A 65469-nucleotide genomic window follows, 5' to 3' on the forward strand; every position below is an offset into this window, starting at 1 on the left:
ACACAGGCCCCCCCCCCTCGGGACACAGACCTGTCGGCAGCCGCTTGCCTGCGGGCCGAGTCAGACCGGGCCGGTCCGGTCCGGGCGTCAGAACTCTGCAGCCCAGCAGCGGCCGAACGAGCGCCTGGAGCACACGGCCCTCCCGATCGCTCTCCCTCCTCCCCGCGGAGCGCGGCCGAGGAGGAGAGAGGCGGCTCAGGACCGGCTACTACCCTGCCCTGTAGAGGGCGCCACCCCCACCCCCCCCGCGACCCGACGACCCCCCCAGCTCTCCTGTCCCCCCCCCACACTGCTGGCCCGCCCCTCAGGAGGGAGCCGGGGCGACTCCTCTTTGTGGCGTTAACGAGGGGAGGGAACAGCGCCCCCCGCCGTGCGTGCGCCGTCTCCGGGGGCTCGGCTGCGGGCGGCGCCGCGGCGCGCCTACAGGGCGTCCAGCAGGCTGTCGATGCGGGCGACCAGGTCCTGGCGGCGGCCGGCCAGCTGCCGCTCGCTCTCGACGTACGCCTCCTTCTTCACCTTCCCCGCCACCAGCCGCTCGGCCTCCTGGCAGGACCGCGCCACGTGCTCCCTCACCTGCCCGTCCAGCTTCTGGATCTCGCCCACCTGGGGAGCGGCCAGACAGAGGCCGGTCAGAGAGGCGGCCCACCGACTTCACCCCCACCCCCTCAGAGAGGCGGCCCACCGACTTCCGCCCCCACCCCCTCGCCCACCCGGTCAGAGAGGCGTCCCACCGACTTCCGCCCCCACCCCCTCAGAGAGGCGTCCCACCGACTTCTGCCCCCCCCCCTCAGAGAGGCGTCCCACCGACTTCCGCCCCCCCCCCCTCAGAGAGGCGTCCCACCGACTTCCGCCCCCCCCCCCTCAGAGAGGCGTCCCACCGACTTCACCCCCACCCCCTCGCAGAGGCGTCCCACCGACTTCACCCCTGCTCCGACGCTCATCCCCCGGCCCCCCCACGCTCCCCCCACTCCCCTCCTCACCTTGTCCGCGAGGTCGGAGCCCTCCGCCTTGAGGCGCGCCTGCAGCGACGCGATCTCGTTGGTCAGCGCGCGGTGCTCCGCCTCCAGGGTCTTGCGGCCGCTGTTGAGTGCGCCGCTGTCGCGCGACTGCTTGTACTTGTTGACGGCCTCGTCGAAGTGGCGGTACAGGCCCAGCCGGCGGTTCACCAGGGTCAGCACCTGCTCCGTGATGGACGCCACCTTCATGCGCACCTCGGCCGCAGGGTCCTGGGGAGATCGAGAGAGAGAGAGAGCAGAGCTCTTCAGAGCCAGCAGCAGGCCAAGACCAGACAGGCACCACTTCACACACAGAGCGGCGGGGGTGTGGAACAGCCAGGACAACACTCTGGCTTCCTCCAAGTAACGTCCGAATATTATCCGGGGATCAAATCAGCTAAGGAGGTCCCCCTTACCTTGGTGATGGAGAAGTCGAGGCGCACGTACACTATGACGGTGAAGAAGAGGATGTAGAAAGCGCCGACCACCAGCAGGGGCTCCTGCAGCATCAGGATCTTGTTGAAGGTGTAGTGGACCTGAGAGAGACAGACAGCGGTGACCACCCCCTCTCCCTGTGCTCGACTGGTCTCCCCTGGCGGCTCCGCGGCTCAGGGCTCACCACCATGTCCTGGATGTGCTGCTCCACGAGGTTGGTCTTGGTCGCCACGACGACGGGCCTGCCGAAGGTGTCCAGGTAGGTGTAGTGCAGCTGGTCGGGAATGCGGTCGATGGGGTAGGGAGTGTCCACATGGATATTCCTGCAAGGACACCAGGGATCATGATGGAGCATGGCATGCAGCCCGGGCCGGGCCGAGCCGAGCCAGCAGAACGCCTGCCCAGGCCGCGCGGGACTCACCTGGCTCCCTCGGGCAGGATGATCTTCAGCGTGAGGGAGTCCATCACCTGGTCGTCAAACACGTGGTCCACCAGCCGCATCTTCAGAGCGTACTGGTCACCTGAGGGAGAGCAGGTGGGCGAGTGTCAAGAGAGCGTATGCGAGTGTGTGCGTGTGTGTGTGTGTGTGTGTGTGTGTGTGTGTGTGTGTGTGTGTGTGTGTGGTGTCCCAGAGCCAGTGCGTGTGCTCGTCTCTCACCCAGGGTGTAGAGGTACTCGTAGCTGGGCAGGTTGTACCCGATGATGTAATGAGTCTTCCAGCCTCCGAACAGCGGGAAGCGCGGCCGGATCTCCATCTCCACGGAGTCCTCCAGCACCAGCAGGTGGGAGGTGGAGATGTTGCCGATCTCGTCCCGGTAATAGACGTCCTGGGCCGCAGCCGGCAGGATGGTCTGTTCAAGACAGAGCAAGAGAGGGGATCAAGCCCACCCTGGTCTCCGGAGCCCCCCGACGCCCGCGCTCCGGCTTTCCAGGAGGGAAGGGGCAGTTCCTCGCCTGCCGCTCGGGAGCCCGTCCTCGGGAACGGGACCTCTCCGGTCTCGGAGAGAGGGGCCTGACAAGCACAAGTCGAGACCCTACTGTTCTCGAAACCCTCCACGTCACCCCAGCGGACGTCTTCGGAGCAAACGGAGAAACAGGCGGGAACAACGGGGAGGAGCATTCAAAACCCAGAGCAGGAGGCGCTTCTCTGCACCGAGGGTGGTGGGAGAGTGGAGCGAGGGCGGCCCAGCCACGCCGCTGAAGCTGAAGCCTGAAGGGCCACCTCTCCTTCGGGACCCGGGTCCCCAGGGCCCTCCCCCGCCTGCGGGGTACCCCTCACCCCCTCAACGCACCTTGAAGGACTTGATGGAGGAGACGCCGCTGTCGGACTGGCGCTGGTAGTCGTAGCGGGAGAAGGGCCCCCGGAGCGTGGCGCCGGTGTGGCGCAGGTCCACCGTCTCCTCCACCGCGATGTTGCCCCAGTGCGACACCTCGATGGTGCGCGTGAGGCTGCTGATGGTCAGGAAGGGGCTGTTGTTCTCGTAGTGGATCTTCATGGCGTCCTGCAGGGAGGAGGGACGCAGAGCCGGTCAGCGAGGAGGAGGAGCAGCAGCAGAGCCCCCGGGAGGGTCGCCGGCCGTCACCCGCCCCCCACTGACCCCTCCCACCCTGCACCCGCCCCAGAACCGGCCGGTGTCGGAGCCGCTCCTCTCCTGGGGCCCCTGCGCGCCCCCGGGCGAACACCCACCTGGCTGTAGGGGGCGACGTCGCGGAAGGGGCCGTACTCGATGACCTCCTCGCTCCGGCTGGGGCTGCCCAGCTTGGTGTAGCTCTCCACGGTCTTGGAGGCCAGCCGCACGCGGGTGCTCTGCGCGCGCGTGGCGTAGGGCGAGTACAGGTAGTGGCTGCCCTCGAAGACCACCAGCTGGCGCTCGGCCTGCGTGATCCGGGTGGGGAAGGGCCGCAGCACGTGGGTGAACACCGTCTCCACCGCCACGCGCAGCCGGGCGCCCCCCGCCAGCGCCGAGGGCAGCTGCGCCCGGAAAAACCTGCCGCTGGGGGACACAGGGACGGGAGGGACAGGCGTTGGAGCCGGGAGCAGAGGAACCGGCGCGGCAGCAGGGCCCGGAGCGGGTCGAGCCACTGGTTCCGTTAACGAACTCCCTCCCCCTGCAAGACGCTGGGAGCTCACCTTTGACCTCTGACCGTCGTCTCCTGCAGCTCCAGGGCGCTGTCCTCCTCTTCCTCGCCCTTCACCTGCCAGACACAGAGCAGCGGTCAGCCCCGGGCGCTCTCCTGCCCGACCCTGAACCCCTGTACCCCTGAACCCCGGACGGGCAGCCCTACTCCCCAGGAACAGGGCAGGTTCCTCGGGCCGGACAGGAACCCCTGAACCCGGGAGGACTGCGGCAGCCATGAGGCTCAAGATTAACGTTTAAATCTTAGTCTTGGTGGGGGGGGTAGGGATAGGGGTCTGGTATTTTTTTTTTTAAGACCAATCACAGAGCCTTGCAGACTCTTCCTCGCGCGCGCACCGCCCCCCCGGAACCCGTCCGCGAGCGCCAGCGCGAGCCGAGTGCTTACGTGTCACAGAGCGGCTCGAGGACCGCCGAGGAGGCGGGGGCACGCGGAAGCCGGAGCCGTCAAGCTCACACGCAGCAGTGGACACGGTCGGTGTCCGGGTGCTTGTTTTTAAAATGCATCCAGAAGTTTAACCACACAAAACAAGAAGGTTATATTTTCTGACTGCTGATTTATTCCCCACCACCCAATTAGCTCAGGGTAGCGACGCTGCAGTTTAAAATGTCTCCTGCGCCGGCTGGGGTAATCGCATAAGCCAACGTGCAGAGAAGACCAGTTTAAAACTTAATGCACAGCCATTCAGCACCACAACGTGCGAAAAGCCTTGAGCTCTGTCCTGCACGTTAAAGTTATACAAAGTCATAGACCACACACGTTACAGTATTTCCCCGGACTGAGAAGCAATGAAGTCAACGCTCATCTAACTTGATCACTCGAGCGGTTGAGGAGTTTTTCCCCCAACAGGCGTGTGTATTATCTGCGCAGTAACCATTATGGCGAGTTTAACTACCGTCTCCCCCCACGCCCGGTACCCTGCTCAGAGCCGCTGGAACAGGCCCGTTTCTCCCGCAGACGCTCACCGTCACCCCGACGAACGCCAGGTGTCCGGCGAGCTCCGGCTCCAGCGCCACCACGAAGCTGTGCGCCGGCGAGGCGCCCTGGTTGGCCAGCAGAATCTCCGCGGTGATCTTGGCGAGGTGGGAGCTGAGGTCCACCGTGCGCTTCACCTCCTCGTTCACCAGGGAGGCGTCGGGCGCTTCCGCGCCGCACAGTCCGGCGACGAGCAGCAGAAAGCCGGGGACGGACCAGCCCAGAGCGGGGCGCTGCATGATTTACAAGCCGAGCCGGGCAGCTGCTTCTGCACGCAGAGAGAACTTCGAGGTCAACGGTGATCACGAAGAGGGACGGATTTTATCGATCTAATGCTTTTGCTTCTTTCAATTTTGTTACGGCGCCTCCAAAGCCAAGTTTCCGAGCGGTTTTATAGAGGCCGCACTCCGCTTCGCTACACCGCCGCGGTGGGAGCGATGACGCCTCATTCACTCCGCGCACACTCGCGCGCAACATGGCGGCCGCCCTTGCACACGCCCACCCCCGGCGCGCGAGCAGGCCACTGGCGCCATGTTGGCTCTCCAGACGTGCCCCTGTGGCGTCGTGGTGCAGAAAGATTAGAGCCGTAATGGCGCACATACGTGACCAATTTCACAGGGGCCTTTCTAGAACCAAGGGGTCTGGCCATTGAAATCGCCTGAATAAAAATGCTCAGAGCAGCAAAAAAAAAAAAAGAAAGTAAGGCGCCTTGATTTTCATGCTTTGGTCTCGCATTTGTTTCTGTTTTACATATCCAGGGATTTTTCTGGAATAATGACTTTACAAACAAAACCAGACCAGCCAACAACCACGTCACAGCTGGAACAGAACGGCTGTTTCAGTCCATTTAGCCCGGAAACGGAGTGAATTAAACCTATTAAGGGTTCGAAACAAAAGAGCACCATGAGAGCAGTGCCTGTCGCAGCAGAGCTTTTGGAATAAAGGAGGCTTTGTGATCCACCACACTCATCCTGCTGTTTTCTGAAAGAAGTCAGGGTATTGGCTTCAACAACATGCCTGGGCAGCTTGTTTCACACTCCCACAACTCCTTGATTAAAACTTTTGCTCTCAGTTTAAAATGCATGTCCACCTAGTTTACAGCTGTGTCCTCGGGTCTGTGTCCCTCGGTTCGCTCTGGGGAAGCGCGCTGGCGAGACTCTGTCAGTGTCCCGGAGGATTGTGAAGACAGGTATCTGGTCTCCTCACAGTCCCCGGTCCCAGACTAGAGGTCCAGTCCCTCCAGCTGCTCAGAGCAGGACTGTCCTCTGGGCCCCAGAGTGGATCTGGCTGCTCTTCTCCATTCCAGGGCAGCAACATCTTTTCTACAATGTGGTGACAGGATTGCAGACAATATTGTAAATCAGGCCTTACTAGTGTATCATACTCTAGCAACATGCCAATAATTAATGCTCACAGAGCTGAATAAAGTTCACGAGGTTCCTTAGGCTTGGCTACAATCATTCCTGTCCATAATGAGCATCATGAGGAGGGTTACCGTGGCAACAAAAGAACTTAAGCATGTCCTAGGAGACTGGTCCAGGGATCTGTCTGGGAGAAGAGGCCAGAATCAGGGGGTGAATCTCAGGAAATAAGAGCTCAATGCAAACCAAAGATGTAGTTCTAAACTCTGAAGGTTATTCTGACAGATATTCAGTAAGCATTCTGTAGAAAATGAGTTTACTTACCCAATTACTTACTGAGTGTTGTAATCAGTACAAATGTGTCGCAGTACAGGAACCCGACCTGCCCTCCCCCTGTGTCACAGTACAGGAACCCCACCTGCCCTCCCCCTGTGTCACAGTACAGGAACCCCACCTGCCCTCCCCCTGTGTCACAGTACAGGAACCCCACCTGCCCTCCCCCTGTGTCACAGTACAGGAACCCCACCTGCCCTCTCCCCCTGTGTCACAGTACAGGAACCCCACCTGCCCTCTCCCCCTGTGTCACAGTACAGGAACCCCACCTGCCCTCTCCCCCTGTGTCACAGTACAGGAACCCCACCTGCCCTCCCCCTGTGTCACAGTACAGGAACCCCACCTGCCCTCCCCCTGTGTCACAGTACAGGAACCCCACCTGCCCTCCCCCTGTGTCACAGTACAGGAACCCCACCTGCCCTCCCCCTGTGTCACAGTACAGGAACCCCACCTGCCCTCTCCCTGTGTCACAGTACAGGAACCCCACCTGCCCTCCCCCTGTGTCACAGTACAGGAACCCCACCTGCCCTCTCCCCCTGTGTCACAGTACAGGAACCCCACCTGCCCTCTCCCCCTGTGTCACAGTACAGGAACCCCACCTGCCCTCCCCCTGTGTCACAGTACAGGAACCCCACCTGCCCTCTCCCCCTGTGTCACAGTACAGGAACCCCACCTGCCCTCTCCCCCTGTGTCACAGTACAGGAACCCCACCTGCCCTCCCCCTGTGTCACAGTACAGGAACCCCACCTGCCCTCCCCCCCTGTGTTGCAGGACAACAGTCATGGATTCTGGCTAAGGAGCCTTCATCAGGCAGGAGGCATGAGGATGTTTCCTTCCAGCAGGGAATAAACCTTCACCTGTTTCTCTGCAGCCTACGCATGCTGACACAGCTTCAAGTCTCTTATTGTTTCATTGATATATTGTTAATAAATCAGATATAAATTTGAAAGGCAAGAAAGGCCATATAGAGGAAACTGCAGTTTATAATTATGGTTAATATTTATATCGCTTTGATTCCTTAGCTGTCTGAAATTCCTACTGCCCTTCCTGCTTTCCTAATCTCACATTCTCTTCATCCCTGAGCTCCTGCCGTTTAAGAAGTCAAGGACTTCTGACGTTTTCTAGAGAGGCGCTGTGATGTTGTGACCGTGCAGTCGGCGCACTGGGTTGCACCTGCTAAGATGACAGCAGAGGCTCCGCTAAACAATGGCTGCGTGTCTGCAGATGTGAAGCCGCAGGTCACGCTGTTGATTAATAATTCATGAGCGGGGCGGGACAGGCGGGGTTTACGGCCCGGCACGTACGGGCGTGGTTACGAGCTTTAGCCAACGGGACGGCAGATGCAGAGCCGTGGGCGGGGACCAGGGGCGGGGCCCCGTCGGGCGTGCGGGATGACGTCAGCGGCCCGCTGACACAAGGGGTTGTTTTGGAGGAAGTGAGGGAGCGCGGAGAGACAGAGAAAGAGACATAGGTCGTGCACAAGGGGTCGGAGAAGACAGGAAAAAAAGCTAAACAAATAAGGCTGCAAAAATCACCAAGGAAAGCGCAGCTTCTGTACTCGCGGCGGAATCACGCCGAGAGCCGAGAGAGGTGCCTCGGAGGAGGAGTGACGGGGATTGTGCGGACTGTTGCCCCAGTGTCGAGCTGAGACCGCGGAGAAGAGGCTGTGGGTTTCTATCTCATTAACACGACCTCGACCAGCGCCTCTGGGGATCCGGGTGAGTTTGTCCCGCAAGCTTGCGCGGGGAGCCGCTGTCTGCCAGCGGCGGGTGGGGGGAGCGCAGGCAGGGAGGCGAGCCTCGCCGGAGGAGGCCCTGTCGCGCCGGGGCTCGGAGCTGGGGAGAGGCCGGGGCTCGGAGGCGGCCGGGCCGGCCTGCACCCTTACCTCCCGCCGGTGCGGACCTTGGACCGGCCGTGGCTGTGTGCCACAGGGCCGGGCAGCCGGTGGCGGACGGGTGCGGGGGCCGGTCAAATGCAGACCGGGGATGGAACCGGGCCCGTAGGACACGGAGGAGCCCCTTGTCCGCGGAAAATTCCTGGAAAACAATGGCCTGTCGGGCGTCGTTTCCAGTCTGTGTCCGTTATTCTGTTATTCGTGGCATTAGGAGTTTGTCACCCCTGCGTTTATGTCGGACTGGCGGTGTTGTGACCGTCGACCGTGACATCAGAGCGGTTGAATCGGTCGAGACCCCGCCGAGCTGGTCCGGGTGGCAAGAGGCGACATTGTGCTTTCCGGTTAGGGGCAGGAGTCCGGTTCTGAACCTGTTACCGGACCGGCGCTGCCGGGCCGGGCAGCTGCTGTGACATCTGGACGCGCTCGGATGTCGGAGCAAGACGCAGCGACTGGAAAGAGGCCTCAGCTGTCGGCGGTGATCTCTCGCCAGCGAAGGAAGCAGATTCTCCTTGGCAAAAAAAAAAACTCTCAGACCATGTGATCCGACTTTTCTTAGTGTCATGGGTTGCAGATTAAATATGGAAACGCCAGATTGAGGAAATCAGTCCCGATGCTGGGAGACACTGGAGAGAGAAATCGGAACACGTCTGTGCTGTGATCAGTCCACTCCATCCCGTATCTCACATCAATATTAAATCGTCTTCCTTTAAAAAAAAAACACTTTTTCTTCTTCTGTCGGATGAGCTCAGGGGCGGCTCTGTTCCGTCTTTCCTGCAGTGTGTGGGGCCCTGAGCTCACTGCGATCTGCCAGAGTCTGGGTGTGTGCTTGTACTCACAGTCTGCAAAGGTTTGTTTAGTACTAGTTCAGGTAAAAAAATCCCTCAGTCTGAAAGCACAGGCTGGAAGCTGCTGGTCCTGATGCCTGTCGTGGCTGTGAGCAGCAGGCTGTCTGCTCAGTGGTCCGCGGGCTGATGGTGGTCTTGACACCCCTGTATGGGCTTGGCCTCGGGTGATCCCCGGGTATGAACAAGGGGTTACCTCGGGTCCTCCAGCACTTCGGGCGAACGGGATGTGTGAGCGTGGTGGCTGGGCTTCGAGGCTGCACCTCCAGACCAAACTAAGAGTGCAGGGGCTGCGGACCACCTGACCCAGGGGAACAGCAGCAACACTGCCCAGAGGAAACGACCGGAGAGTCTTGTCCAGCACTGTGTGGGTCGGGATGTTCTCTGGACACTGGTCAGCCCTGGTCTCAAGATGCTGTCCAGACACTGTGGTCAGCTCAGCCCAGGTGTCAGGCCACTCAGCGGACACTATGGCCAGATCAGCCCTGGTCACTCATGTCTCAGGTGGCTCTCTGGACACTGTGGTCAGTTCAGCCCTGGTCACTCGTGTCTCAGGCCACTCAGCGGACACTGGCCAGCTCAACCCTGAACTGGATTGATCCTGACACCTCAGTCCAGCAGGTTTTCTTGGACTTTTTGATAACTAAGTTGTAACAACTCTGTAATAACCTCCCAGCAGCTTCATGCCAGTGGCGGGAGGTTCCGTCGTGTCACCAGCACAGATCTGACCAACCTCCGGCCGGGCGGTGGCTCTGGAGGGCCTGATGCAACACAGACAGACACTCGTCTGCAGCAGAAGAGCTCCGCAGTGTTTCTAAACACCTGTGTCACTCGTGACGCAAGCTAGGCTCAAGCATCTTTCCACGCTCAGTGGGCAGGATCTGTGTGGGGGGGTTCAAGTGCGGCCTCGTCAGATCCAGGGGCTGCCAGTGATGGAGTTCACAATCTGCAGGGCGCAGAGTTCTGATGAGACCCTGCAGTTACACCCAGGTCTCCTTGTAGAGGCACCAGAAGTATGGTATCTGTTTTCGGTTGGGCCACCCAAGACACCCATCACGCGCCCAGACTGTTCTGGCACCAGAGCCTGGAACAGAGAGAGCGTTTGAGTTCTGTGTGAAGTGCTCTCTGATTCACATGAGAACACTTGCAGTGCTCTACAGACGTGGTTGGGATGTTTTTTTTTGGAACTGTGAGATGTTGCATGAATTTTATTATGGATACAGAACTGTGAATTACAGAGACATGCTTCCAGCACACAAACAAACTTAGACAAACAAGATAAACGCGGAGTGCTGCAGCCCAGTTTTGACTGAGTCTACCAGCGCAGCGTATTGGTAAACTGACACGTTGGTTTGGTGTTTGTTTTTCTAACTGGTTACCCAGAATTCAAGAGAACTAGGGTTGTTTACTGAAGTCCAGACAGTAGGAATTCCTTGTTTTTACAGTTGAGTGTTACCCTGTAGCGGAACCTCTCTGCGCTGTCATTGTTGTCAGTGGGGCAGCTTGAGGGGCTGGACATGGCGGTGAAGCCCATTTCCTATTCAGCCTGGCCTGTAATCCTGCTGTGGAACTCGTTTGGCAGAGAATAACATGGCAGCTGAGCTCAAAATGCTTGTTTTTAGCCTGTACGCCTGGCTTTCCAAAGGAAGGCTGCTGATGTAACCTTTCCGAGTGTCTCTTTTTTTTCACTGCCTCCGAGTGCGAGAGCAGATCGCAGGCCGGCCGTGCTGCGCAGTGCTGCCCCCTCTGGTGGCTGGGGGGGGGGTGCGCCGGCCCGGCTTCGTTCACAGGCAGGTGAACTTGTGATGGCCGAGTTGTCCCACCTGGGAGAGGCAGCCTGGCCTGTACAGCAGGGGATGCTGTGGGCTCCGGCTCGGTGGGCCACACAGGTCTGTGAAGGACAGGCCCTCAGCTGCCTCTTATCCTGCTGCAGGAGCCTGCAGTCTGTAGCGGAACGGGCAGCACTGTTGTGCTCCAGTGTGGTCGAGTCTGGAGGGACTGGGGCTGGGCAGCGCTGGGGGCTGTATGCAGCAGTGTTTGTCCTAGCTGTGTTGTTGAAGCTGCTTTGTTGCTGTTGCTGCCTCCCCGACCGTGACGGAGGGCTGGATTTCTCAAGGGCGCTGGCGGTAGAGTAAACAGGGTTGTTGCCCTGGGCTCGGTCCTCCAGCTGCGTCTTGGACACACTGGCCCCTGGTGCCAAGACCTGCCAGGTGCCTGTGTTGCTGTCATCTCTGTCTGGGTATGTAGGTGGGACACAGACGCCTCGTTCTGTGGGAGGTGTGTGGTCGAGGGGTCGGTGGTGTGGGGATGGTGACCCCGGTCAGGCGAGGGAGAAGAGGCTGCGCGTCTCTCCTGTCCTTCCTCGGGCTCAGAGGAGCAGGATGCTCTCCGGCTATGGGGGTGCGATTGTTCGGCTCCCAGGTTGTTCCTCCAGCCCGGAGCTGCTCAGCCCCCCTCTCCGTCGGAGGGCGTTTGTAGACGGCAGCGTGCTGTTTGTCGAGGGAGGCAGGAGCTCCCAGGGTCTCTCTGGAACGTGACGGGAGTTTCCCTCCACTCTGGCTCCTGCCTGCACTGATCTGACAGGGTCAGGGTGCTCACCCTGTGGTCCATGTGGGTCCTAATGCCCCAGTGTAGTGATGGGGACACTGTACTGTAAACAGGCACCGTCCTTCGGATGAGACGTAAAACCAAGGTCCTGACTCTCTGTGGTCATTAAAAATCCCAGGGTGTTTCTCGAAAAGAGTAGGGGTGTAACCCCGGCGTCCTGGCTAAATCCCCATTGGCCCTTACCAATCATGGCCTCCTAATAATCCCCATCTATGAATTGGCTTCATCACTCTGCTCGCCTCAACACTGATAGCTGATGTGTGGGGAGCGTTCTGGCGCACTATGGCTGCCGTCGCATCATCCAGGTGGGGCTGCACATTGGTGGTGGTGGAGGGGAGTCCCCATTACCTGTAAAGCGCTTTGAGTGGAGTGTCCAGAAAAAGCGCTATATAAGTGTAAGCAATTATTATTATTATTATATCTGGATAACAAAGTGACTCCAGCGTAAACCCCTGGTTTCACAGAGCTCCAGACAGCACACGAAAGTGTCCCAGTTTTATTGAGAGGGGGAAAAGGACATTGAAACTTGTGTGTTGTGGAATGCAGGTATCGAGTTCAGGGAGCTATCCAGTTGACTGTTTATCAATCTCTGCCTTTCATGGTGCAGTGCCCTGAGGCGTGATTGTAGTTTGTCACGGGTTAGAGTTGTTTATAAAATCCAGCTCCCTGCTGGAGTCGGCGCTTCATGGCAGCTGACATGCCCAGTGGACGGGGTCGCCGTGTTCCAGCGGAGCAGCGCAGGCACGAGCAGTTGGGAAAGACTGGAGTTGTTGTTTCTCTCCAGATTGTGTAACAGGGCACAAGCTGTTCCCAGAGAGCCTCAGGATACTGACACAACGCTTCCTGGTCTGGCTATTCAGATGTAGTGCACAGGCCACAGCCTCTGGCCAATCAGAGCTGGAGGGGGCGTGGTCCCGGTCAGCCCCACCCCTTCCTGGGGGGTTGTTGATTGACACTGGGGCTCTACACAGAAGGCCTCTCTGGGGCAGTGTCTGCCCCAGGGCATTGTTGATGTTTACCCTGTTTGTTCATGATCTAAATTAAAAGTTGAAGCAATTTTTTAAATCCTTTAGACTATATTAAATTGCTACAGGTTTTGGTGATATTTGAAAAATGTAATGGAGTAGGTGATCATGGTTGCATCAGTATGTGTGTCTGGCAGTGTGTGTGTCGGGTTGTGTGAGGCTGTGTGAGTGTCTGGCAGTGTGTGTGTCTGTCTCGGCCTGCCTCCCTCGTGCCTCAGCAGCTGATGCACCACATGACGGGCGTGTGAGCGGCGCTGTACAGCCCCACACTCCTGCTGTCCTGGGCCGGGAGGCAGTGTCCTCACCCCACGAACACTGGAGCTGCTCCCTGGACCAGGGGGTCCTTCCTGTCTCTCATTCTGTCTCCCTGGCGCTGGGGCAGTCCGGCAGAGCTCCAGGGAAACGAGCTGACTGTCTCTCCAGCCATCAAGGATGGCTGTGTCACAGGTCAGAGGTCACCACCACCTGCTGGCAGTCTCGTCTGTGTGAAGGGACAGAAGCCAGGAGCAGTGTTTCTCGGGGGGGGAATGAAGGCAGGAGCTGTGTTTCTCTGTGGGGGTGGGGGCAGGAGCTGTGTTTTGATCTCTGATGGATACAACTGTTCCTCACGTGTGCAGTGTGTTATTTCACTTATTTCAAATATCCTCTTCATGTCAGCCATGGCTTATTAAAACAAATATTTAAAAAATGCAGCTCGGTCACTAGAAAAATTCCAAATGCATGGACTGTAGATTCCTCAAGGTTGCAATCAAAACCACTTGTTCTTTAGGACACTGGCTTTTGCCATGCTGTCTGTCTCTGTGGAGCTGCTTTTCATACATGATCAGATAATAGACGACAGACATTTTCATCATTTTCATCGACAAAATTAAGACTTTTATGTAAATGAAACAACAGTTTAGATAAAATATATCGTTTGCAGACAGCCACTGTGATCCTGTACTGTCCTCCCGATGGTCACCACAGCCAGGCCATGCAGATGGGCTGACACAGGCAGGCCTGGCTCTTCAGATAGGATAGCCTCAGTGACCACAGCCTGGCCAGGGAAACTGGACACAGGCGGACCTGGCTGACCAGAGAGGATACTTGTGCTCCCATGGCAATGTTCTCGGACACAGAAACATAATTGTACCTTTTACTGTGCTGTACAATGCACCACAATAAGAGAAACATTCTTCCTAAAAACAGCTGTTCACATCCCAGAATTTCCACACCTACCAGACTGCCAGAAAAAGCTCTGATTCCGAGTCAGTTTGGCAGAACTGACGGTCCGGTCCACAGTGAGCGCTGTAGCTACCTTGGTCTGCACTGCTCAGTTGTGCCAGAGGAGAGGGAGACCACAGGAGTGGGTTTTTCTGTGTGGCACCTGCATCTTAATGCTGGCTCGTCTAGTTTGCATGTCTGTACACATAACTCTGTTTTGTTTTATTGATATTTTCCTCTGTTAAAATAACGTGAATTTAACTCTTTCACTCTTGTTGCTTTAAGTTTTGTTTTTCTAGGCTGTAGTAGTACACAAGTTATTGTTCCTGGTTGGTCACATGTTTTGGCAGCATTGTGGATGTGCCAGGCAGAAGGGATGTTCGGCTGTCCAGCCAGTAGCTCATTGATCCCAGGAGCTCATCCAGCTGTGTCTTGAGAGAAGACAGGCTATCGGTTTCAACAGCATGGCTGGGCAGCCATTTCATACTCCCACCACCCTTGAGTAACGCCCCAAGCCCCTTGGTCTAAAATTCATGTTTCATTGCTGATTTTGAAGGCAGGGGCCTTTTAGATGGGTTGATTTTGTCTGTGCCTTTGAAGGTTTTTAGTAATTGACTAGTGGGGTCCCAGCCTTCTCTCCTCAAGTGTGAAGCGGTTCGGTCAGCCTTTCAGCGGTGTGAGCTGGAACGGTCTGGCTGCTGTTCTGTGGGCTCTTTCCAGAGCAGTGCTGTCGTTTCTCTGGGTGCCCAGTGTAGTTGGGAATTGGACAGGAGGGGAATGTGTCCATGATGAGTCTCTGCACACAGACAGGAAAGTCACTCTGACTCGAACCCCGCTCATCTGCGCAGCTGCGCTGTGACTCCTGTCTCTGGCTCGAACCCGGCTCGTCTGTGCAGCTCGTCAGGGTGCTCACCTGATTGTAAACACTGCACTCTGGTCACAGGAGCCCACAACCACCCCAGTGAAGCGAGATTGCTGACTTGTGCAGGGAACGGTTTTAATTAGTGACACAATCTAATTTTATTAATTATTCCAAGAGAAATTTCTTGTTTTAATTCTGCCAGCGTGTTGGGTATCTCGTCCTGGTTCAGCTCTGACTGCCTGCAGCGTGTGAGCTCCTGCTGTCTTCAGGTATCTCCCCCAGGCCCAACTGTAGGTATCGGTCGTCTGCATCTTCTGTATGTAAGGTGCAAGTCCAGATGCTCTTAGGCAATGCAATGTTTGGGTCTCCTCTGTTTCTTGCTTGGTGTTGTGCAATAATCTGTTCTCTGTCAAGCCCCTTAACTGCCAGTGCCTAAAACCCGCAGAGCTCCATGGAGACCCACCCAGGACCAGTCCGCCCCCTGTGTCCTGTGAAGCTCAGATTTCCAGCTCTTTTCTGCTGATAATCTGGGATTTTTCCCTCTTTCTTGCAGCTCCGACAGAATGACGTCCAGGAAGAAGGTGCTGCTGAAGGTCATCATCCTGGGAGACTCCGGGTGAGTGAGTGTCCGAGCGCCGCCCCCCCATCTCTCCTGCCTGCCGGGTCGGTGGTCTCCCTTCACCCCCCCCTCGACCCGGTTTGGAAGAGCCCCTTCCCTGTCTCGCTCCACATCTTCACTCTCTGCCGCTGTCTGCAGCCTTTCACCTTCCCAGTCCTCTCTGGCTCGAACCCGTCTCCGCCTGCGTCCTCTTGCTTCCGTCTGTCCAGCCTGTTCGGAGGCACGCTCGCACTGACCGGCTGGGAGGAGGGACGATTGTTGCCCCGATCTCAATCCCGTGACAGTAAGCTCAGTCTCTGTGCCTCCTCCCAGGGTGGGGAAGACCTCCCTGATGAACCAGTACGTCAACAAGAAGTTCAGTAACCAGTACAAGGCCACAATAGGAGCCGACTTCCTGACGAAAGAGGTGATGGTGGACGACAGGCTGGTCACAATGCAGGTACCCTCTGTCTGTCTGGACCTCGCTCCTTTCCTCTCTCTCCCTCTCTCTTTCTTTCATCCTCTTTTTCTGTCACCCTCCCTCTCTCTTTCTCTCTTCTGATTACTCCCGACTCTCTCTCTCCTTCTTTTCCTCCGTGTCCCCCTCTCGATCCCTCAGATCTGGGACACGGCGGGCCAGGAGCGCTTCCAGTCGCTGGGCGTGGCGTTCTACCGGGGCGCGGACTGCTGCGTGCTGGTGTTCGACGTCACGGCCCCCAACACCTTCAAGACGCTGGACAGCTGGCGGGACGAGTTCCTGATCCAGGCGAGCCCCCGCGACCCCGAGAACTTCCCCTTCGTCGTCCTGGGCAACAAGATCGACCTGGAGAACCGCCAGGTGAGCGCAGAGCTGCCGCGTGTGGGCTCTGGGCCGTGGGAGCTGCCCTGCGATGGGTTACCGTGGCTGCGAGTCCGAGTCCGAGCTGTGTGTGACTGTGCTGGTGGGCCCGGGCTTGGGCTCTGGGTGTTTTGGCAGGTCATTCCGGACCGGTCCTCTTGGCGTGGTGATGGTAAAGAGCAGGTGGGGGTGTCTCTGTGGGGGGGCTGGCGCGCGCAGGGTCACTCCTGCGAGTCCAGTCTGGCTCGGGTTCTGGGCGCTCTCAGGGTCACTCCTGCGAGTCCGGTCCGGCTGGGTCTTCTCAGTGCAGCGATGGTAAAGACCAGGTGGGGGTGTCTCTGTGGGGGGCTGGCGAGGGAGGGGCTCGCTCTCATGTGCTCCCTGTCTCTGCCGCCTCGCTGTCCCCCCCTCTGCCCCGCGCTGATCCCTCTCTGCCTCCCAGGTCACCACCAAGCGCGCTCAGGCCTGGTGCCAGAGCAAGAACAACATCCCGTACTTCGAGACCAGTGCCAAGGAGGCCATCAACGTGGAGCAGGCCTTCCAGACCATCGCCCGCAACGCCCTGAAGCAGGTGAGCCCCCTGCTGGCGGCCTCGGTACTGCGGAGGGCCCGCTTTCCCTGCCCGGCCTTTGCCCTCCCGGCTCCCGCTAACGATCGCTCTTCCCGTCTCCCCCCTCCTCTCAGGAGACGGAGGTGGAGCTGTACAACGAGTTCCCGGAGCCGATCAAACTGGACAAGAACGAGCGGGCGCGGCCGTCCGCCGAGACCTGCAGCTGCTGAGGAGAGCAGGGGTTCGAGAGGCTTGCCCTGACTGCGCCCTCCATCCCTCCGCCCTTCCCGGCCTTCAATTCTGCCCCCCTTCTCCCCCGCTGGCCTGGCCTGCAGCTCTGATCCTGTCACCTGCTGTTAATGTTAAAGTAGCGCAAACCTGGTCCCCACACTGTGCTGTCAACACACACACACACACACACACACACCATGCAGACTCGCCCCCCTTCTTCTCCAACAAAAGCAGAACAGCAGAGCCCCCTCTCCCACAGCCCTGCAGGCGCGCCCCACTCGCCCCTGCTGCGGTGCCCTTGTGTGGGAGAGTTGCTCCTCTCGCTGGCTCCTGCTGCCCGGGCACACGGGTGCTGGGCTGGACAGGGGGTGAATTCCAAGCTCCTGCCCCTCCTCTGCGACCTGGCCAGGCCTGCTGCAGAAGACACGGTGGGAGTCATACGAAGTGAGATTTGGATCTGGTGAAAGGAGTGTGGGGGCACTGCTGCTCTGGGGGCTGGGGTTCCCCTGAAGACGCCCCGACCTGCCCAGGGGGTCGGCTGGGTCCCTGTCCCTTTTAGCACAGTGACTTGTTCCAGTCCTCAGAACGCTTGTTCCCTCGTGTGCTCCAGACTGAACTGTTCGAGGGGTCTTCACGGGAGTCTCCTGGTGGCAGAAACAGATTTTCCTCTCCGGTTTAACCCCAGTGCAGGTCTCCCTGCCCGCAGGATCACGGGCCTCTCCTGTGCCCCCCCCTCCTCCTCCTCCTCCTCGTCCTCTCCGACCTGCCCTCTGTGTCCCTTCGGCACCTGTTTGCCAAGAACCCCACTCCCACTCCACCACCCCCCACTTACAAGTAGAACATGAGGCTCCAGCCACTTCGTCTCATTAGGAAACTTTGATATACAAAAAGTGCTGAAAAACAAGACCAGATTAGAAATATAGAACTTAGAGAAACAGTTAGTTTTCCTATTGCTAATATTAACACTGCTCTCTTCTCACTGCACAGCCTGGCTGTGACTCTTCTCGCTCTGTCCTGTTGTCGTCTACTGGTGAAGGCCGAAGTCTTTCTGTCCGTCTCCTTTTTCTTCCTCTCTCTCTGCAGGTTGCTCAGGTTGGCGAAGGTTTTGTTAAATGCTTGATATTATTTTTAACTGATCGGATAATACCTTTTACACTCTGTTCATGTATTATTATCTTTAGAAAATAATTGCATTACATGGGGAAACAAAAAGAGTCATTCAAACACGGCAAAAAAAGGAAAATACAAAAAAAAAACTTCTTGTAAGAGTTCATCATGGTATTATTAATGACATAATACATGCACAGCAGCCAATGATGTTTAAAAATAAGTATTTGGGTTTCAGAATAATAAAAGTTCTTGAATACAAGTGCCCTTGTGTGCTCTTGCTGCAGTGGAGGATGGATTGAGGCAGAGTGAAGTTTGAAAGAGACCAGACACGTGCTTTCATGTGGCTCAGCTGCTAAAGGCACTGTGGGGTTGAGCTGCTATAGCACAGAGGTTGCTGGGATTCCCATGTAGTACTACACAGCTGGCCAAGAGGTCCCGAGTTTGGATGAACTTGAGCTGACCTCTTTCAGTTCAGAGTGCTACAGCCCGAGGAACACCCCTGGCCAGTGAGACACCCCACTCCTCCAGTCAGCATCCACAGTCATTCAGTGAGACACCCCACTCCTCCACTCAGCGTCCACAGTCATTCAGTGAGACACCCCACTCCTCCAGTCTGCGCCCACTGAGCCCCCAGTCTGTCAGTGAGACACCCCACTCCTCCAGTCAGTGCCCATTCTCCTGTGACCTTGTAGATTTCGATGTCTATTTTGTGGCTGCAGTGGAAAAACAGACCTGTAATGTGCACAGCTGTGGACTGATAGATGCTTGCTGCAGTGACACAGAGCTCCCACAGGGGGGAGCTGCCATGACTTCAGAGGGAAAATGTATTATCCCCTACGTGCATTTTTTTTAAATCAGTAGATGCAAACTGGAGTCGCACAAAGTGAGTCTTGAGGGGCCCTAGTGCCAGTCCTTATGCGAAATACCTGGTGTTCTAGTGGTGTTTCAAGCACTCGTTATCGCACCGAGCAGCTTGTGTCTCGATTGCTGTTCTGTTTGCAGGGTGGAGAAGGTCTTTCTTGAAAGAGGGGCTGGGAGAACCCCTGAGCCCTACCTCTTCTCCCAGAATTCCTGTACAAACAGACCCAGTCCAGTCTGGGAGCCTAGAGCACGTCAGGCCAACTGAGGGCTGCTGCTGCAGGCTGGGCCATTTGCTGTGTCCTTTCTTCTGAAAGAGTCACAAAGAACAGGCAGGGAAGAAGCATGCAGGACAGTCTGAGGTTGGTATTCATCCACACCTCCCACACAGACCACCCACGGTTCACACCAGCCTAATGTTTCAAAAGCAGAAAAAGATTTCATTCCACAGATGAGCCTTTTCATTAACAGCCTCCCATCAAAATCTTTTTTGAGTAGGAGGATTGAATAGTCATGGCATAGGAAGCCATAGTACAGTACATGTACAATTACAGTAGCAAGCAGTGGGACTGTCCCAGTACAGTAGGACAGTCCTGTTACAATAGGAGCTACAGTCCCAGTACAGTAGGACACTCCTGTTACAAAAGGAGCTACAGTCCCAGTACAGTAGACCAGTCCTGTTGCAATAGGAGCTAAAGTCCCAGTACAGTAGAACAGTCCCGTTACAATATTGGCTACAGTCCCAGTACAGTAGAGCAGTTGATCACGGAAGGAGAACTGATCTGCCGCTCTGAAATACCGGCACCAGCATCAGCCAGCGGAACCGACCCGTTCAACATAGGATTGTCCTGTTCGGAGCACAAATGGAGCGCCAGCGCCCTCTCCCGGCCCCGACCGGAACATGATCAATTCAATTCAATTCAAGGTGCTTTATTAGCATGACCGATGGTTACAATCAGTGTTGCCAAAGCAAATAAAAATAATAAAATTAACATGAAACAAAACAAAAACTAAAAGTAAAATACAATCTACAGACATATTACAGACATTTACAACAAGGACATATCATAAAATATTTACATATACTGTAAACGATCACTCTCGGGTCCGGCGGCCGTGATGTTCCACTGCCAAAGAGAACAGCTTAGCAACGGACCGTATCAAGGAGGGGAGGATCCAGGTCCGAGCGCGATCTGATTTATTTATTATACGACTGTGGAACCTGTGTAGCGAGACAGACGAAGCCATACAATAACAGAAGGCGTGGCCAGAGGTGATGGAAAATATCGTTTTCACTAGGTTCATAATCTTTAAATTATTTTTTCATATTCATATTTTCATATGGAACTACTTTATATATATAGTGCCTGTAGGATCTATCTTCTCACAGCGCTTCAGCTTCAGCCAGTGCGCTATGGGCGACCTGTGTACAAGGCAGCGACAGAACTGAAAAGCGCGACAATTCAGCCCAGACGCGGTCTAATGTGTAGCCTGTTCACGAATCTGGATCCGGATCTGTACGAGCATTCACGAGTGCAGTAAACGTGCAAAGTCCGTGGCATTCAATACTGCAGTGTTTCACGATGTAGCATTACCGCGAAACATCCCAGTGGACACACTCGTGTCAGCGGCTGAACGGCTGTCTTACTCGCTGCCAGTTGGCCGCTTCTGGTGTCGCACCGGGAGCTGACGGAGCTCTTCATTCCACCCGGCAGAAACATCCCGAAAGCGGCCGCGGGGGGGCGCCCGCTGTGTTAGTTACAACAAATTAAACTCGGGATATTTAAAAATCCGCCGGAGCTACCGGACCCCTCGCGCTGCAGTCACAAGGAACCCCCTCTCCGCAGCCGGGGCGTGACGGGGGCTCCCCAGGAGAGCGCCCGTCGTCCCCGCCAGGGCTCCGGGAAGAGGGTGCCCCTATCCTGTGCATCGCAGCGAGCACGGGGTGCGCTCTCCACTTCCGCGCTTTCCACCCGGAATCCGGGGCGCAGCGCGCGGGCCCGGACCCCGCTCGGCAGGGCGGCGCCTGGGGCTCGCGCCGACGCCCCGAAACCTGCCCGCGCCCCTGGGGCGCGCGAGAAAAGCGCCACGAAAGCAGCTGCAGAAAGCACAACTTTGCACGCGCCGCACAGGCTGCTGTTGTTGTTCTCAACGAGGTCCGCGCCTCGCCTATAAAGCGCGCGACCGCCGCAGCGCGAGAGACTCAGACACAGGCTCGCGCTCCAGCTCCGCGTCTCGCAGCTCACCTGCACCCGGACACACACGCCCACTCCCACTCACATTCCCACGATCACAGCCATGGCCGCAGAGGTCCAGGAAACGGCGCCCGTCTCCGTGCCCGAGGAGGCCCCCGCCGCGCCCGACAAGAAGCCCACGGCCGCCAGCAAGAGAGCCAAGCCGGCGGGCAGCCCGGCCAAGAAGCGGTCCGGCAAGAAGAAGAACCAGCCGGGCAAGTACAGCCAGCTGGTGGTGGAGACCATCCGCAAGCTGGGCGAGCGCAGCGGCTCCTCGCTGGCCAAGATCTACAACGAGGCCAAGAAGGTGAGCTGGTTCGACCAGCAGAACGGCCGCACCTACCTGCGCTACTCCATCAAGGCGCTGGTGCAGAACGACTCGCTCATCCGCGTCAAGGGCACCGGCGCCAACGGCTCCTTCAAGCTCAACAAGAAGAAGCTCGACAAGCCGGCGGACAGGAGGGGCGCCGGGGCCGCCAAGAGCCCCGCCGCGGCCGCCAAGAAGGCGAAGAAGCCCCCGGAGAAGAAGGCGAAGGCCAAGCCCAGCCCCAAGAAGAAGCCGCCGCAGCAGCAGCCCAAGGCGCCCGGCGCGGCCAAGAAGGCGGCCAAGCCGGCCAAGAAGACGGCCAAGCCAGCCAAGAAGACGGCCAAGCCGGTGAAGAAGCCCAAGAAGGCCAGCAAGCCCGGCGTGCCCAAGGTGCCGAAAGCCAAGCGCGCCTGAGCCGGGCCGGGCCGAACCGTGCCGGCGGATCGGAGATGCTTCTATTTTTGTAAGAGAACAGTGTTGTTGCACGGCGCCTAGCGCTGTCTCCCCAACCCCTGTTGTTGCATATAATGCGTTCGTTTCCGTTTTTTTTTTGTTTCGTTTATATATATTTTTTTTAAAAGATGGTTAATCTGCGTGTTTTTTAACGTTTGTACTTGGGTTTGTTTCTAATTGCCGTGGGTGGGGGCCCGGTGCCGAGGATGACGTATTTCTGTACCGGGGCGAGGGCGGAGGAGGGTGGCGGCGCAGGCGGTACGGACCTGGACTCGGTGGTCCCGCGGTCTTGCGTGGGGGCCGCACGGCTGGACAGGGGTGGGCTGCTCGCACTGATTCGCCCGTAGCCTGGCAACCGCCGAGCTTCCGCCGTGCTCGGCCCCTGTGCACCCTGGGACATGTAGTCCGGCTGCGGCTCGAAAGCGGCGCCTGTAGGCGTTTGAGCAGAACCCGCAGGCGGGCTTTAGGGTGGGCGGCAGCTCGGGGAGGGGGGACGGAGTTGAAGGGGTAAACGCAAAAAAAAAAATGCTTAAGGTCTGCATCATGTAAGCCGCTTGGTTAGACCTTTTTGCTTTGAGCAGTTTTGAGTAACTTGTCACTTTCTCGGATGACAGCTGCTTAATAAACAATGTTTAAACGCTTGTGAGTGTCCTGCGTGTCTGCTGGGGCGGGGTGGCTGAAGAGGAGATTGAGGGCGGGTCCCGAAGAGCACAACAACGGCTAGCGTGTGCCTTGCATGCAAATATATGAACTGTTTTACGTGGGCACCGCTTTTACATTAAGGAAGCTTACTGCAGTGTAAACATGCTCCTGGAGGGCAGCAGGCTGTCGGGGCGAAGACTCGGCTGCTGCACGTCACGCCTGGGCGGGGCCTGTTGCTGGGGCGACTCTGGACTGACAGGATGATGATGCTCTCTTCCCATTGGCTCTTGAAGTTCCTGCTCTGTCAGTGAAAAGCCAATAGGGAGCCACTATTGCTTCAGTGACAGCCAATCGGAGAGGCATCTGATTTAAATCAAGTGTCAACAGTAGCACATTTGAAAGCGCCCTTTTTCTATTCGGCAGAGGATCAGACCCATGTCTCAGTGCAGGTGTGGCAGTAGCTATTTGTGCATTTCCTGCAGCAGGACAGGGTGACCTTAATTCCTCACTTACCTGTCCAGACAGCAGGCCTGCCAGGGCTCGGGCAGGGGGGGGCTGCTTGTGGGGTTTAGGACTCCAGAGGGGAAGGAAATCCAGAGAGACAGCAGCACACTGGACTGGACCAGTGCACAACAGAGCCCAGTGTGCTGACCTCACACCCACACCCACCCCTGCTCTGTGACCTCACACCCCCACACACACACACCCCTGCTCTCTGACCTCATACACACATGCACACGCACGCTCTCTGACCTCACACACACACACACACGCATGCTCTCTGACCTCACACACACACACACACCCCCGCTCTCTGACCACACACACACACACACCCCCGCTCTCTGACCTCACACACCCTTGCCCTTAAGGGCCCATGAGGGAACAAGGACAAACCCCCAGCAGGGGCTCCAACACACTGCACACAGAGGGAAAACCAGTCTGTTTATTGAGGAAACTCCAGAGAACAGTACAGAACACCGGAAACACGTCCACCTGAGAACACAGGGACCAGAGCAGAGCCTGCTCCCCTCTCTCAGCCGGTTCGGGCTTTTTTGCTGGGCTCGGTTCTGATCAGCCAGTTCTGCAGGGTTCCCCTGCCGCTGGCACTGGCCGCCCCGGTGCCCCCGCCACGCTCCCCGGGCGTCTCCCGCTCGGCCAGGGGGCCCTGCTCCTTCCTCTTCTGAGGGGAGGCGCTCTGGAGCCAAGTCATCATCGCCTTGCTGCTGGCGGAGGGCGGCGGCGCCTGGGGAACCGGGACAGACAGAGTGGGTGGGAGCACCGGGACCTGCGTGCGTGTCCACTGTCCGAGCACAGAGTGTCCGGAGCTCACAGTGTCCAGTATAGGTGTCCACTGTCTGTCCGGAGCTCAGAGTGCCCAGTGTGTGTGTGTGTGTGTGTCTTACCTTCTTGACCCCCACCTCCACAGGCTGTACACACTCCGGGGAGTTGTTCCGCGAATTGTTGACAAGCGTGGATACAGGGTGAAAGGTCAGAGTGTTGTTGGGGCGCAGCAGCGAGAGTGCCTCCAGGGAACGGATCTCCCCAAAATCCAGCCAGCGCCTCATTTCCTCCTCTCCGTCCAGCACGGCCGGCATCCTGAGGGAGCAGAAAGCCCACGGTAACACAGTGCCTCTCGGCTGCTGCTCTACAGGGACCCCTGTGGATCACTGTGGCAAACGCAGACTGAGGTACAGCAAAGCCACACACATCACAGAAATCCCAGGACAGGAACTCAAGCCCCACTCGGACTGTGGGAGAGATCAGAAGCAGCAACATGCCAGGATACGCACGCTGCTACACGTACGCCGAGCGTTTACAGTCTCTAAGGTACAGGAAGAGCCCAGGGACCCACCGGTCATGGATGCTCTGCAGGTTCTGGGACGCCTCCACTGTGATGATTGTGTAGGTGTAGAGAGACGTACCGCCACCAGGGGGCGACCAGCAGTCGAACAGCCCCGCCAACGTCAGCAGGCGCCAGCCTGTCCACTCACAGCCCTCTTGCTCCTACAAGTAAGGGAGAGATTCCCAACACACTGAGAGGCTGAGGTACGTAATAAGACACACTGACTGGACACTCCATCACATTAACACTGCACTGAGAGAGAGGGGTTAATACACACACACTGACTGGACACTCCAGCACATTAACACTGCACTGAGAGAGAGAGGGGTTAATACAGACACACTGACTGGACACTCCAGCACATTAACACTGCACTGAGAGAGAGAGGGGTTCATACACACACACTGACTGGACACTCCAGTACATGAACACTGCACTGAGAGAGAGAGGGGTTAATACAGACACACTGACTGGACACTCCAGCACATTAACACTGCACTGAGAGAGAGAGAGGGGTTCATACAGACACACTGACTGGACACTCCAGTACATGAACACTGGGCAGGAAGAAGCCTAAACAGCTCACCATGGTCTGGTTGTCCTGTGTGTCAAAGCTATTGGGCCCAACGGTGTGGGTTTCGGGGTCACGGGACACCGCGATTGGGGTGTCTGGTGCTCCTGCGGGCCCCGGCGTCCTGCTCTGCGGGAAGTAGATGAAGAAGGGCTGCTTCTCCCTCTTCTGTCGCTGCCACTCGTAGAAGCCATCAGCCAGGACCACACAGCGCTGCCCCTTCAGCAGCGGCTCCTGCCTCGGAGAGACAGAGACAGGAAACCCATGTGACTGGCAGGCCTGAGGACACAGTGGAGCTCCTGCAGGACTGAGGACACAGTGACCCTCTGCAGGCCTGAGGGCACAGTGACCCTCTGCAGGTCTGAGGGCACAGTGACCCTCAGCAGGTCTGAGGGCACAGAGGAGCTGCTGCAGGACCGAGGACACAGTGACCCTCTGCAGGACTGAGGACACAGTGGAGCTCCTGCAGGCCTGAGGACACAGTGGAGCTCCTGCAGGCCTGAGGGCACAGTGACCCTCTGCAGGACTGAGGACACAGTGACCCCCTGCAGGACTGAGGACACAGTGGAGCTCCTGCAGGCCTGAGGGCACAGTGGAGCTCCTGCAGGCCTGAGGGCACAGTGACCCTCTGCAGGCCTGAGGGCACAGTGACCCTCTGCAGGCCTGAGGGCACAGTGACCCTCTGCAGGCCTGAGGGCACAGTGACCCTCTGCAGGACTGAGGACACAGTGACCCCCTGCAGGACTGAGGACACAGTGGAGCTGCTGCAGGCCTGAGGGCACAGTGACCCCCTGCAGGCCTGAGGGCACAGTGACCCCCTGCAGGCCTGAGGACACAGTGACCCCCTGCAGGACTGAGGGCACAGTGACCCTCTGCAGGACTGAGGACACAGTGACCCTCTGCAGGACCGAGGGCACAGTGACCCTCTGCAGGACCGAGGGCACAGTGACCCCCTGCAGGCCTGAGGGCCCAGAGGAGCTGTACAGAAAATGCCTGAGTTTCAGACGCGAGAGCAGAGCAGCACCTTGTAGGACTTCTTCTGCAGCAAACTCTCGCTGCGGCAGTTGCTGGTGCTGTACTGCATCTTCTGCGGGTCACTCTCCTGGAACCAGGCCGGTACCAGCCCCCAACGCATCGCCGCTACCACACACTCGTCTACCGGGGCGTCCTGGGGAGGAGGGGGAGGACAGACTGAGTGACCGCGGGGGGTGCAGGCACAAAGCCCACACCGCAGACACGGATCGAGCCTTACTTTGTCGAGATGCCTGCGGGACAACAGCACGGGGCTGAGGGACTGGGGACTCTTGTTGTAAGACGGCCGGTACTGATCCGCGTCTCCTGCGCGCCACTCCGGCCTGCGGCGCCGCCCCGCTCTATCCCGGTAGCAGGCGGCCCGGCTCAGCTCCTGGGGAGCCAGGGTGCACGCTGTCCGGCCACACATCTGGACTGGTGCCCCCGGGCGAGAGCACAGCACTGGACTTCAGACACCACCGCCCGGCCGGCCTCCGCAATGACCGTTCGCACCTCGGGACACAAACAAGGAGGAGCAACAAGTGAGTTTATTCCTCCTGAAAGAAGAGTAAAAGAATCACAGCGTTTCGGCCGTGGAGCCTTATTCGGGTGTGCATTTCCAGCAGGGAATAAACCTTTATTTGTTCTTTTCCAGCCTACGCATGCTGACGCAACTACCCACCCAAATAATGTGAGGGCTAGTGAATGAGTCTAAAACCGCAAGCTCTACATCTTAAACCCCAAATGCCACATAATTCTGCAACGCCCGTGTTCTGACTGAATATATTACAAAAGCGCGCTCGCCTCCGGACGCAGAGCAGCTCCTCCTTGGTGCTTATTAACCTGCTAAAACGCTTTTCCGTCCCCCAGTCTGATTCAGCGCCTGCATGTTCTGGAAAAGGCGCTGCACGGGAAAGTTTCGCCTCACTTGCTAACAGGGAAACAGGGATTTTCCTCAAACTCACCGCCACTACCGGGAACCGACAGACCCGCCGCCTAGACGCAGTGACGTCAGTGTTTACCCAGCAGCCGCACTCCGTCACGTGACGACGGGGAGGGGGAGGGGCTAAGTGACAGCGCGACACGGCCCCGCCTCCTGTAGCGTCACCGGGAGCGCGCACCGTGTGTAAACAAGAGACTGTCGGTACAGAGCATGAAACTGTTCCCTGGAAAACGTGCTGGGATAAATTAAATTAAACAAAATGCTGGGTTATAAAAGTGTGCATTTTATAAAGCACTGTTTAGAATATTGTCTGCAATCCTGGTCCCCCCTGCCCCCCAGTCTAGAAAAGATGTTGCTGCTCTGGAATGGAGAAGAGCAGCCAGATCCACTCTGGGGCCCAGAGGACAGTCCTGCTCTGAGCAGCTGCAGGGATTGGACCTCTAGTCTGGGCCAGGGGAGACTGGTGTATTTATTCAGTGTCACCCCAAGGGGCCTCTTCAGAATAAAGTGAGACATGAGCCAGGGGACTCAAGTGGAAACTAGAGTGAAATACATTTAAAACTGGGAACAGGAGGCCCTTCTTTACACCAAGGGGTGTGGGAGTCTGGAACAAGCTGCTCCAGCAGGTTGTGGAAGGTGGATTTCTGCTGGATGAAAGCCATTGGCACTGAAAAACTGACAGTCTCCCCCCGTTTGTGTGGGGTTCATCCCACAGCAAGGGTGTTCATGTTAGCTAGTGGCTTTTAATCACTCCTCCGTGTGCACCAGTGTGTGTGTGCCCTGCAGTGGCCTGGCACCATCTGGCACCTGGATAAACATCTGTGCCATAGCTGGGATTGTACGGAGTGATGGACAGGGTCCCGTGGAGCAGAAGGATTCTGGGCTTCTGGGCTTCATCCCGGAGAGCTGGGAACTTAATATTCCCAAGACCATCACCCTTCCCGTTACCGACGTGTGCGGGTGGGGGGGAAAGGCGGATAGTGATCCCCCGTGGAGAGAGAGAGAAGGAACAAGGAGGGGGAGACGAGGACAGAAGCAAAACCCAGCAGCCGCTGGGAAGAAGAGAAACAGACACTGGTGCCTCCGGTCTGGATTATTTTAATTATATTCAAAAGTCTTTCGATGTGATGTGTTTCAACATAAAAACATATACAGAAGATAAACAAACAAAACAACAGGTGACAAACGCCAACTCACACGGGGAGAGGAGAGGAAGTGCCAGTGGAGCGGGCCGGGCTGAGCCAGTGTACCGGGTCAGAACCCACACGGTGCTGCTCTGACCTCAGTGTTTCAAGATTCAAGAACAACATGATCTGTGGGTCTTGCCTGGCCCAGGTCCCAGAACACCATCTTCCTGGCAAGCAATGGTCAGAATGCCGAAGCCCTGCTGCTCCAGGCCCGGTGCAGAGCGAGGGTCCGAGTGAGCGCCCCCTGGTGGGCTGGGGCATCTCTCCCCGTCGGCCCTGCAGTGCCGCTGGGGCTCGGGTCGCGGGTGGCCCCAGGGGTGTCTGCCCGTGCTCGGGGAGGGTCACACTGGAGCAACACCGGCGGAGGGCACCTGGGAGGCGTGTCCGGTGTGCAGACGTGTCCGCGGGGGCGGCCGGGCCGCGCTGACCCCCGCCCGCCGGCCGGCCGCGGTCAGTCCAGCAGCCGCAGGATGCTCTCCCGCTCCCTCAGCGCCTTCCAGGCCTGCTCCTTCTCCTTCTTGGTGGGCGTGCGCTTCTTCTGCCGAGCGGCCATGATCCGGCGGAAGGCCTCCATCACCTCGTTGTCGGAGACGCGCACGCGCTGGCGCAGCTCCTGCCTCCGGGTCTCCTCCCGCGCCAGCCTGCGGGGGGCGACACCGAGTCACTCACCAGCGCTCTCGTCCCCAGCACTCCCTTGGACAAGGGGGCCCGGGGGCTCTTCTTTACACAAAGGGTTGTGGGAGCCTGTAACATGCTGATGAGGTGAGACCTGACCAATTAATTCCCGTAAGAATGGTTACAAACACTGCGGCCCGTTTGGTAATTAGGAGTTAACAGGGTATCGGCTCCGGAAGCTGCTTCCAGACTCCCAGCTCCTTACTAACAAGCTGGATGGGCTGAGTGGCCCCCCTTCACAAACCGCCCCCCGCCTCACCTCAGCAGCTCCTGCTTCTTGGCTCGGTTGTGGGCGCTCAGGGCCTTCAGCTCGGCCTGCCTCTTGTGGAGCTCGGCCAGGACCTCGTCCTCACAGTCCGTCCCGGGACGCTCCTCCGAGTCCAGCAGCCCCTGCGCCACCAGCTCCTCCTTGATCCGCACCTCCAGGGAACGGGTGTGAGGCACACTGCCCGACACAGAGTGGACACTCAAACAGTGGACACAGAGTGGACAGTCACACAGCGGACACGCCGCCAGACACAGAGTGGACATTCAGACAGGGCACACAGTGGGCATGCTGGGGGAAGAGGGCAGTCAGGAGTGGGCAGGCTGGGGCAGTTTGGGGTATCTGGAAAGGAGTGGGGGTATTCAGGGAATTTTCTCAAGTTGTGAGTTAGAACGAGGGGCAGCAGTGGGAAAGGGATGAGGGGGCAGTTGGCTGGAAAGCCCCTCCGATGCAGAAGCAGAGGCAGAAAAGGGGTAACGGGTGCAGACAGGGAGTGCAAGTGGTGGTAGGGGGGCATCTGGAGGACACTGGGCTCTCGGGGGGTATCGGGGGGAATCAGGGGCGCAGGAGTACCTGAAGGCCTTGCCCTGGCTGCGGGGGGAGGTACTGGCCCCATCGCCACCTCCATCCTTACTGGGGACCTCAGGAATGGGGGAGTCTTCCATTGGGGAGATGATATTCTCCTACAGCAGGAAAGGCAGTGCGTCAGCTTGTCACTGCAGGTATCTCAGCGACTCCCAGCCCGTATCCCGGCCCCCCGTATCCCTGCGTGTATCCACGTGGCTCCTGGCCCCCCATATCCCTGCGCGTATCCGCGCGACTCCCTGTGTACAAGTGTGCCCCAGACTGCTCAGGTCAGTGTAAACCAGGAAGTCTATGTCGCTCCGTGTGCATCTCACCTCCACCAAGGCCTGCAGGAGGCGCTGTGTCAGGGGCCCAAAGGGGCAACCGTCCTCAGGGGGATCATGCTGAGACTCAAACTTCTTCTGGAGGGCGTCCACATCTGGAGAGAGGAACACACAGAACACAGACTAGACCGGGCTGCAGCCACGCAGAGCCCTGACCAGTCTAGAACCCCCAAGATCCTGCACCCCCACCACTCTGAGCAGGATCGCTCCTCCCCTCTGGCATCTTTCTTCACTCGAGAGTCCTCACAACGTCACTCACTGCCCGTCTCCCTTGACACTCCTCCTCCCAGATTGTCCCCCGTCTCCTGGACCCCCGCGCCTGGCCCTCGCCACACTCACCCTTGGCGTCCAGTTCGGACAGCGGTCCCATGATGCCCTTCTTCTTGTCGTTGGCTCTGGCCCCGTCGCGCTGCTCCTCCAGCAGGTCCTCCTGGGCCCAGCGCTGGGAATAGTGCTTCCCCAGAGCAGGGACCTACACAGACACAGGACAGCAGGCAGAGAGGGACACAGGTGAGGGACAGGCTGTACAGATCGAGCACAGGACTGCGGAGAGAGAGGGACAGACTGTACAGCAAAGGCACAGGACAGCAGGTAGAGTAGAGAGGGACTGACTGAACAGCACAGCTGCAGGACAGCAGGGAGAGAGGGACAGACTGTACAGAAAAGGCACAGGACAGCACACAGAGAGGGACAGACTGTACAGAAAAGGCACAGGACAGCACACAGAGAGGGGCAGGCTGTGCAGATCGGGCGCAGGACAGAACACAGAGAGGGACAGGCTGTACAGATCGGGCGCAGGACAGCGGAGCTTCGTGGTGGTTTGTAAACAGAACTCAGTACCTTGTAGTACTCGGGCTCGTCCTCGGGGGCCTTCAGCAGGTCCTCCAGCACCCTGATCTCCTCGCTGGTGATGTCGGCGCAGTACGGCTCCACAGACGCCCAGAACCTGTTGGGGGCATCGTTCTTGGGGATGCGCGGGGTGTCCTGGGGGTCCTCGCTGAACTCGTACTCCTGGATCTTGGGTTGCAGGTTTTTCGATTTGGGCCGACCCGGGCCAGGTCCAGGCCCGTGGCCCCCTTTTCCCTCCAGCTTCTGTTTCTTGGGCTTGGAGTGTCGGGGTGCGGCCGACAGGTCTGCCTCCTTCCCCATCTTCAAGAAGCGCTTGTCCCCCTTCTTGTCCTGCCAGTCCGTCAGGATCTGAGGCAGACAGACACACGCGCAGGTGTCTGCGACAGTCAGCACAGTTTTGGGGAGCGATGGGTGTACAAGCAACTATGCTGTGATCTCTTTCCTGGTTAGTGTCCACACCCCTCACCTCCCCCTCCTTCACCCCCTCACCCGTCCCCTCCCCCCGCACCCCCTCACCTGTCTCTGCTCCTCCAGGGCCCTCAGCCTGCGGCTGGCGGAGGACAGCAGCGTCTCCAGCTCCAGCTGCAGGGTGTCCAGCTCCTCGATCCCGATCCCATCGTCATCGGAGCGGCCCAGCACCGCCGTGTAGCGCGGACACACCTTGGCATGCTCCACCGGCTTGAAGTCATAGTACTGCAGCGGAGGGCAGTCCTTCAGCTCACTCATCCTCACGCCGGGCAGAGCTGTGGACACAGGTCAGGCTGTCAGTGTGCTGCAGGCTGGGCAGAGCTGAGCACACAGATCAGGCTGTCAGTGTGTTCAGGCTGGGCAGAGCTGAGCACACAGATCAGGTTGTCAGTGTGTTCAGGCTGGGCAGAGCTGAGCACACAGATCAGGCTGTCAGTGTGCTGCAGGCTGGGCAGAGCTGAGCACACAGATCAGGTTGTCAGTGTGTTCAGACTGGGCAGAGCTGAGCACACAGATCAGGCTGCCAGTGTGCTGCAGGCTGGGCAGAGCTGAGCACACTGATCAGGCTGCCAGTGTGCTGCAGGCTGGGCAGAGCTGAGCACACAGATCAGGCTGCCAGTGTGCTGCAAGCTGCTCCAGCTCAGGAGCATGCCGAGCAGAGATGTCAGATTTCAAGTGCATATGACACAGACACCTGCCTTTTAAAAGACATCCCACCCTGAACAGGGACAAAGGATTCAGGCGCAGGCCTTATTCCTGGTTCCTGGTTCAAACCCCAGCTATGCCACTGACCACTGGATCAGTGCGTTTCCCTTGCATTCCCTCCCCTCCCCGTGCGCTGTTGCTAGTAGGTGACAGCGGAGGTGGCCAGTCTTGCACACCTCGCCTGTCTAAACCGCTCGGCACAACAGCGTCCGGACAAAGCTCGTCTTACACACAAAACATGACGTCACCAACGAGCGACACCAGCAGCAATACAGCACAGTAACAGTGACAACAAAACACGAGTTACAACGACAGATGTTTAAACGAGACAGACACAAGCAATGTCAGGCAGCCAGAATCGTCGTGCGCCTTGTGAAACTTGACTTCCAAAGGCTTTTATCTCCGGTAGGAGAGACGGATCTGCCCGCCCCGCAACCAGACTGCTCCGTGCATGAGCGTAACCTCGGCACGGTCTTGTTTTTATAAACGTTTAAGAAGCCCCACTGCTTTCAAACCCCGCCGTAAGTGCAGCGGGCGGCTCTTACTCTCCCTCGCAGTGCCGTGCAGTGGCAGGTCTTACACGCAACGAGAGAGAACAACATCCTCAGGCGAAGGGACCCTGTCCATTGATACGTACGCGCACACCGCACAACGCTGACTGCGCCCTCCAGCCGCCGCCACCTCAAGGAGCATTTTCACACGGCGGCTCTGTTCATCTAGGCGAATGCCAGATTAGGCAGCTTCTGTTTATTCCTCCCAGAACATTACACGTACGCGTTTTGCTCTCTGGTTGCAGACTTACCATTGATAAGACGCTAAAGCAGAACGGACAGCTTTAGTCCTGCAGCGCAGCTTCCATTGCCGACTCTACCATTCAGGGCTACAGAGGGGTGCGCGACACACTCTGTTCACCTTCACGACTAAACATTTCTTTCCGAAATCCAATCTGACGTGAAGTATATGTTTAACAGTGTCTACAACAACTTAGAGAATTTTCGGGTTGAGTTATTGCGCGTATGAAACATGTACTAGACTCCCTTGACCACCGCGCCAACCCCGTCTCCTGAGCCTGATTGAACAAACCGTCTCTTGCAAGATGGTTTCTCCCTGAAGACGACACCACCAGAGAGGGGTTTATTCTTAGAATTACAACGTTTAATGTGGCGACGAGATGATAATTGAAGATAAAAATGAAATAAAAGATTTAAATAAAAAATATTTTATTTGAAGTTGCACTCGTTTTCTTCTGTTTGTTTTGCTGCAGATCACAGCAGACTCCAGCTAGTCGAAAACTCCCCCCCACATTCAGCCAGCCAGTCTGAAGTCCCACGTTGCCTTTTATGGAAGAAAATCTCTGCCTAAACCAAATTGAAGGTGGGGGTGGGAGGAAGAGATTTTTTGTGGAAATAGGTGGAAAAGAAAGACAACATAGATTATTTAAAATAACATCAGCAGATTTAGTAGTTCTTGTTTCTGAATTTCTAATCATAATAACTCGAGCTAGAGACGGTGAACGTAATACCAGTCGTACCGTTCCGGAAAGATGCTGTGCTATATCAGAGCACTAAGAGAGATTGCCTCTTGCATGGTCTGTTTCAAACGCCTAGTCTTTATAAAGGTATTTGGCTGTACAAGATAGTGGAAAATGAAAAGTAGCGCACAAAGAAATGGCACTATCCAGTTACTTGCACACACCCTTAAGATGTGGGAATGGTACATCCCAGCCAGCCGAGCAGCGCTCGCGGAAGAGCCGCCGTGCGCACGCGCTCCGAGCACTTCCGTCTTGTTCCCCAGAGGAAGCAGAAATGGTAAGACAGGGTAGCGTTTCTGGATATTAACATCAATAATTAAGACAATTAACTACTGGTAAATAGGTTAGTGGGCTGCTATGGTTTGTGCGCGGGGTCTTAGATGGGGTGCGGTGCCCTGGGAGTCTCTGCGAGAGGCTCCTGGCTGGGGCTGCCGACGGCCGCGGTAGGTGTGCCTGGGATCCCCACCCAAATTTCGCCCGACAGCCTGCAGCCGCTCCGCCCGGTGCCCCCGGCGGGTGGGGAGGGCGCCGAGCCGGCTCAGGTGCTGGATGGCACCAGGCAGTGCAGGGCAGAAAGTGGCGTGTGAACCGTCATTTCAAGACGGTTGCAGGGGTTTTATTTTCGTGTGGTGTGTGCGGCTTCCTGTCAAAATGACGTGTTGGAAGTGACCGACTCTCGGCACCCCGGGTACCCCCCTGTTTGCGTGCCGCTTCGCTCGTGCACAGGCGTCTCTGCGCGTCCGGGCACGGGAGGCTCGCGCTGCTGGAATTCACTGTTGCCATGGAGATCCCCACCGCACGCCCGGGCTTGCTGGGCTGAGGGTGAGGGGGGGCGGGAGGAATGCGGGCCCGCAGAGCTCTGTCCGCCCAGACCCAGACCCAGACCCGCGGGGCCGAGGCTCTGAAATTCTCCGGCCGGTGCGCCCCGGCTCTGTCGTACTGGGGCCTGGCCAGTACCTGGATGGGAGACTCCTGCTGGGAAAGCTAAGGTTGCTGCTGCAAGAGGTGTCAGTGGGGCCAGTAGGGGGCGCTCACCCTGCGGTCTGTGTGGGTCCTAATGCCCCAGTATAGTGACGGGGACACTGCACTGTAAAAAGGCACCGTCCTTTGGATGAGACACAAAGCCGAGGTCCTGACTCTCTGTGGTCATTAAAAATCCCAGGGCGTTTCTCGAGAAGAGTAGGGGTGTTACCCCAGTGTCCTGGTCAAATTTCCCCCCTGGCCTTTACCAGTCATGGCCTCCTACTAACCCCCCATCTCTGAACTGGCTTCATCCCTCTGCTCTCCTCCCCACTGAGAGCTGGTGTGTGTGAGAGGACTGGTGCCTCATCCAGGTGGGGCTGCACACTGGTGGGGGTGGAGGGGATCCCCCTTACCTGTAAAGAGCTCTGAGTGGAGGGTCCAGAAAGGCGCTATATAATGTAAAGAACTGCTCTTTTCCTCCACAGACAGCGACTCTGCGGCCCTACCTGAACGCCGTGCGCGCCACGCTGCAGGCCGCCCTCTGTCTGGAGAACTTCTCCTCCCAGGTGGTGGAGAGACACAACAAGCCAGAGGTTGAAGTCCGGTGAGTCTGAGCCGGACGCGGGTTCGAGGCTCTCCTATTCTCGGGGTGACCTGCCCCCCTCCCTCTCTCAGCCCTTCCTCTGCTGGGATTGGCCCTCAGCCTCTCTGCCAAACAGGCAGGCGCATGGTCAGCTCTGCTCTGAGTCCTCCTGGGGTCCTAACGTGTTCTCTCATCTCTCTCTCTCCAGGAGCAGTAAGGAGTTGCTGCTGCAGCCGGTCATCATCAGCCGCAATGAGAAGGAGAAGGTTCTGATCGAGGGCTCCATCAACTCCGTGCGCGTCAGCATCGCTGTCAAACAGGTCGCTGAGGGGGCGTGGCCGTGCGTGTGCTGTGCTGTGGTTGGCTGAGGCCGTGGGCGGGGCTCGTGTCCCAGGTCGAGAGACTGGAAAACCAGCCGGTCTTAGTCGGGTGTTTTAGAGGCTGATATTCACACCACTGATGAGGCAGAAAGCAGAAGTCATGAGTACATGTTTCTCTGTGTCAGTGTCATACTGGAAATATACAGCACTGATCTTAACTTGTTTAAGAGTGTCCAGATGATGGGACCTGAAAAATATAATTACTTTGCAGTGGGCAGAGTGATCTCTTCCTGGAACCGTCAAGTAATTGTGCAGGTGATTGGTCAGGAATTCAGAATGACCTTCTCTGTGATTGGTAGATGCCTTAGTTACCTGGCTTGTGATTGGTCGAGAGAATGAAAAAGGCTGCTCTGTGATTTTAGAGGCAGCCTGACTGCTCTCTCTGGTGCAGCGCAGGACCGCTCTGACAGAGGAGTGGCTTGAAGGGCTGCAGGTGGCGTTAGCAGTGCGACAGGTGGAGGGCCGAGGAGGAGACTCTGACTGGACTGGGGTTGAACAGGGCTGGGCTGACGGTGCTGTGATGTGTCCCCACAGGCCGATGAGATTGAGAAGATCCTGTGCCACAAGTTCATGCGCTTCATGATGATGAGAGCGGAGAACTTCTTCATCCTGCGGAGGAAACCCGTGGAGGTAAGAGGGGGATTCGGGAAGACGAGATCTCGCCTCTTCGGCAATAACTTATTAATCTCGGGATCTCATCTGACAGGCGTTTGTCCAGTCTTGAATCATGTGTAAGTCCGTAGAAGCAGCAAATCAAATTTAAAAAAGCATTTTCTCAATCCTCCAATTTGGGGTCATCTGCAAACTTCACTAGTTCTTTCACTATACCAGCGTCTAGTTCACTGGTGTACATACACTCATCCTGTCTGTCACGGTCGCTCTCTTTCTCCTGACTCCAGGGCTACGACATCAGCTTCCTGATCACAAACTTCCACACGGAGCAGATGTACAAGCACAAGCTGGTGGACTTCGTCATCCACTTCATGGAGGAGATCGACAAGGAGATCAGTGAGATGAAGCTGTCCGTCAACGCCCGCGCCCGCATCGTGGCTGAGGAGTTCCTCAAGAACGTACGTGCCTTTCGGGGAGTTTGCCTCATCAGCTTAGTTCAAAGCTTCGGTTTCTCTGCACCAGCTGTTCAGATGTTGTAAGAGGACAGAGAAAGTGCGGAGCTCTGCAGAGTGCTGTTAGACGTAGCGCAGTGGTACCGGCCTGCAGAGCTGCAGGAATGGCTGTGAAAAATAACATCCGTGTTGCATTTCCTGGCTACGTTCCTACACTCCGTTAAAACACTGAAGCACAGGAATGGACGGGAAGGCCAGGAGGGCGGATGGGGCTGCAGAGTCTCGGGCTCTGCTGCACGTGCTGACTGCAGCCCCGAGCACCGTGGCCAGGACGTCCCACACCTGGGAAAAACCCTCCCCCGTAGACGCACTGTTAGTTTCGAGAGGAAGGATGCAGTAAGTTCTGACTAGTGCAGGTCCGGATAATATCCAAGTTTCTTAAGGGAAATGTATTAATTTACTGGTAGCACATGTGACTGAGAAGCAGAAAGCTCTGAGCTGTTTTTTGTCTTTGGACATTGCAGCGTGAATAATTTTCTATTAAAATGTGAAACGTTTGTTCCTGTCGGCATCGGCGGTGCTGTCAATGTGTTTTCAATCCTGATCTGTTCGTCTTGCAGTTCTGAGTCTGGCGCCACTCCCTGTGCTGATCGTGGGACCCGGATGCCCCCACAGGGAGGGGGCAGGTGTGGAAGGGGGTGTGACCAGGAAGTTGTGAAGAGCCACTCAGCAAGGAGAACTAGAGAAGAGACCAATCCAGTAAGGAGGGAGCGTGTCCACCTCTGGGTCAGTTGACCTGACCTCATGAATATTAATATTTGTACATACATTTTCACAGCCTCATTACACTTCTGCCTTTCAGAACAAAACTAAATATCAGGGCGGGTCCTTATTGATTAAACTGTTAATATTCATGATGTCAGGAAAACTGGAGAATTTTGTTCCAGTAATTTAAACGGCTTTTTTTGTTTTTATATATACTTGGTTTTTTTTTTGTTACGCAAACTTGCAAACCTGAGTTGTTTTGGTCTTGATCAGAAAAAATTATGTACGCTTCTATTTTGACACAAAATCAGAAGAGAAAAATATTGATGAAACGCTGACGATAACAATAAAAATACAGCTCTGTCTGCGTGCGTCTGTGTGGGTTTGTGTTGAGCACAATCGTCCTTCCAGGACAGGCTTTGAAGCAGCCAAGGTTGATAGTCTTAATGACTTCTGCATCGACTCGGGATGTTCAGGAACTGTTGGTTGGAATCAAAAGCTGAAATTGGCATTGAGCGCAGAGAGCCGGGTTTAGGGAGGAGGAACTTGTGTAATAATGTCAATATCTGGAACAAATTACTGCAAAAGACATAACGAGAAGACCTACACATCTATACGTTTGGTGCGTGGCCTGGCCTTCTCGCAGGGCCTGAGGTATATGGTTGCAGGGGAGGCTGATAACAGGTGAATGATCAGAGGAGTTTGCGAGTCGTGGGACGAGGAAGGAGTGTTTTCCTTTAAGAGGAAGATCGCCTGGCGCTGTCTATTCATGGGGTGTGACGTGAGTGTGTTTGCTGTTAATCATTTTTAAATGCGTCTCTGCAAGGGGAAGTATAAAACCACAGCTGTGTTGCACCGCCATGTCTCTGCAGCGGGCTGGCTGCTTGGGCTCCTATCCTGGGGTCCTGTCGGCACGGCTGATCTCTCCCCTTTCCCGAGGGTTTCTCTGTCCGGCTCCGATTGTTCCCAGACTCTCGCTCCTGCACGCGCAGCCTGTGGCTCCTCCAGAGAGAGGCGTCGGGTCGGGGGCGGGAGTCGGTCCCCTTGCGCTGCAGGTGCGTGCAGGTCGGGCTCCACTGCCTCAGGGTCATGTGTGAATAGACCAGCGGACACTGCTGGGTTTTCTCGGGGTCTCTGACATTCCTGGGCTTGGAGCTCTGTGTACTGGGTGCTTTTGAGGTTAGCTGGCCTGAATGACAAACTTCAAAAGCCACTTGACTCACTCTGCTCCTACAGAACAGGAAGAGACACTGCAGGACACTCACAGTGCCATCCTCAGACACTGCAGGACACTCACACCAGGTCAGCATGAGGAGAATCTGCACCGGGGATCAGTGAGGTCTGGTATGCAGGTAAATGTGGCTGGGTGAGCACATCAGCGAGGGCCTGTCTGGTCCTCCTCTGTGTCTACGGTGGCTTGTCTGCATCCTCCTTCCCTGGGTACTGTCATTGTCCATAGGAATACCTTTTTAAAATACACATGCCTGACTAGGCAGCAGCATTTTTAAGCAGCCAGCATTTGTGAAAGAGCCTACAGCAGGTCAAATCAGAAATGGATCTTATTGCTGTGCACTGGAAGTTTGATTTCTAGCCCATGTTCATGTGGCCTGGCCGGGCTGTGAGCTTCCTGGCCAGTGCTGTCTGACCTCAATCCGTGCATCCTGCCCCCCCTCACCCCTCCCCAGCCTGTCTCGGTTCCACTTCCTCCTGGCTCTGCTCAGGTTGTTACTGTGTGACTCAACCTGCTCTCACTGGGCAGGAAGTCAGGCTTCAGTCTTCAGTTACTGCAGGAGACCCCTGAGGTCCTCCCCCTCTCTGTAAAAGCAAAGTGTAGCAGCTGTGTTATGCGATCTGTGACATGTTTTCTTGCGCTGTGTTGAAACACATTTCGTCTCCTGGTATCAATGTAGTTAAGCGGTGTTAAACTGTGGCAGCTGTGGACGTCGAACGGCCTCTGCATCTTCTTGTACTGGCAGTCGTGTCGGTGACCTTCATTACTCTGAAGGTCAGCAGTGTGGAGAAGGGGCCAGCTCTGGACTCAGAGCAGGAAGGTGTTGGGTTCAGACTCCATGTGGGATCCTGCTGTGACACCTGTGAGAGATTCCTAATTCCTCACTCCGACTGCTGCAGTCAGGTGCCCATCTGCACAGTTGGGTACACAGTGTTTTGCATAGTGAAATAGGCATAAGTCAAGTCAGTAATGTGCTGCTGCTGACCACGGGAGATCTCATGGTTTTAGGGTTGGGCTCCTGGCCACCAGGTTCGATCTTGTACAATGAGATCGGGATGCTCGTGTGTCGGAGAAGGGAAAATGATGACACTGCGCATATGGACTCAACCGAGAAGGGATGACAACGGCTTCTATCAGCAGGGGAACTACACCAAAGTCGGGAAAGCTGACAATGTATTCCTCGGATTTCAGAGCAAGTCTGCGGCACCAACAGCAGATCCCATTAGCTGCTGAGCCCCTGTAATTGCACGGGTCCAGTTGTGTAGGTCTCACGTGTTGTGCGTTGGAGTGCGTGTTTCTGAAGGGGTGTACAGATAAGAGGAAGCAGTCTGGCCTGTCCTGCTCTTCCAGCTGCTTCGTCACAGACCTGGATATTTGCTTCAACATCATTCCAAACACCCTCTGTGTAGAGAAGTGACACAGTTCAAGAGTCTGATACTTTCTCTAAACCTTCTGCTTCTCTTTTTTAATTACACATTCTGGTCCCTCCCCATCTCTCCTTTCCTCCACCCCACGCTATTTCACTCTTGACACTGAGGTAGGATGTCCTCTGTAAAGCAGATCGTTTAAAAGCACCTCTGGTGAGAAGAACAAGCCCCTCTCTCTCCAGGCCTGAGCCCTCTTTCTCCGGACTTGAGCCTCTATCTCCAGGCCTGAGCCCCTCCCTTCGGGCCTGAGCCTGCAGGTTCCAGGAAAGACTTTAGACTTTAGGACAAGTAACTGAGGCTCGACGGGGGGAGACAGCAGATGTAGGAATGTCTTAAATTCAATTTCAATCTTAAATTGCCAGCAGCCATATCACCCTGCAACTCCCAGCTCACAGCCCACTGGAGCTCAGCAGTGTGAGCCTGGTCAGTACCTGGAGGGGAGACTCCTGGGAGAGCTGAGGCTGCTGCTGGAAGAGGTGTTAGTGGGGCCAGTAGGGGGCGCTCAGCCTGCAGTCTGTGTGGGTCCTAATGTCCCAGTATGGTGACGGGGACAATACACTGTAAAAAGGCGCCGTACTTTGGATGAGACGTAAAACCGAGGTCCTGACTCTCTGTGGTCTTTAAAAATCCCAGGGTGTTTCTTGAAAAGAGTAGGGGTGTAACCCCGGCGTCCTGGCCAAATTTCCCCCTGGCCCTTACCCATCATGGCCTCCTAATAATCCCCATCACTCTGCTCTCCTCCCCACTAATTCATCCATCCCAGTATGATGTCATCGAGGTTCTGCAATTCAGCGGATGTGGTTCTGTTTGGCAGTTGAATGAGGTTCCTCTTGATTAAGTCTTGGCTACAGCTGGGCTTCGTTCCTCTTCCAAATCTCAGTCAGCTCTGAGAGTAAAACAGCAGGAAGTCCTGCAGCAGCTGATGCTGTTTTGTGCCGGATCGCGCTGTAGCTGCGCGCCGCCCACACGGCTGCGTGCGACCCGGTTCGGGCTCTGTAGCTGGTGGGATGCCGCGCGTCGCTGGGAGACCGTCACCAAGGAGACCGTAAACACTGCGTGCCGGCCCGCGTGTAAAGGGAGCCGCGCAGGCGCGTTGCGCACAGACAGAGAACGTCTGGCTCGCAGGTGAGAGCGGCGCGCGGCCAGGTGAGTCGCAGTGCGAGGTCGCTCAGGTACAGGGGGTCGGGGGTACAGGGGGGTCGGGCTGACGGGTCCTTCTACATCCCCGCCAGGGGAAACAGGCAGGCGGAGCCGAATGTGCAGGGCCTTTAAAAGAGAGAGACGTGTTGGGATTCCTCCAAGCTTTCTGTAGCTCCAGTTAACATTCAATATTTATATTAATCTGGTCGTGTGACCCTGAAAGACAGAACCTCGTGTTAAACCTTTTGATATTATTTTAATCTTTATTGCTTCTGTAGCCTCTGTAGCTATGTGGTCTTATCAACTGGTAATGTTTTGCCAGAGTCGTTAAGAATGAATCTGGAATTACGGGTGTCTGTGGGGACTAGTCTGTGGGGTTTTTATCGTTTCCAGAAAAGCTGACACATCTCCGCGCTCTGTGACGCGCCGTCGCGGTGCAGAGGGAGTCCGACTGCAGCCGAACCGAGCCCTCGCTCTTCCGCTGGCAGGTGTGTTCGGGACAGGTGTGCGGGGCTCTCCGAATCGAGCACCAAAGCGGCTCTCCGAATCGAGCACCAAAGCGCCGTCAGCTGTCCTGCGGGCTGCCGTCGTCGCGCGCTCGCTGTGCCGGAGATGATGAGGGCGGTGAGGAAGGACAACGCGCGAGCGCTCTCGGACCGCAGCCACGCGGGCGCTTTGCGAGCCCTGGGAACACGGTTCGGTCACTCCAAGACGGGCGACACCTCGGCTCTGAGCTGGGAGAGCCGTGTTGCACAGCTCTGGGTCCGGGGGGTCCGTTAGCTGACGGGGCACTGGGGGCACAGGCGCATTGCGAGAGGTTTAGTTCCGAAACAGTCCGCCTTTCCAGTGACAGCCCTGGAGACACCTGAACAAAAAGCCTCCGTCCTTCTTATCTGAGTGCAGGTGACCAGCGTGTCACAGTGTTGTGGTTACTGTCGCTGACAGAGCTGAGGCTCCACAAATCTGGCCAGGCTGGTCTGTGAGGTGGTGTGTGTGTACAGTCAGTAAATTATAGTGTGTGTGAGTACAGTCAGTAGAGTACAGTGTGTGTGAGTACAGTCAGTAGAGTACAGTGTGTGTGTGTGTGTACAGTCAGTAGACTACAGTGTGTGTGAGTACAGTCAGTAGACTACAGTGTGTATACAGTCAGTAGTGTCAGTAACAGTCTTACCCAGTTAGTACAGTCCAGTCGAGTGTGTTGGGGGTGTCTGTCTGCTCGGCTGCTCTTGCTGAGCAGGGTGACGGCGATGCGCGTGTGCTGTCAGCCTCTCACTCCTGTCCCTCCTGTCCCTCCTGCCCCTCCTGTCCCCACAGCAGGCAGCGACCCGGCCTGACCGGCCAGGCGAGGGTCAGCACAGACAGACAGGCGCTCCAGGACAGCGGGCAGGCCGGGGGGAGATGCCCCTGTGCCCGGGGAGCCCTCGGCCCTGGTACCCCGAGGCTGCCTGAGCCCATGGAGTCTGCAGAGTCGAGAGAGGCAGGGGGGGAGGCCGAGGCTGGAGGCAGTGAGGACAGCCCAGCTGAGGCTGACCATGGTGAGGCCCTGCTGTCTCCAGCTCAGCTCCCTGTTTCTTAGCTGAACCTTCTCCTGAACTAATAATCATTTCACCACCTTCTTCTCTCCTTGAGAATATCTCATGAGACGTAGTTCCACCAGGGGCTGGCTCGCGGCGCTTCATTCACACTAAGCTTCACCGCGGCTGAATGGCTCCCGCCGTGCTGTGGTTAATCCCTGGACTCTGAGTGGCTGATGGTGCAGAACTCCAGCTTCTGTTCGAGCGGGACTTCTTCCCTGCTGTGTCCACTGACCTCTTGCTCCGAAACCCTTTACCCACCCTGACAGGAGTCTCTCTGTCCCCCTGTCTGCAGGCTCAAAGGCCAGGCCGCAGGGCGCAGAGCCACAGCAAGACCGCCTGAGCCGAGGCCCGCCCCGGCGCCGCACACAGCCCCCCGCGACATCCCGGGCCGAGCCCACACACTCCCACTGTAATGTTACTATCAGGAGCTCTCGCTGCTGGCAGCAAGAATAAGAATAAGAATAAGAGAAATCTGTATTTGTGCTTCATGTCATTAGCAATTGTTGTCTTGTTGTTGTGGTCACAGCGCCACCTGTTGAGGGCAAGGTGAGGCGCAGTTTGGTCATGAACCCCGAGAGACTGAAGAACGCCAAGGCGCTGGTGGACAGGGCGGTCAAGGTCAGCACAGCGGTCACTCTCCCTTTCTGTAGATAACTGACTGTGCGCATTCCCTGACAGCGAATGGTGCAGTAAAAAGTCCCTCTTCCCCCTCTTCCTGCCCCTGCCTCTTCCTCTGCCTTTCTTCACTTATTTATACCCCTCTTCCCCTCTTTGGCTGTTCCCCCATCTCTCTCTTTCTCCCCCTCTCTCTGTCCCCCCGTCTCCCCGTCTCTCTCTTTCCCCCTCTCTCTCACTGTCCCCTCGTCTCTCTCTCTGTCCCCCTGTCTCTCTCTCTCCGTCTCTCTCCTGTCTCTCTCTCTGTCTGTCTTCCCTCTCTGTCCCCTCGTCTTTCCCCCTGTCTCTCTCTCTCCCCCTGTCCCTCTCTCTCTGTCCCCCCGTCTCCCTGTCTCTCTCTCCTTCCCCTGTCTCTCTCTCTCACTGTCCCCCTGTCCCTCTCTCTCTGTCCCCCCGTCTCCCTGTCTCTCTCTCTCACTGTCCCCCTGTCCCTCTCTCTGTCCCCCCGTCTCTCTCCCCAGATGAGGAAGGTGTTCTCCGTGCAGGGACCGTACCCAGTGGTCCGCGCTGCCCTGCGCGCTCGCGGTTGGGTGGAGCGCCGCTTCCCTCGAGCAGCGCCGCAGGGGGCTGCACGTCGGCATGGCGACGAGGAGATGGAGGATGATGATGGTGACAACAGCGATGACAACGACGGTGAGACAGAGTCTGACAGGACATGAATACAGAAGACCAGACATTGTGAAGGAATGACTTGTGGGATATCCCCCTGTTTTTTCTTTCCCCCCCTCAGACGCCAGTCCAGAGGACGGAGAGAAGGAGGATGACCCGGAAGGGATCTATGACCTCATGGTGAGTCTCGCTGTTGCCCTGGAGACAGGAGGTGTTGTTGCCATGGTGAAGGACAAGCAGGGCTTGCTTCCAGTGCCTTTGAAGTTGAGCAGTAATGTGCTGTGGCTGTTCTTCCATCTCAGCTTCACATCCAGGCGTAATGTACTGGCGTGACGAGCTGAGGCCAAGTTGGGGCTCCCTCCTCACCTCTGTCCCTTTGTCCCCCAGTCCCGGCTGGTGCGGAACGAGACGCCCTATTTCTACTGGACGACGCGGAGGGACGCCATCGACTGCCACTCCCTGCGCAAGGAGCAGATGACCAATCACTACGCGAAGGCGGGCTCGTTCACCACCAAGGTCAGCCGCCAGCCGCCAGCCGCGTGGCCTTCAGCTGGTTCTGTCCAGCCCATTTCGCATGAAGGGAACGGGAATGTGTCCTGTCTGCCGCAGGTGGGGCTGTGTGTGAACCTCCGGAGCCTGCAGTGGTTTGCTTCTGCTGATCCCGACACGTTCTTCCCGCGCTGCTACAGGCTGGGGGCGCAGGACGAGAAGCACGCTTTCACAGGTGAGGCTCCATTGCTCCACTGTCCTCCTCTCCCCTCCTCTCTCCTCCCTCTCCTCCCTGTCCTCCTGTCTCCTCCCTGTCCTCCTGTCTCCCTCTGTCTGCTGCAGTTTGTCTCCCTGACCCCTCTCTCCTCCCTGTCCTCCTGTCTCCTCCCTGTCCTCCTGTCTCCCTCTGTCTGCTGCAGTTTGTCTCCCTGACCCCTCTCTCCTCCCTGTCCTCCTGTCTCCTCCCTGTCCTCCTGTCTCCCTCTGTCTGCTGCAGTTCGTCCCCCTGATCCCTCTCCTCCTCCCCTCTCCCCACCCATGGGCTCTACCACGCCTCTCACTGCTGCTCTCCCTGTGCAGAGGACTTCCGGCTGACGTCCTGCTCCAGCTTGCTTCAGTGTGTGGTGGAGCGCAGTCGGGGCCAGCGTGGGGCGGAGTGTGGCGAGGGGACCCCGAGACACCCCCCTCCTCAGGGTATGCCCCTAGTGTTCTCCTCTTCCTCTGGGTTCTCTGGCCCAAGTGCTGCAGCTCATCAGAACATGTGTTTTATGCAGATGTTTCATAAAGCTTGGCGGAGGTGTCTGCTCCAGACCCCCACACCTCTCTGTGTAAAGACGTCCTGTTTCCTGTCCTGAGTGATCCTGCTCTTATTTGCCACTTGCTCCCCTGTGTTCCCGCGTCTGTGTTGATCTTGAAGATGTGCCCTGAACTGACTTGGTCAACATCTTTCAGGACTGAGCCTGAATCAAGTGCCAGCACAGTCCCCTCTGTGCTTATTCTCACTGAGAGCAGTTAAGCTCTCCTCTGTATCTGTCCTGTAGTTTGGGAACTATTTTTAACACGCCTTCCTTTAATACTGCACTCCCTTAATCCTGCCTATAATACTACACCAGTCCCAGTTACCGCCACAGCTTCTGTTTCATTTCCTGACACTGACACCAGTGAGACGGGCTGCTGATGCCAGTGATGACAGTAACAGCTCCTCTTGCTGTCCCCTCTCCACAGAGCAGAGGAGGGCAGGTAGGCTCCGACCCCCCTCATCCATCAGCACCCTGATGATTGACATGGCCCTGCAGGTGTGCCAGGACTTCTTGGACAGCCTGGATCACAGTGACATCGACATCGCTATGGAGATGCCCCCGTCCGTCACCGAGCAACAGTGGGAGGAGTTCATTCACGGCTACTACCAGGTTGTGCAGTGAGTACTGATTATTAATTAATAATATTATTGAAGAAAGTGACATCTGGGGTCATTCACTTATCTGCGTTCAGACTTATACTTGACCCCGTTTATGTGATTAAGAGCATCGATACGCTCGTCTCTGACTCTTTGTACCTTGGCGACTTCATCAGGCTACGTGCCCTATCTATTTTTAAGTGCTATATAAAATATTAACATTTAGAATAATCTTTTCTAAGTAAAAGTTGAATGGAATGTGGCTGAGGACTGTGACAGGAGTGTGCTGTGTGCGTCACTCTCTGACTCCTTCAGGACTGCGGCTCACTAGCTGCAGGAGAGACACCTCCCTTGACCTTTGTCACAGTGCAGCGGGAAGCGCGGTAGTCTCTGACTCTCGCTCTCTGTCCAGTGAAGGGGCAGCGATTGAGGGGAGTGACCAGTATGCTGACCGCTGTGTGACTGTGCTGGAGAGGCTCAGAGAGGTCAACCCACAGCTGGACATCGATGGAATCCACAACATCTGGATTGTGAAGCCAGGAGCCAAGTCTCGTGGGAGAGGTAGGAGTCTGCACACTCTTCCTTGCTCTTCTCAGATTGGACTGAGTGTGAGTTAAACAGCTCTGCAGTGTGACGGATCTGGAAGACTGGGCTTGGCCGCTGCTGTTCTGATCCCTGACCCCTGACCCCTGACCCCCAGGTATAGTGTGCATGAAGCGGCTGGAGGAGATCCTGAAGCTGGTGGACAGCGACCCGACCCTCATCAAGGACAGCAAGTGGGTGGTACAGAAGTACTTGGAGCGCCCCCTGCTGATCCACGACACCAAGTTCGACCTGCGCCAGTGGTTCCTGGTCACTGACTGGAACCCCCTGACGATCTGGTTCTACAAGGAGTGCTACCTGCGCTTCTCCACCCAGCCCTACTCCGTGGACAACCTGGACAGGTAGGCCGGGGAGGGAGCGGGCAGGGGTGCGAGGAGGGGGGGGAGCCCGCTGGTGACCCGCCGGTGACCTCTCTCCGCGCTCCCCCCTCCCCCCCAGCTCCGTCCACCTCTGCAACAACTCCATCCAGAAGCACCTGCTGCCCTCCGCGCGGCGGCACCCCGACATCCCCCTGGACAACATGTGGTCGGGCGAGCAGTTCCGCGCGTTCCTGCGGGCGCGGGGGCGGGCGGGGCAGTGGGCGGCAGTGGTGGAGCCGGGGATGAAGTGGGCGGTGATCCACGCGATGCAGACGACGCAGGACCTGGTGGAGTCGCGGCGCAGCAGCTTCGAGCTGTACGGGGCCGACTTCATGCTGGGCCCCGACCTGCGGCCCTGGCTGATCGAGATCAACGCCAGCCCCACCATGGCAGCCTCCACGCCCGTCACCAGCCGGCTCTGCGCCGCCGTGCAGGAGGACACCATCCGCGTCGTCATCGACCGCCGCGCCGACAAGACCTGCGACCCCGGCGGCTTCGAGCTCATCTACAAACAGGTGAGGGCCCGGCGTCTCGCCCGCCTGTCGCCCGCAGCAACCCAGGGCAGTTTATTTCCAGAGCGTGGACTCGCTGTGGGCCGAGGGGCCTGCAGTCGTCAGTCCTGGGTGCACTGTGCTTTAGCAGCTCACGTGCCCCAATCCCAGCCAGCCCTGAAGCTGTGTCTGATCTTGCAGCGCCCCCTACCGTCCAAACAGTGCACTACACCAGTACTCATCTCCTATTGCAGATATTATTTGTACTTCATATTTATGCTAAATTTGACTTTTTAGCTTAAACTCTGTGGTAGGTGATTGTGCAAGACACAAAGAACCCTGAGCCCTGAATTCCTGTTTGAGCCTGTTGTGAGTCACACTGGGAATCGAGGTGAAAGGTCAAAAGAGAGTAAAGTCCAAGCCTGACGAGTCTGAAACGCTGGAGTTTAATCCTGTTTTGACTTCTCCCCCTTGGGAAACGGCTTCTGCCAGTTCCTTTCATCGGTCATGGTCGTTTTCACAAGAGATGGACAGAACTGCTGTGAGAATGAACTCGACTCCAGCCCACCGGGCTGAGCCACTCTCTCTGTTCCTCCCCGTCGCAGGCGGCAGTGGAGGTGCCCCAGTATGTGGGGGTCAACCTGCTGGTGGAGGGGGCTCCCCTCAGACGGCCTCGGCCCCCTGCCCAGAGAAACCCCGCCTGCACCGGCCCGCGTCCTGCCTCGCCCCCCTGTGGGGACCAGTCGGGCCAGGGGGTGCCTGGGGGCCCCAACCCAGCTCAGGGGAGAATCCCACAGCCCCTGACCGCGGGCAAGCAGCCGGGCCCCGGCGACGCCCGGGCGCGGAGGAGGCTCGTCGGCAAGGAGAACCAGCGCGGCAGCCCGGACGGAGACAAGAGCAAGGCCCGAGTGGGCCCGGCGGGCGAGCGTGGCAGACCGGGCCCCGCGGTGCTGAGGCAGTACACCTTCACTGCGCCCCGAGCGCCCGCCCTGTCCCCCCCAGAGCGCCCCGCGGCGCCCCGCACTCCGCGGCGCATCGGGCTCAAGTTCACCAGCTTCGACGCTCTGGAGCTGCAGGCCGTGAAGCAGCCGCGCGTGGTGGCGCGCTCCCTCGACCCCGCGCCCTGGCGCAGGGCCTCCTACTGCGTCCGCCAGCAGGCCCCGCCCCCCGCCGGCCTGCCCACCCTGCGGCCCCCCGTCCTGCCCCTCGAGGTCATCAGCCTGCAGCCGGGACCCGGCCTCCTGCCCTCCCCCAGCCTGCGGGCCCACAGAGCCCAGCCCGCCGCTCACCGGGGCCCCAGGACGCTCGACCCGGCAGGCCTCAGGAAGCAGATCATGGCGGCATCTGGCTTGGTGGGGTCAGCGGGTGGAGCCGGCTGAGCGGCTGGGGGGGCGCTGGGGGGCTACGAGAACTGTCGACTCTCCGAGACGCTGGTCCGCTCAAGAGACACGCTAAGCACTACAGAAATAAAACTGTCTGTTTGAGTTCTTTATCGAGTGTTTGTCTCAGGGGGTTTCCAGGCTCACTCAGACGCCTTTTTACAGCTTGACTCTCAAAACCGAACAGTGGCAACGGGATCAAAGCCAGGACTACGGGGAGGCGTCCTGAACTCGTATATTTATTCTGAGTGTCGCAGGGGTATGTACAGCTGGCTGAGGCAATTGGAAGTCCCAGCAGAGAGCACTGTTCCGTGTTCCCTAGCGAGAGTTTTATAAAGGAAATGGGCGGGACCAGCAGTGTGGTGGCTGGAGACGTGTGTAGTTGGAGGTGCTGTCCTTCATTCGAGATGTTCTGAATCCTCATGGCGAAGGGCGCTGTATAAACAAAAGGAACTAGGAGAACGCTGTAATGGGTTTTTGCCGGGCCTTCGCTATGGGGTTCAGTAACAAATAAACAGGACCAGTATCTTCATGCCTCTCGCTCCAGTGCGGTCTGGCCCAGTGTGGCGTAGTGCCTCCCCTCCTGACAGAGACTGGCGCCGTCTGCAAGCAGAGCTACAGATTCGCCTCCGCACTCAAGGGTTAGGGCTTACCGTAACAAATAGCTGTGACAAGCTGTGAAATAAGCTCAAATTTCAGAATTATATCTGCATGTATGCATGTAAAATATTTATTTAAAGGCTTGTTCAGGATTTGTAGGTTCGATATTTCATTGAAATTTGGTAGATTTAGTAAAAGTTGGGGAATATATAAACACAAAATATACTCTAAATCAGGGAAAATATTAGTGCTGATTTTTCACAAATGGTGTCCAATAAATTGTACTTATTATGGGTGTGGGGTGTCATATTTTGGGTTCCACATTGTAGGTGTGGGCAGTATTATGGAGGGGTGGGGTTCTGTATTCATGGTTCTCTCCAGGTCATCACTGTAAAATAGAACCTGTTCTCAACGGACTTAGCTGGTGAAATAAAGGCTTCATGTGAAATTTTATCCAATTCATTCCTGGAAAGTGATCTTTGGTGATGGGAGGGCACCCGGGCCAGTAAACACAAATCTGAGATGGCGGTGGTGCAGGCCGAAAGGCTCACCTCGCCTGAGTCGAGCCCCCAGTGAGTGGAGGCATCCGGGGCAGGGAGGCCGCCAGCCGTCCCTCCGCCGCTGCAGGGAAAGGGAAAGAGAGTGACGGACGTTTAGAGGTTTTACCTCTCAGAACCCAGCAGGACAGTCACCCGGCCCTCGTCTCCGGGCTCGGCAGGGGATCGCGCTGGGCTGTCCCAGCCCGGAGTGTGCTCGAGTTGTGTGAGAGCTGTCCTGGAACAAATCCCAGCAGGTGTGTGGACATCCAGGAGCAGGGGTGGGAAATCAGGCTGCAGGTCAGTGATTGGAGCTGGCCCAGCGACTCTGTTAACACAGCGCGGTCCAGCGGAGGTTCGAGGTGAGTTTAGTGACAACACTGAGGGGACCCACACAAGGGGGCCTCGATCAGCGCTCTGAGCTCCAGCAGCTTGCAGAGGGTTTTATAGTCTGTGAGCTGCCACGATCACCCGATGTTATCACCATGACTGGGCGTTCACGGGCCGCAATTACCAATCATATTGGGGATCCTAGAAAATATTTCCACTTATGGCCCAGTGGCTATTCCTGATGAATTTATCCCTGACTTTCAGTTTTTTCTGGCATGTCGCAGGTGTCTGTTTTTAAACTGCACCCAAGCCAGGTCAGGAGTAACGACCCCAGTCTAGAGCAAGATTTCTACAACGCGTTTGCAACCAAATCAGCAGGGTGGGCCGAACGCAACCTGTTCGTTTGTCATTTTTCCTTTTATTCATGTAAGTCAGGACTGTAGCTGCTGTGATCTGCGCAAGGCGTAGAGAGCCGAGCTCAATTCGGCTGTTGTTGCGGCATCACACTTACACAAAGTACACACGCCGGAGTCAATTTCCATCTCTTCGGGATTTGTGGCGTTAAAGCAAGTGGCGCTACATCAGTGTAAAGACTTATGATTATTTCCTTACACTGATGTAGCACAACTTATTATTAAAGTCACATCGTAATGAAAACACCGAATACAGTCAGGCCACCAGCACGTAAAGCGTCGTGCGAGCTCGCGTCGCTCCTATGCACGGCCGCGCAGAGTGTCGTGCGCGCTCCAGCCTCATCCCTCAGTCGAAGGCCGAGAGGAAAAGATGGCAGCGTCCGTGTGTCGAGCCGGCGGCGCCGTGGGCAGAGCTCTGGCCCGGGCCAGGAGTGTGAGTACAGCTCCGCCGTGAGACTAGGGCCCTGCACGACGACAGGGCGCGCCAGCTTCCCCCGTGCTGCGGATAAACCCGGCAAGCCCCGTCCCTGGCCCGGGTGAAAGTCACCTCTGGGCGGTCGCGGGGGGAGGCCGGCCCGGTTCCGCCAGTTCGGCGGGGCGACCGCTCCGCCGGCAGGTCGCCGTGAGCGCCGGCCTGGCGGGGTGCGGGGTTGCTGCGGCAGGTAACATGCGTGTGTGCGGCGTTTCCAGCGTCTGTGCGGCCCGGGAACGGCCGGCCTGTGCGGGACTCCGGCAAGGTCACGGCCGCCGCCGCAGACAGGAGCTGCTCTCCCGGGCTGCGGGGTCCGGTCCGGACCGGGGCTAGAGCAGGGCTTGAACCCGGGACCGCGGTGTCTTGAAGGGAGCAGTTTACTCGTTTGTCCCTGCCTGTGGGCTGACCGGATCCTGGATGTTTTTGCTGTGACAATGACCTGACGATACAGCCGCTCGGGTTCAGCTACAGCGTCTCGGACAGAAGCCGGGTTCATCGTCGGCTACAAGTTTATTCTGTTTTTCTGAGCAGTTCTTCCGATTCGGTCTACTGGCGAGGTTGAGGTTGTGTTATAATTACAATTGCCTAGAGCTTTTCTTCTCAAAGGATCCCCAAGTGCTTTACGTACAGGAGGGGATCCACATCCCCCATTGTACAGCCCCTCTGGAGTGACACCTGGGGGCTCACACGGCCCCTCTTGGGTGACCCCCCTGCAGGTCGGGGGCAGGAGAGAGAAAGTGCTTCAATGTTGCAGGGAGAGGCTGAATCAAGTGGGATTGACTGGGTGGGTCAGCAGACCGGTGCTCTTGAATGAGTGGGAGCCGGCAGCAGGTCTGCAGTATTGCAGCTCCTGCAGTGCGGTGTCCCCTAACTGGGGCGCTGGGGTGGAGCGCCCCCTGCTGGAGCGGCCTGCTGCCCCAGTACTGACCCCGCGGAGCTCTGGGGAGATCAGGGTCCAAGGCACTCGGGCTGCGGTGTAAAAACTGCTTCATCCACGCTGCCCGTTGTCATTGCTCCGGGACCACCGGCTGCTCTGTGGTCCCTCTGACAGCTTGGGCAGACGAACCATTGCCTTGCACAGCTTGAGAAGCATGGAATCAGGACGTCGGTTTTGTTTTCTGTACGTTCCCTTATCCCGTTCCGTGTGTTTCTCTCTCCTGGCTTGCGGACGTGTCCGTGCAGCCGGCCCTGCTGTCCCTGCGCCGGGGCCAGGCCGGGGTGTCCTACGCCGAGAGCCTGCGCAGCATCCCGGAGACGCAGGTGACCACGCTGGACACCGGCCTCCGCATCGCGTCCGAGGAGACGGACCTGCCCACCTGCACCGTGAGTGGCCTCTCTCCTGCTCTGCCCTTCACCCCCGCGGCCAGTCAGGCCCGGAGGCGTGGTGCCAGTCGCCGGCGTCCGCCCCTCCCTCCTCTTCCTCACCTCGGCCCGTGCCGTCTGTGCTCCTGCAGGTGGGGCTGTGGCTCGGCGCCGGGAGCCGCTACGAGACCGAGAAGAATAATGGCTGTGGCTTCTTCCTGGAGCACATGGCCTTCAAGGTACACTGACCAGCACCTGCTCCTGCTCCACCACCTCTCGGCCCGAGAGCACGCAGAACAGTGCACTGACTCTCCCACTTTCTCTCACTGTCTGTCCTTTCCTGCACTCCTCCTCCTCTGCTGGTGTCTCCCCAATCCCCCCTCTCCCTCAGGGCTCGAAGAAGTTCCCCCAGTCCACTCTGGAGCAGGAGGTGGAGAGTCTGGGCGCCCACCTCAGTGCCTACACCTCCCGCGAGCAGACGGCCTTCTACCTGAAGGCCCTGTCCAAGGACCTGCCCAGAGGTGAGCTCAGCGGCGTGCGTGTGTCTGCTTCTGTGTCTCGCGTGTCTCACTGTGCAGGAGTGCGCCAGCACGTTCAAGAGCTGGCTGCTCTTTCAGAGAAAGAGGGAGAGGGGGGGAACAGAAGAAGGAGCACGGTGCACTGACTCCCCTGTCCCCGTCTCTCTCCCTGCACGCAGCGGTGGAGCTGCTGGCGGAGGTGGTGCAGAACGCCGAGCTGGCTGACTCAGACCTGGAGCGCCAGCGCGGCGTGGTCCTGCGTGAGCTGGAGGAGGCGGAGTCCAGCCTGCAGGACGTGTGCCTGGACCTGCTGCACACCACCGCCTACCAGGGCACGCCGCTGGGCCAGTCCGTCCTGGGGCCCTCCGAGAACGCCAGGTCAGAGGCAGAGACGGTCACCCCGGCAGAGCTGCCTAACTCCCTGTCTCTGGATCAGCTCCCCGTCGTAGGAAACGGCAAAAACCCTTTCCTGACGAGGCAGGGAGGTCTGGAAAAACCTGTCATTTCTAGAGAGCAAAACGAGTCATTTTCAGTTGACCAGGACCAGTACACAGGCAGGTCATGTCTGAACTTTGCCACCAGCCACTCAAACTCCTTTATGGCTTCTGGTGAACATAATCCGGATGACGGAATTTTTGTCCGGTGGGATGCACTGGGAGTGTAGATGTCTCACCTGACTACTAAGGTTAATCACTGTGATTAAAACTGGTGAAAAGTAGCAGTTTAATTAAAAAGTCGATCCCAGCAGTCCTGGGTGGGTGCCTGTTTTTCAGACTCGCCTCGTGCCGAGCAGGAGAGATCTCTCCTCAGGCGTGGTTATTACTAGCCAGCAGACTGGGCTCGAGCAGCAGCTCCGGTTCCCAGCTGATTTTAAGTGGGGGGGGGAACAATTTTAAATCTTCCAAGAATATATTTTCTGCACAACTATAGTATCGTTTTGTGTTAGTGAGTTCTGTTACTGTGGGGTTGAGCAGTTAGAAGGTCTCCTGTTTTCCACCAACAATGAAGCCATAATCTGGGAACAAAGTATTTTTTCGATTTTGGGTGTATCTGCGGTTTGTATGAAATGGCGTGTTCTCAGGGCAGGTGCTGCAGTGCGTAGTGTTCTGTAAGTGATTGTGAAAGCAGGCCAGGGCTCTGAATACAGCTGCCAGCGTCGATCCCCGCCGGCCGAGACAGACTGGCGCAGCCTCCACCACCGTGTCTGAAGGGCTCCTCTCTCGCCTGTCTCCCGCAGGACTTTGACTCGGCAGGACCTGCTGGAATACATCAGCTCCCACTACAAGGCCCCGCGCATGGTGCTGGCGGCCGCAGGAGGTGAGCTCGCCTCGCAGGACTGTCCCGCGGGGAGCAGGCCGAGTCTAGCATAGTCCCCAGTCGTCTCCCCCTGTCCGTGTGGAGCAGCGATGTCTCTCCCTTCCTTTGACCTCTCCTCCGCTGTCTCTCCCCTCTGCAGGCGTGAAGCACAGTGAGCTGGTCAGTCTGGCCAAGCAGCACCTGGGCGGTTTGGGGTTCACGTACGAGGGCGACACCGTTCCTGTGCTGGCGCCCTGCCGCTTCACTGGGAGTGATGTGAGTCTGCCAGGCGGGGACTGGGGGGCGTCCAGGAGTTAATGAGACGAGCTGCCCGCCTAGAGCTCTGTCCTCAGTAGCTGTGGTAGCAGCCATCGCCTTGGAAGTGTCCGGACTCAGACTTCAGATATGTCTCTTTCTTGTGGCGATTTTGAGTTGTGAAAATACATGCCTTCTGTCTCGTATGTCCTTAATGGTGCTGGGCACGGTTGGTGCTGTCTCACCCCTGAGATGTTTTGCTGATGAAGTACTTGTATTTGTATTTTTCGGTCATCTGACGTGGAATGCTGCGTCTCTCCTGTTTAGGGGAGCTTTGACTTGGTGTCCATACGCTGACCAACGCTTCTGTTGTCGTGGGGTGACGGCGTCGTGGGCAATGGGCGCGGCTGCTAGCTTAGGGAAGGGTTTGGGTACAATGTAATGCAAATGTCTTGTTTCTCTCCTCCTCCTCATCTGTCCCTCGCTCTCCAATCTCCCTCTTTCTCTGCGTCTCAGATCCGCGTGCGAGACGACGCACTCCCCCTGGCCCACATCGCCATCGCGGTGGAGGGCGCCAGCTGGTCGAACCCCGACATCGTGCCGCTGATGCTGGCTGTAGCCATGATCGGCAACTACGACATCACCTACGGGGGGGGCAAGGTGGGTGGGGAGCCACCTGAGCCCAGGTGTCTCAGGCCTCCTGAGTGTTCATGGGAACAACACAACTTGCCCAGGGGGGTAGCACGGTTCTTCTTGTGAGAATGACTTCCTGTCAGCTGTTTTCTGACAAACATAGTGCTTGCATGCATCTGTAAATATATATATCGGTTTTATTTTTTCTCTAGGGCTAGTTCAATAGGCTGCAGGTGGTGCAGGCTTCAGACTCTTGTAGGATCTGTGAGAGCTCTGAAACCTCGCGTGCGACAGGCCTGTCCATGTGCTCCGGCCTCGGGTCTCCATGTGGCTCCGGCCCGGCACACGGGGGGTCTCGCTGTCCCTAAATCAAAATGGGCAACAGCAGCGCTTATCCCTTTACTGTCGGGAAGGAACTGATTAATAACTAAATAAGAGGGGTAGAGGACAGGCTGTCATGTCTGAAGCTGCTGCCGCCGGCGGCCCCTCTGACGCGCCCGCGCTCTCCTGTCCCGTCTCCTCTGTCCAGAACCTCAGCGGCCGGCTGGCCCAGCTCGCCGTGGAGGACAAGCTCTGCCACAGCTTCCAGTCCTTCAACACCTGCTACTCCGACACCGGCCTGTTCGGCGTCCACTTCGTCACCGACAAGCACAACGTCGAGGACATGCTGCACTGGGTGCAGAACCAGTGGTCAGTGCCCCCGTCGTCCCTGCTGGCTTCGCTGCTGCGTCCTGGGGGGCAGTGTCACGGTCAGGGCGCCGCAGGACCGTGCGCATGAGAGAAGCACCGGCGCGCAACTGTCTGACTCCCTCCAGCTGTGCAGTGTTCAGACTTTTATTAAAGCTTTTATTTTCTGGCATTATTTACACGTTTCTCGTGTCTTCACTGTCACCCCCTTCTTCCCTTCTACTGCCTCTTTCTCTTGTTTTCCCTTTCCTCTCTCTCCTCTCTCTCCACCCCCCCCGTGCTGACTCCCTCTCTCTCGCCTGCAGGATGATGCTGTGCACCACGGTGACCGAGAGCGACATGGCCAGAGCCAAGAATGTGCTGAAGACCAGTCTCGTTGGCCAGCTGGATGGTAAGAGTCCGCCCCCTTAAAAACAAAATGCCACTTGTGCTTCTCTCTCTCTCCCGCACGTGTGTCTGCTCCACCTTACAACAACAATTCCTAGCTCCTGTGGCTCCTGTGGCTCCTGTGGCCTCTGCCTTGGTCCTCTGTGCAGCCAGTGTGTCTGTCGGTGCTGATGGCTACTGTTGGTTCTGTGCTGTGCTGACCCAGGGCTGTTGTGCTCCTCAGGTACGACTCCAGTGTGCGAGGAGATCGGCCGCCATTTCCTCAGCTACGGTCGTCGCATCCAGTTAGCTGAGTGGGACGCCAGGATCGACGTGCGTACCTCCCCCCCTCATTCTGCTCTTCCCCTAGTTAAAAGTGTGACTCTGGGCTCAGTGCTGCCGGAGTGGAATTGCAGCTGTTCCCTATCCCAGAGGTCCCAGGACTGGCTGCTGCTGGTTCAGCCTGGGTCTCCTGGATTTGTATCTGTGACACTGGTAGTCTGCAGGCTGGTGGGTTTGCCACCTTGTAGCCTCATCCAAGGAGTTCCGCTGGGCCGGGTCAGTACTGGGATTTGAGCCGTCTAAGGAAAGCCAGGCTGCTGCTGTTCTATCCAAGCTCCGGTTTCATCTCATAGTCCAAGACATGCTGGTGGGTTAATTGGCTACTGGGAAAACTGGCCCTGGCGTGAGTGAGTGTGTGTCTGTGTGCACTCCTTGCTTGCAGGAGAGACTAGGGCTACCCTGCGACCCAGAGTAGGACAAATCTGTCAGAATATGGCTGGAAGGGCTGACCTGTTTTCACACGGTGACAGGGACTCTCCCTGTGCTGGAGCGCAGTTTGCTGAGCACTTCTGGAGATTGGTGGGCTTGGACGGGCCCATGGCCCGCATGGCCGCTGGAAGCCTGTAGTGCCGTCGGAGGAAGACGCGTCCATCCTTGTTCTCCTGCGAGCAGCAGCTCTGACAGCAGGGTCCTGCGTGGACCTGTAGCCATGATGCAGGACCGGAACAGTGTGTGGTAGAGGAGTGGTGTGACTGGTGGTGCTTCTCCCTCTGCAGGCGGTGACTTCGAGGCAGCTCCGTGACGTCTGCACCAAGTACATCTACGACAAGTGCCCGGCGGTGGCGGCTGTGGGTGAGTCCCTGTTGGAGCCGCTGGGTTTGCCGTGCCTCACGGACCTCTCTGGGTCTTAAAGTTTTGCACGTGGCAAGAGAGAAGGCTCAGCTCCTGTTTAACAGCAGTACCGGATTTGTTTGCACATTATTCCACAGGCCAGGGCTGTCTGTTTAGGCAAACACAGCTTGTTGACGTGCTTAACCTGTAGCAGCGTCTGAGATCTCCAGAAGTGTTACAAGTAACTGAAAACCTGCCGTGCAGCTTGGATACCTTTTAAAGGGGCTGAACACCACTGAAGCAGGAATACTGTATCTGTATAAAACGTCTTGTAGTGATTTCACTCTGCTTGTTAAAATAAGGTGTGAAAACAGACTTGCAGCTGGGGAGCCCTGTATTTTGTCCTCATGTCTTTCTCCTCTGCAGGTCCCATTGAGCAGCTTCCCGATTACAACCGGATCCGCAGTGCCATGTACTGGCTGCGCTTCTGAGACCCCTGAGAAGCTGAAGAGCTCCTGCCCCCTCGTCTTTCCTGGTGTTGTCCTCTCTGTCCTCCTCTTCCTCAGACGCCCTGTTCTCCTCCACCAGATCCTCCTCCTCCTGCTGCTGTGTCCTCCCTGTCCTCTCCTCTGCCAGACTACCTCAGCGAGGGGCCTTCTGCAGTCTTGAGGGCAGTGGGTGTTGCTGGTTTCTTCTGTTCTTCTTGTTTTGTTAGTCATTTAAAACAATGTAAAACCCCAAAAATTTCAAGAGCCGCCCACACAAGAGGAACAGGAAACCGTAGGAATTAAAGACAGAAGTTCAGAACGCTGTTTGTTTTCCTGTTCAAAGAACATTTCCAGGTTCATCTGTTCAGCCTGCAGGTCCACTGTGTGCTGATCGGCTGTCCAGATCTGTCGCTCGGTAGCTTTTGTAAGCAGCCTGGGCGCCTTGTGTTGTTTTGTATATATCCTGTTCACCTTTGTGGTGCACAAGCAGGTCCTGTCTCTCACAGTTGCTCACAGTTGTGTAGAGAAGCGAGAAATTGTGGTTTTGCTTTGATGTCTTGCTGATGGGGTTAAAGTGCAGATCGAGGGAGCTGGACTGAAGAGAAGAGGGGGCTACCTTACTGTCTGGATTGTTTCCATAGAAATAAAATGTATATAGAAATTGAAAGCGAAAGGCTGAATTAAAAGCTTGTGAAGTGGACAGAAATCTGTGTGTGCTGTGTGAATTTTCCCACTTTGTTATAATTGTATATGCGAGGACATGCAGTGAGAAGACCAGTTCATGAAATGCTTTTTGCAGAAAGCTCTCAGGCCCCGAGGGTCATGCACAGGGGAGGTGGAGAGCAGGCAGAGGGACAGGGCTGTTGTGTATTTTAGTGCGCACATGAAGAGCAGGCCTGCGTGCTCTCTGGGTCAAGGACAACCTTGAAACCACAGCACTTGTTATCAATTAACAGTATCCCCAGAGGGCGCTGTATTGGCCCTGCGTGACTGATTGTTGTCTGAGTGAAGGCTGGATGAGGGAAGGATACCCCTTCACTGTGCTGAACTCGGTTCTCCACCACAGCTGTCTGCGCAGGCCAGAGTACCTGAGAGCTCAGCCAAAACACAGCCCTGAGGCGATTGGAGGAAGAGAGTGACGGGGACACTGTTGAACCAGAGTCCGCAGGTCCTCTGTGGGACAGAGATGCACTCGGCTCCCTGACGCCCAGCTGGATTCATTCACTCTCAAGCTCCTGTGTCGCTGGCAGTGCAGACTCGGCATGAAGCTCCATGTGCTCCTGCGCAGCCCCTCCACACACTTTCAATGATGGCACCAGCATTGGCTGTAGCATGTACCGGATCGTGGTAGACAACTGGGTGTTGCTTCGGTTCTGACCAGGAGGATATCTGTTCCTTGAGATTGGTTATTTGGACCTGAACTGCAGTCTCGGGAGTTTATTATGGATGAAGTGGCCAAGCTTCACCACGAGGGGGCACTAGTGTGACAGTCACCCTGCCGGCACTTTGTGGTTGAACCTCAATTCCACAGGTCTTCCTGGGTCACTGTTTCATTTGGACCAGTGAAACAGGTAATTAGTTAAGTGAAGTAATTTGGAACAAAAAACATTTCCCACAGGTGGTACTCCCCAGGTTTAACCTTTGTTTGCGTGGGATTCATTTTACTGTTACTTTTCATAAAAATGAATCTTAGTGTTTTACACTCATTTATCAGTGACCAGCAGAAAGGAAATTTTAGACAAGGATAAATGAGCAACTGTGATAAGAGTACTAATAGTAGTGATTGCTTTCTTTGTTTATTGGAAAAACTATTGACTTTCTCCCCCTGCCTCTATCATCCAATAAGAAATCGGCAGTAGTTAAGGCAGGCGCTTGTCTCGGTTGTGCAAGTGGTCCAGCTATCTGTTCCAGCTGTGTCCCCCTTCCAGATGTGTCAGTGATCCAGCTGTGTCCCCGTCCCAGCTGTCTACTCCAGCTGTGATCCAGTTGTATCAGTGTGGGCAGAACCTGTGAGGCACTGTGCGGGAGTTTCCCTGAAACCCAGATCAGAACCCGGAGCCCATTGGTGCAGCTCTGCTGTGCCCTTGTCAGGCCCAGGGGAGAGCAGTACACTGGAAACATGCAGGACAGCGTATTCGAGGGTGCTGGGCTGCTGGACTCCTGGACGTGTGGAAGTGCTCGGTCTCAGCCGCTGAGGTTTAAGAGCTGTGTGTTTGTCGGGGAGACCCCTCCCTTCCTCTCCCTCTTGCGGTTGGAATTTCACCCGATCCCTCTCTGCAGGATGACGGGGTGCTGTCGAGGAGTCGGGCTGGGGGGGGGCGCCAGGTGTGACTGATCGTGTCTGAGTGCTTTGTGACTCTGCGGAGAGTGTGAGTCTGCGGTTTGAGGCGTCTCCCTGCTCGTTCCCAGAGGAGATCAGCTCCTCATTGTCCCAGAGACAGGCAGCTCGTGATCCGGCCCTCAGGCGGCAGCTTCAGGTTCGCTCTGCCAGCCCTGCCCCCCCGCCCCCCAGCTCCAGGCCTGGTGCATGCCCATCCCACACGCCTCTGACTGTTCCCTGCGAGCCTGCAAGCCTGTCAAAGAGCTCGTTCACACCGCAGGAGAGTCTGGGGGGGCCAGACCCCACAGCGGGCAGGACTTGTTTCAAACTTCTCAAAGCTAAAAGCACTAAAGCTGCTCGGGTCTACTTTCACCCCGGGAGGAGTTCACCTGGGTGGAGCAGAGCAGAGAACACAAGATGTGTCCTATTCCGTCTCCTTTATTTTCTGTCTTCTCCCTCCCTCCCTCGTATAAAATTCAACACAAAAGAGCTCTGCAGCAGGGGACCGTCACGACTTGCCTGGGAGAGGGCGCTGGGATCGGTCTGAACTCCCCGGAGGCAGACAGAGCTGCCTGGTGAGGAGGAGGGGGTGGCTCTGGGGTGCAGCAATCTGTCGCCTCCAGGACTTGTTTTTGCGGAATGTGGCGGGAGTGAGGGGCAGCTCGGCCCCATCCGCCCATCTCCTCAGCAGAAGGCCTGGGAGAGGCAGCTGCGCAGTTTCGCCAGCTGCAGACCTTGAGTACAAGTCACCTCCAGGTTGTGTTTGTCACCTTGTTTTGGTTAAACTTATTCAGATCAGTGTTTAAAAAGAATGAGCCTGATCTGCTGTTTCTTGCAATTCACCTCAGATCCCTAAAAGGACCTAGAGTGATAGAACAGCTGGGCAGTGGGAGTGAGGCCATACTCTCCTGCTTTCTGCTTAAGTGACCTGCTTCCTGTTCTGGGAGAGGAGAAGAGGAATCTGCAGTAGGGAAGTGCAGAAGGGAGGTGTTGCTCCGGTGCTGAGACAGAGGTGCAGTAGGGAGTTGCAGTTAGGAGGTGTTGCTCTTGTGCTGGGAGGGAGCTGCAGTAGGGAGGTGCAGTGTTTTGTTCCTGACAGACCTTGCTGGAACATTGAGTCGTGCTCTGGGAGCTGCTATGGCAACTCTTTCTGAAAGCCTGCGTCAGTGTACAGGCCTGCTGGAGCAGACAAGTACCTATTATTTTTTAATTAGCGCCGCTGGCAGAAGCCGGTGGCAGTCAGCTGTGTGCACAGGCCAGGGCTCTGGCAATGCAAGGGCAGCTGATTTTATTCTTCTGTGTCCAGTTCAGCCCGTCCAGAGTGTCTGCAGGGTTCTGTCCCGCCCACGCCCAGGACATTGCAGCCATGTGGGCCCAAACCCTTTCACCTGAGACCTTCTGTCCACCACTCTCCCTCCTCATCTCCTTCCTTCACACGCCAGCTGGACACTTTCCATCTCACAGATCTGCAAAAGGCATTTTACGGGTCAGCAGTCCTCCCTTTAGACAGGCTCTGGCCTCTCCCTTACTGTGGCCTCCTGTCTGCCCAGAGCAGTGACAGCTCCTCAGAAACACAGGCTTTAGAGGAGTCTGCAGCTGCACAGCACACCTCCTGCCTCTTCTCTGGGCTTCGGCTGTGTCGGGGTTCCCCGCAGCAGGAGCTGGGGCGCACGATGACGGCGTGGGAAAGCCCAGAGAGATGCTTCTCCAAAGCTCATGGTCCCCAGGATCACAGGGCACCAGAAGGAGGGAGCGAGTGGGCACGACTGCGAGGGGTTTTGATCCGAGAGCTGGAAAGCCCCCAGGAACAGTGATGCCCAGCGGGCTTCTCCAGAGTCCGCAGTGAACCCTGCAGGGGTGTGAGCACAAGCCACCCGGACTCTGCATTTACCAGCGAGATCGGTGACAGCTCTTTACCCAGACAGGCCAGATGACCGAATGGTCTTATGGATGTTTCCCCAGAGAGACGCAGTGAAACTGGGGGAGTCCCGTGCGCCCCGCAGCGTGCACCACACCGCCGGGCTCCTCTCACTGCTCCTGAGCTCCTGAGCTCCTGAGTCACAGACTGTCTGGGTTCTTCAGACGGTTCTCTCGCAGAAACCTGTCCCTCTCTGTCGTTGCACATCTTCCCTTCTGCAAATATTTGGACACCCGGCGGGAGAGGAGAGGGGGAGCCCACAGCGAAGGAGACGGCTGGGCCAGTGAATCATGTCTTCGCCCTCTCCGGAGAGACGGAGTGAATAATGACTCAGATATTCTACCTGACTCCAGCGCAGCCCGTGTTCGTACACGCTGTACACGGAGATGGTGTATGAGTACAGGGTCAGCCAGGTTGCACTTCTGCTGTGTCTAACAGAGTCGCAGGCTGATGTAGGAATGTCCGGTGTTCAGAGTGTGGTCAACTGTAGGAGTTACCAGCCCCACTCCTGGAGGATCCCTGTGCCTGCTAGACTTTGTTCCAGCTACTGTTGCTAATTGCTCATTTAGACTCTTGGTTTACTTGGAGATTAAACCAGTTACCTGTATGGTCACTTCAACAGCTGCTGCTTGTGGTGTGTCATATCTACTCACATATGACTACATATCTATAGAGTATAAGAACAAATGTATGTATCTGTATTAGGGCTTTTCATCAATTAGAATATTCAATTGGTCATTTTTGGTCAGCAGTTAGGTAATCAATGGGTATAACAGTACACAGCCATGAGAGTGGGATTGTAGTGGGTGTCATACATGCTTTAGAATAACAGATTTTAACAAAAATACGCCCTGACACAAAATGATTTGGTCCTGATGCTTGTAGTTTAGTTTTAATTTTAATTGAGTATACCTTTCAAGTAATTGACAGTAAAATTAAAAAAACAAAACTTAATGCATAAAGTCACTATTAACTAGCCGATACTGTAGAACATCCAACCAAAACAGAATTTTTTAATGATAATGATGGAGAATGGAGCACCAGCACAAGGTTTGACAGAGAGATACAATTCTGATCTCTCCAGAAGCTGCTGTTTATCTCATTTGACCTCGCAGAGATAAAGGAAGAGCTTTATGATCACCTCTCTCCTGCTCGGGCTGTGACTGGTCTGTCCTGCGTGCTTCTTTCTTTCAGCACAGACTCAGCATGTGATCAGGATTTATTTCCAAACGCCAGCAGCACTTCAGCAAAAAAACCTTTCACTTTCCCAGCTCAGCTCCCCTGCAAATCCTTGATTTCTTGCCCAGTGCTGGATGAGAGATTAGTCTGCTACAGCAGGTCTTGTCCTGCTCTCTGCTCTCAGTGTTGCTACACTTCAGGACTTAATGCAAAACCACTGAGAATCTTTCCAGCAAAACGACAAAGAATCTAATCTCCAACCACTTCGTTAGCTGATGAAATGCTCCAGCTGATGTGTTAATTGGGGAAGACCTCATGCAGATTTATGCTCTCCTGAAATGGGGGATTGAACACAGCAAATGGCTAAATTATACTCAGAAACAAGAGCTGACATCTGAGACTGTGCCTTGCATTAATTGTTTTCTCTGAAATGCAGTATTCTTTCATTCGTGTACAGCAAACAGGACAGGTTTGAGTTGCACGGGCTGCTGCAGAGGAGGATGGGGAGCAATCTCCTAGTCAGGGAAGGTAGGGGCTCCAGTGGAGCAGAGGACAGCGAGAGGGCAGCCTTGCACAGAAGTGCACAGGTTTGATTCCAGCAATCTGCTTTATTAAGTTATTTTATCAAGCATCAAGGCACAATTAGCACAGTGTAAATATAATATATGTAATATTATAATACAGTAATACAATAAGTACAATCAGTAAAAAGTGCAATAAAAATGAAATATAAAGAACTGCACACAGTAGATCACTCTATTGGCCAAACGAGTTTTCACATACATGGAATTAGACTTGTTACTCATACAACATGTACAAACATACAAACCAGATATACAGAAACATATAACATACAAGATATAAATAGGTAAAGAAATATATATTGCACATCAAGAATAGGTGTGTGTTAGAACTCTGCCTACATGTATCCCACACAAATGTATGTACATATTTATAAATGATAAATAAATCTATCCATATTAACATCTTTATACAAAATAATACTATTAATGCAAGTACTGTAAAAAGTAATCAGTGTATATAAAAATACTCTTTTGCCAGGAATGGGCGCAATGATGGCACACAAATTTGTGAAGCGTTCCTGTTCCAGAGCTGTGGCTCCTCCAGTAGGGTGCTGGGCAGTAGCTGGTGAGGGTCCAGGTTCAAATCCATGGGTCTCCACAGACCCTGAAGCTCCAATTCCAGAGCTGCAGGGTAGGGAATAAGACCCCATCACACAGCAGTGGGTCAGGCTCTCTCTGCAGGGGGTCACCTCCTGATCTGTGTGTGTGTCAGCAGTGGCCCGCTGGGGTTTGTGGGGTTCTTGGGGTGCCATAAGTCCCCCTGTTTCACTGGAGCAGCAGGACGTTACCTGCTCATTCTTGTCTCTGTAGCTTTCCGTGATGCCCCTTGCTCTGGTTTCATCCCTGTTAACGAAACGACTGGTATCTGATAGCAGTTTCCAGGTGCGCTGTGTGCTTCTGGGGTTCAGACGCTGGCTGCCCTGACAGAGTGAAGCAGAGACTTCTCCCACACGGCGATCTGCAGCACAGCTGCGTCTTCTATCGCAAACCAGGGTGGTTTTTGTTGTTGTATAAACAGTGTTGAGTCATTATTGATAAAACTACAGGAGCTGTGATCCCCAGGCAGTAGGGTCCATCTGGGAATCAGTGTCTCCCCGTCAAGGAAAGCGAACAGCTCAGGCTTTCAGTCAGGAGTCCTGAGCCTGAGACTCAGCTGAGGCATGTCTTTTCTACACTAGCACGCAAGGACAGCTAGGCACGCACACACAACACATGCACACAGCATACACACACAACACACACGACACATGCAAACAACGCACACAGCACACACACAGCATACACTACCCTCCACTCACAGACTTCCTGTGGGGTAACATTAGAGATAGTTTTCCTTGAAATTAAAGATTAAATATTCTCATATTCTCTGCCAGTTGCTAATTCTGGAGCTGAAGTCCTTTATTTCACACAATGTGCCATGAGACAGCAATAGCCACTGTAACAGATTAAAAAAAACCAAAGGATTGCTCTTAATTATTATTTTTACTAAGTGAAATGTAAAAGGATTTTAGATTTGCCTTCAGGAAAAGAGAAAAACTAGATTAATTATAGTCTACATGAAACAAACCACAAGTCTGTGTTTTGCAAAGATCTTCTCCGTTTTGAAAAAAGAGGAAATGTATTTTTATTATTTTCCATAGTTTTACATTTTAGGCAGCACTCCTTACAGCCTAACAGACACGCCCCTCTTACAGCCCCAGACTCTTCATTCAGAAAGCTCTGTGCTGTTAACCCAGGCCCAAGGTGTCTCACTTGTTTTCAATGAAGACTAAATATTTAGCCAGTGGCCAGATGTGTGTGTGTGTGAGTCACTGGATGGAAAGAGTTTCCATCACAGCTGCTGTGTTAATGGGTGTATGGATGGCTGGACAGACAGACAG

General features: G+C 56.2%; 8 protein-coding genes across 13 annotated transcripts in view; 5 read left to right on the forward strand and 3 right to left on the reverse strand.

Moving 5' to 3' along the window:
* The window catches only part of rpn1 (ribophorin I), a 5141-nt gene extending 118 nt beyond the window's left edge, over nt 1–5023 (reverse strand). The window contains exons 1-10 of the mRNA XM_088637234.1: nt 4532–5023; nt 3562–3626; nt 3118–3424; nt 2723–2932; nt 2089–2281; nt 1852–1951; nt 1615–1753; nt 1412–1531; nt 981–1226; nt 1–603 (exon numbers count right to left, since the gene is read on the reverse strand). The exon at nt 1–603 is cut by the window's left edge and continues 118 nt beyond it. Coding sequence (XP_088493360.1) covers nt 421–603; nt 981–1226; nt 1412–1531; nt 1615–1753; nt 1852–1951; nt 2089–2281; nt 2723–2932; nt 3118–3424; nt 3562–3626; nt 4532–4780 — 1812 coding nt within the window. The 5' untranslated portion in view covers nt 4781–5023 and the 3' untranslated portion in view covers nt 1–420. The remainder of the gene's footprint in view (nt 604–980; nt 1227–1411; nt 1532–1614; nt 1754–1851; nt 1952–2088; nt 2282–2722; nt 2933–3117; nt 3425–3561; nt 3627–4531) is intronic.
* Nucleotides 5024–7639: 2616 nt separating this feature from the next.
* rab7a (RAB7a, member RAS oncogene family) lies at nt 7640–18254 on the forward strand. Its single transcript, XM_088637252.1, has 6 exons — nt 7640–7953; nt 15222–15284; nt 15600–15726; nt 15886–16104; nt 16547–16675; nt 16789–18254. The coding sequence occupies exons 2-6, from the start codon at nt 15232–15234 to the stop codon at nt 16882–16884; spliced, it is 624 nt and encodes a 207-aa protein (XP_088493378.1). The 5' UTR covers nt 7640–7953; nt 15222–15231; the 3' UTR covers nt 16885–18254.
* A 2781-nt stretch (nt 18255–21035) lies between these two features.
* h1-10 (H1.10 linker histone) lies at nt 21036–22488 on the forward strand. Its single transcript, XM_088637249.1, has one exon. The coding sequence runs from the start codon at nt 21152–21154 to the stop codon at nt 21806–21808; it is 657 nt and encodes a 218-aa protein (XP_088493375.1). The 5' UTR covers nt 21036–21151; the 3' UTR covers nt 21809–22488.
* Nucleotides 22489–23415: 927 nt separating this feature from the next.
* hmces (5-hydroxymethylcytosine binding, ES cell specific) lies at nt 23416–26989 on the reverse strand. 2 transcript variants are annotated; one of them, XM_088637243.1, is made up of 7 exons: nt 26883–26989; nt 26159–26430; nt 25931–26074; nt 24922–25140; nt 24345–24496; nt 23896–24088; nt 23416–23735 (listed from the first exon to the last, which is right to left on the reverse strand). In XM_088637243.1, the coding sequence occupies exons 2-7, from the start codon at nt 26345–26347 to the stop codon at nt 23526–23528; spliced, it is 1107 nt and encodes a 368-aa protein (XP_088493369.1). In that variant the 5' UTR covers nt 26348–26430; nt 26883–26989; the 3' UTR covers nt 23416–23525. The 2 variants fall into 2 exon arrangements, with proteins under 2 accessions (XP_088493369.1, XP_088493370.1); XM_088637244.1 differs by having other exon boundaries at nt 26761–26912.
* Nucleotides 26990–27942: 953 nt separating this feature from the next.
* On the reverse strand, nt 27943–32996 carry tada3l (transcriptional adaptor 3 (NGG1 homolog, yeast)-like). Of its 2 annotated transcripts, none has more exons than XM_088637240.1 (8): nt 32720–32996; nt 31261–31487; nt 30736–31092; nt 30235–30367; nt 29887–29990; nt 29561–29670; nt 28982–29167; nt 27943–28688 (listed from the first exon to the last, which is right to left on the reverse strand). In XM_088637240.1, the coding sequence occupies exons 2-8, from the start codon at nt 31468–31470 to the stop codon at nt 28499–28501; spliced, it is 1290 nt and encodes a 429-aa protein (XP_088493366.1). In that variant the 5' UTR covers nt 31471–31487; nt 32720–32996; the 3' UTR covers nt 27943–28498. The 2 variants fall into 2 exon arrangements, with proteins under 2 accessions (XP_088493366.1, XP_088493367.1); XM_088637241.1 differs by lacking the exon at nt 32720–32996 and adding an exon at nt 32555–32711.
* Nucleotides 32997–33569: 573 nt separating this feature from the next.
* LOC148662272 (actin-related protein 2/3 complex subunit 4) lies at nt 33570–37568 on the forward strand. Its single transcript, XM_088637250.1, has 6 exons — nt 33570–33725; nt 34897–35015; nt 35203–35314; nt 35909–36004; nt 36274–36444; nt 37059–37568. Exons 1-6 carry the CDS (start codon nt 33585–33587, stop codon nt 37062–37064), a joined length of 645 nt encoding a protein of 214 aa, XP_088493376.1. The 5' UTR covers nt 33570–33584; the 3' UTR covers nt 37065–37568.
* Nucleotides 37569–40813: 3245 nt separating this feature from the next.
* On the forward strand, nt 40814–48692 carry ttll3 (tubulin tyrosine ligase-like family, member 3). Of its 4 annotated transcripts, none has more exons than XM_088637228.1 (15): nt 40814–41007; nt 41395–41489; nt 42316–42536; nt 42871–42987; nt 43105–43196; nt 43715–43886; nt 43984–44042; nt 44250–44378; nt 44472–44586; nt 44931–45044; nt 45576–45768; nt 46160–46308; nt 46448–46691; nt 46789–47224; nt 47806–48692. In XM_088637228.1, exons 3-15 carry the CDS (start codon nt 42455–42457, stop codon nt 48577–48579), a joined length of 2676 nt encoding a protein of 891 aa, XP_088493354.1. In that variant the 5' UTR covers nt 40814–41007; nt 41395–41489; nt 42316–42454; the 3' UTR covers nt 48580–48692. The 4 variants fall into 4 exon arrangements, with proteins under 4 accessions (XP_088493354.1, XP_088493355.1, XP_088493356.1 ...); XM_088637229.1 differs by having other exon boundaries at nt 42319–42536; XM_088637230.1 differs by lacking the exons at nt 40814–41007; nt 41395–41489 and adding an exon at nt 41556–41625.
* Nucleotides 48693–50745: 2053 nt separating this feature from the next.
* uqcrc1 (ubiquinol-cytochrome c reductase core protein 1) lies at nt 50746–58294 on the forward strand. Its single transcript, XM_088637235.1, has 13 exons — nt 50746–50891; nt 52113–52253; nt 52385–52471; nt 52624–52753; nt 52930–53128; nt 53988–54067; nt 54207–54322; nt 54818–54961; nt 55464–55624; nt 55927–56012; nt 56232–56320; nt 57046–57121; nt 57527–58294. The coding sequence occupies exons 1-13, from the start codon at nt 50829–50831 to the stop codon at nt 57589–57591; spliced, it is 1437 nt and encodes a 478-aa protein (XP_088493361.1). The 5' UTR covers nt 50746–50828; the 3' UTR covers nt 57592–58294.
* Nucleotides 58295–65469: the final 7175 nt, after the last annotated feature.

Source organism: Lepisosteus platostomus, chromosome 6 (genome assembly GCF_059453375.1).
Source record: "Lepisosteus platostomus isolate fLepPlt1 chromosome 6, fLepPlt1.hap1, whole genome shotgun sequence".
In the NCBI taxonomy this organism is placed as follows: Eukaryota; Metazoa; Chordata; class Actinopteri; order Semionotiformes; family Lepisosteidae; genus Lepisosteus; species Lepisosteus platostomus.

Coding starts and splice junctions, on each gene's coding strand:
- rab7a (XM_088637252.1), top strand. CDS start 15,232: ATGACGTCCAGGAAGAAGGTGCTGCTGAAGGTCATCATCCTGGGAGAC. Junction 16,105..16,546: donor TCGACCTGGAGAACCGCCAG/GTGAGCGCAGAG, acceptor TCTGCCTCCCAG/GTCACCACCAAGCGCGCTCA. Junction 16,676..16,788: donor CCCGCAACGCCCTGAAGCAG/GTGAGCCCCCTG, acceptor CCCTCCTCTCAG/GAGACGGAGGTGGAGCTGTA.
- h1-10 (XM_088637249.1), top strand. CDS start 21,152: ATGGCCGCAGAGGTCCAGGAAACGGCGCCCGTCTCCGTGCCCGAGGAG.
- hmces (XM_088637243.1), bottom strand. CDS start 26,347: ATGTGTGGCCGGACAGCGTGCACCCTGGCTCCCCAGGAGCTGAGCCGG. Junction 26,075..26,158: donor CCCGCAGGCATCTCGACAAA/GTAAGGCTCGAT, acceptor CCTCCTCCCCAG/GACGCCCCGGTAGACGAGTG. Junction 23,736..23,895: donor TGGAGGTGGGGGTCAAGAAG/GTAAGACACACA, acceptor CCGGTTCCCCAG/GCGCCGCCGCCCTCCGCCAG.
- tada3l (XM_088637240.1), bottom strand. CDS start 31,470: ATGAGTGAGCTGAAGGACTGCCCTCCGCTGCAGTACTATGACTTCAAG. Junction 31,093..31,260: donor CCCTGGAGGAGCAGAGACAG/GTGAGGGGGTGC, acceptor TGTCTGCCTCAG/ATCCTGACGGACTGGCAGGA. Junction 29,671..29,886: donor TCCTGCAGGCCTTGGTGGAG/GTGAGATGCACA, acceptor TTCCTGCTGTAG/GAGAATATCATCTCCCCAAT.
- LOC148662272 (XM_088637250.1), top strand. CDS start 33,585: ATGGCACTATCCAGTTACTTGCACACACCCTTAAGATGTGGGAATGGT. Junction 33,726..34,896: donor CCCCAGAGGAAGCAGAAATG/GTAAGACAGGGT, acceptor TTTCCTCCACAG/ACAGCGACTCTGCGGCCCTA. Junction 36,005..36,273: donor TGCGGAGGAAACCCGTGGAG/GTAAGAGGGGGA, acceptor TCCTGACTCCAG/GGCTACGACATCAGCTTCCT.
- ttll3 (XM_088637228.1), top strand. CDS start 42,455: ATGGAGTCTGCAGAGTCGAGAGAGGCAGGGGGGGAGGCCGAGGCTGGA. Junction 43,197..43,714: donor TGGTGGACAGGGCGGTCAAG/GTCAGCACAGCG, acceptor CTCTCTCCCCAG/ATGAGGAAGGTGTTCTCCGT. Junction 44,379..44,471: donor CGGGCTCGTTCACCACCAAG/GTCAGCCGCCAG, acceptor TGTCTGCCGCAG/GTGGGGCTGTGTGTGAACCT.
- uqcrc1 (XM_088637235.1), top strand. CDS start 50,829: ATGGCAGCGTCCGTGTGTCGAGCCGGCGGCGCCGTGGGCAGAGCTCTG. Junction 52,472..52,623: donor TGGAGCACATGGCCTTCAAG/GTACACTGACCA, acceptor CCTCTCCCTCAG/GGCTCGAAGAAGTTCCCCCA. Junction 53,129..53,987: donor GGGCCCTCCGAGAACGCCAG/GTCAGAGGCAGA, acceptor TGTCTCCCGCAG/GACTTTGACTCGGCAGGACC.